The 52,206-nt window shown below is 42.2% G+C and overlaps 1 protein-coding gene across 3 annotated transcripts; it reads left to right on the plus strand.

Moving 5' to 3' along the window:
* The first annotated feature begins 8,998 nt into the window (after nucleotides 1-8,998).
* Nucleotides 8,999-39,545, plus strand: LYSMD2 (LysM domain containing 2). Of its 3 annotated transcripts, none has more exons than XR_012153997.1 (5): nucleotides 8,999-9,386; nucleotides 15,294-15,631; nucleotides 19,272-19,539; nucleotides 20,994-21,134; nucleotides 38,716-39,545. XR_012153997.1 is itself a non-coding variant. In XM_073303867.1 (3 exons), exons 1-3 carry the CDS (start codon nucleotides 9,156-9,158, stop codon nucleotides 38,762-38,764), a joined length of 618 nt encoding a protein of 205 aa, XP_073159968.1. In that variant the 5' UTR covers nucleotides 8,999-9,155; the 3' UTR covers nucleotides 38,765-39,545. The 3 variants fall into 3 exon arrangements, 1 of the variants encoding a protein (XP_073159968.1); XR_012153998.1 differs by having other exon boundaries at nucleotides 19,275-19,539; XM_073303867.1 differs by lacking the exons at nucleotides 19,272-19,539; nucleotides 20,994-21,134.
* The last annotated feature ends 12,661 nt before the right edge of the window (nucleotides 39,546-52,206 follow it).

The raw sequence follows: 52,206 nt of genomic DNA on the forward strand, positions 1-52,206 counted from the left end.
TTGGTTAGTCTCTAAGGTGCCACAAGTACTCCTTTTCTTTTTGCAGATACAGACTAACACAGCTGCTACTCTGAAACCTGTAGTTTACAGTAAATTGAATGTGATATCATCACTGCTAATAATACATACACTTTTTCTTTTTAGTTTTTTCTTAAAAATACAGCCTCATGATCAAAGCACTCTAGCATCTTTTATGCTGCATTTTTAGGATATAAGGATACTTATTACAGCAAAAGACGGTTTAGCAAACAGCTCTAATTCAATTATTGTTTTCTGTAATCCTCTGTTTTCCTGTGCATTTACCTTCTACTGCAGAGGAGGTGAGAGCAAGTCAGATCAAACATCATTGCCACATCTTAGATATAAAGGTCCCTAAGGAAATAACATGGATGGAAAGTTCCTATTGTGCATTTCTGAAAATACTCACTAAGAGTGAAAATCCACAGTGTAATTCATGTTATTTTGTAACTGGAGACAATACCAACATTTACCGGAGAACAGACAGGGTAATCATTTCAGAGTCAGAAACAACAATCTCTGCAAACTGCACACATGCAAAGACTTGTGTGACACATCCAGAAAGAGGAGGTCATACATTGCCTTCAAAAGGTTTATTACTAAAATAAATTTGTCAACAGTAAAATACCTTCTGCACCTTTGCACTAATGTAAAGGATGGTATTATTCACATGGTTGTGACAGATGATTTTAAAAGAATATTGCATGTACCTAACCTATGAATAAAGCCTCTTAAGACAACTGAATGATATTTGCTCTATCAAACACCTTTTAACATTGATTCCTATTGCATATTCAGCTCACTGGATCAGCACTATTAAACAACTTTTCCATTTTGGCTGATTCTTGCTGAAAGCTTCTTTAGCTGAAGTAATTGGTCTAAGAGTAATTCCATCTCCAGGCAAGTGTCCAGAAGTTTGTAATATCCATTGATCAGCCCAAGAGGTAAAAGCTGAGATGAGAGATGTGGTGCTGCATACACAGTAAGCATTTTTAGTAAATGCTAGGGGGCAGTTCTTCAGTTCATTTGCTAGGTGGGGTGTGGTTGAGCTGCAGAAATTCTGGTCAGGCTGAATTTAGTGGGAAAGTGTATAGCAAAAACAGTGCAGGAAGTGATAAGTTAATTTCTTGCCATCTCTTTGTTTGGCTGGCACACTCAACTGGACAACACAGGGGAAGCCTCATGTTTCCTCAAACTACAAAATACAATGTATGACTGAGGATAAATTAAATAACTGCAGTCAGGCTGTGTCCATTTGGCCTTTTGTGCTGCTCTGCTTTAGCCACAGGGGACTTAATCACAATGTGCTTTTGGGGTGATGCAGAGCTGCTGTAGTGACTCCTGAGGCATCCCTCTCACTATCGCTGGTGCAGATTAGCAGAGCAGCCTTTAAATTCCTCTATCTTGTGCCTGAAGATTTGAATGGTACATACCAACTCCAGGATCAGCATGGGGTGAAAGGTCACTTTAAGTCACTTTTGACACACATATCTTGATTTATGTGGAGTGTTCCTGGGTTCTGGACCAATAAATGTGATTCATTTCAAACCCTACAGACTATTTGATGTATACTGATGCACTTGATTTTTCCAAAGAGTATATTTAGGTGAATGCACAGTTATATTTTATATCAATGTCCAGCCAGACGCTTGGAGCTCCATCAATGAATCAGCCTATTCCCACTCTGGTCAACACCACTATCTGATTGCCACAACCTCGGCTGTGAAAAAATTTCTGCGTTAGGATCCCTGCACCTGAGTGTGCGCCAGTGGAAGCCAGGATATCTTTGGGCTGAATCTAGCCTCAGGGCTCTGTGTGAGCAAGAACTAAGCATGTTAGAAGTACCACATTTGCTTATGCTGTCATTGCACTTCCCAGGCCACATTCAATATTTTGTGAAATGCTGTATATTAGAATACTTTCAGCTGGAAAGGCAAAAGGCAATATATGAGACTGCATTCACAGTGTGCTAGGAATAAAGCATGCTGTGCATTAGACCAGTGGTTGGTCTATGGGGGCTGTGGGAAGTGGCGCAGGCCAAGGGACGTGCTGGCCGCTCTTCCCGCAGCCCCCATTGGCCTGGAGCGGCGAACCGCAGCCACTGGGAGCCACGATCGGCCGAACCTGTGGACGTGGCAGGTAAATAAACCGGCCCAGCCCGCCAGGGGCTTTCCCTGAACAAGCGGCGGACCAGCTTTGAGAACCACTGCATTAGACAGATTTTTTGTTGTAATGATGATAATAGTACTTAATAAATTGTGAATCCATTGCTCTGATATCAAAAAAAGTGTATAAAAACCCAACTGAGGTCCAGTCTTACTCCTATTGAAGTCAACAGCAAAACTGCCACAATGTGTCATGTTACAATGGTGAAGAATCACAGACAGAATAACTATCTCTGCCTCACTAAGCGTCTGCCTAAAACCTTCCCAAGCCGATTCCACAAGACTTCCTTAAACAGTACACATATCCTTACAACACGTAATGGGAATACATGCTTTCTATGAATTGCCTTAGCCCATAATCAGAAATACAGATGGAATATTTGTTATCTGAATCAGCACAAGGTACACACTGGTCTGTGACATAACACCACACTGCACCATAAAAGCTTACGTGAAGCTTTACAATTATACCTTTGCTGTACACAAGGAAATCAGACTTAGAAACAGAGGATTTTTTTAAACAAATACAGTAACCAGACTTAAGGGAGTAAGTTAGACTCTGGCCTGATATAAGATAAAGTGATGCAAATGCTGAAAAGACACATCTATTTTCTTCTGAGATTCTTTACTAAGTGCCAGAATACAGTGAATCTAGTCTGTAGGTTCTTTAAAGCAGGCTTTCAAACTGGGGCCTGGCTACAGAGTTGGGACCTGGTCAGTGTCTGGCTGAGGCCTGAGACTCTTTTTTAGTCTTGAAAATGAAAAATGTAAATTGCTGTCTGCAATTTTTTGAGCAATTCCCTTTATGCTTATTTCAGCTCCAACTAAAGATTCCATCATGAAATCAGTAGGATTTCAGGGACTGAGCAGGGATTCTCTTGCAGTGACTCCTCCTAGCTATCAGGGATCCTCTGGTGCCAGCATGGAGGGCTGGTAGACTCTCTCATTCTCTGATTTCAGTGCCTCCAGAGATATCCAGCCAATCTAGGGTTGCCAACTGTCTAATCACACAACCCAAACACACTTGCCCCGCCCATTCCCCCAAGGCCACGCCCCTTCCCCCAAGGCCCTGCCCCGGTCCCACCCATTTTCCAAGGCCCCGCCTCGCTCACTCCAGCCCCCCTCCCTCTGTCACTTGCTCTTCTCCACCGTCACTCACTTTCACCGGGCTGGGGCAGGAAGTTGGGGTGAGGGGAGGAGCTGAGGTGTTCAGACTGTGAGAGGGGGCTCTGGGCTGAGCCTGGGGCAAGGGGTTGAGGTGCGGGAGGGGATTAGGGGTCCAGGATAGGGTTCAGGGTGCAGGCTTCAGCTGGCAGCGCTTACCTCAGGCGGCTCCTGGAAGCGGCGGCATGTCCAGCAATGGCTCCTAGGTTCATGGGTGGCCAAGCAGCTCTGCATGCTGCCCCTGCCTGGAAGCACTGCCCCTGCAGCTCCCACTGGCTGCGGTTCCTCTTCCCAGCCAATGGGAGCTGCGGAGTCAGCGCTCAGGGCGGAGGCAGCAAACAGAGACCCCCCTGGCCACACCTCCTCCTAGGAGCCACTGATGGACATGCCAGCCGCTTCCAGGACCGGCACGGAGCCAGGGCAGATAGGGAGCCTGCCTTAGCCCCGCTATGCTTTCGCACTTTTAGTGGCCTAAAATCTCCCAGATTGGCTTCAGTGGCCTCCAGGAGATTGAGCCCAATTCCGGGAGACTCCTGGCCAAACCGGGAGGATTAGCAACCCTAAACCAATCTTGGAGCCATCAGGGGAGGGATATCAGGAGGTGGGAGTGTGGGAAGAGGGCAGTAGCAGCTGGCTAGCTCAAGGTTTTACCACCAGAGAGCTGCAAGGGACAGAATGTAGGAAACGGAGGCATAAGTGGGGACAAACTTGAGAGGATGAGCGTAAAACTTGGAGGTAAAAGGCTGGTGGGTGATTTCTCTTCTTGATTCCCAGTTACAGCTTGAGCCCTTGTACACCAGCTCCCAGGTCTTAAATTCTAAGAGATTATTTCCTGGAGCCCCCCTCTTCCCATTTGGGGCTCCAGACTTCAGCTGCAGGGCGGTGGGACTCGGGTCTTTAGCATCATGTGTGTAGAGGGCCCTGGGGTTTGGTGCTTCAGCACCATGGGAGGTGCCCACAGGTTTGAAAATATTAACTGGAGTTCCACCCCCCGGCACCCCTCCCCCGGGAGGCTCCATCTGAATTTAAGCCCTGCATACTCCATCTCCCCAGCCTCTTCTCCTTGACCCTTGTTCCTCTGGGAAGATTAACAGGATCCTCTCTGGTTTGAATTTGGGACAAACTTTCCCCAACCAGATAAGCTCTGTGCATAGAAATCAACTCTTCCATTTCACAGACAGTTGTCACAGTAAGTCTATGATAATTGCATATTCTTTAACATTTGAATATTTCATTAATAATTTGACATATAGAATCATAAAATGAGGTCTGGAAGGGACCTTGAGAAGTCATCAAGTCCAGCCCCTTGCACTGAGGCTGGATGAAGTACACCTATATGGTTTCTGACAGATGTTTGTCCAATCTGTTCTTAAAAACCTCTAATGATGGGAATTCCACAACCACCCTTGGAACCCTATTCCAGAGCGTAACTACCCCTACAGTTAGAAAGTTTTTCCTAATATCTAACCTCAACCTCCCTCGCTACAGATTAATTCCATTACTTCTTGCCCTATGTTCAGTGGACATGGACAAAAAATTGATCACTGTCCTCTTTAGAATAGTCCTTAACGTATTTGACGACTGTTATCAGGTCCCCCACTCAGTCTTCTTTTTTCAAGCCCAAACATGCCCAAGCTTTTTAACCTTTCCTCATAGGTCAGATTTTCTAAACCTTTTAGCAGTTTTGTTGCTCCCCTCTGGACTCTCATCAATTAATCCACATCTTTCCTGAAATGTGGCACACAGAATTGGGCACAGGACTCCAGGTGAGGCATATGACACTAATGCCAAGTAGAGCAGAATAATTACCGCCTGTGTCTTACATTTGACACTCCTGTTAATACACACCAGAATACTGGCCTTTTTCACAACTGTTTCACACTCTTGATTCATATTCAGTTTGCGATTTACTATCATCCCCAGATCCTTTTCAGCCGCACAACTTAGCCAGTTAGTCCCCATTTTGTAGTTGTGCGTTTGATTTTTCTTCCTAAGTGAAGTACTTTGCACATATCTTTATTGAATTTCATCCTATTTCAGTCCAATTCTTCAATTTGTCAAGGTCCTCATGAATTCTAATTCAGTCTTCCAAAGTGCTTGCAACCCCTACCACTTGGTATCATCTGGAAATTGTATAAGCATACTCTCCAGCCCATTATGCAAGTCTTTAATGAAAATATTAAGTAGTACCAGACTCAGGACTGACCCTTGCAAGATCCCATTAGATAAGTCCTCCCAATTTGATAGTGAACAACTGATAAAATACACTTGGAGTACGGTCTTTCCACCAGTTGTGCACCCACTTACAGTAAATTCATCTAGACCAGGGGTTCTCAACCTTTTTCTTTCTGAAGCCCCCCCCAACATGCTATAAAAACTCCATGGCCCACCTGTGCCACAACAACATTTTTCTGCATATAAAAGGCAAGTCCAGCTTTAGGGGGTAGCAAGCAGGGCAATTGCCTGGGGCCCCATGCCACAGGGGGCCCTGTGAAGCTAAGTTGCTCGGGCTTCAGCTTCAGCCCTGGGTGGCGGGGCTTGGAACCCCAAGCTTCAGCCCTATGTGGTGGGGCTTTGGCTTTCTGCCTTGGGCCATGGCAAGTCTAATGCCGGCCCTGCTTGGGGGACCCCCTGAAATCTGCTCAGGGCCTCCAGTGGGCCCTGGACTCCTCGTTGAGAACCACTTATCTAGACTGTATTTCCCTAGTTTGCTTCTGAGAATGTCATGTGGGACTGTGTCAGAAGCCTTACTATAATCAAGAGATATCACATCTACTGCTTCCTCCTGTATCCAGTAAACAGCAACCCTATCAAAGAAGGAAATTAGGTTAGTTTGGCATGATTTGTTCTCGACAAATTCATGCTGGCTATTCCTTATAATTCTGTTACCTTGTAGGTGCTTCCAAATTGATTAATAATTTGCTCCAGTATTTTTCTAAGTATCAAAGTTCGGCTGACTGGTCTATAATTTCCAGGGTCCTCTTTGTTCTTCTTTTTAAAGTGTAGATGTAACATATGCTGATGCAGGAGTGTTTCTACTGGGGTCAGAACACCATCTCCCAAAACAACATTAGCTATGCTGACAGTATCACTCTTCTATCGGCATAAGAACAACATAAGAAAGGCCTTACTGGGTCAGATCAAAGGTCCATCCAGCCCAGCATACCGTCCACCGACAGTGGCCAATGCCAGGTACCCCAGAGGGAGTGAACCTAACAGGTAATGATCTAGTGATCTCTCTCCTGCCATCCATCTCCACCCTCTGACAGAGGCTAGGGACACCATTCCTTACCCATCCTGGCTAATAGCCATTAATGGACTTAACCTCCATGAATTTATCCAGTTCTCTTTTAAACCCTGTTATAGTCCTAGCCTTCACAACCTCCTCAGGCAAGGACTTCCACAGGTTGACTAAGTGCTGAGTGAAAAAGAACTTCCTTTTATTTGTTTTAAACCTGCTACCCATTAATTTCATTTGGTGGCCCCTAGTTCTTCTAGTATGGGAACAAATAAATAACTTTTCCTTATTCACTTTCTCCACACCACTCATGATTTTATATACCTCTATCATATCCCCCCTTAGTCTCCTCTTTTCCAAGCTGAAAAGTCCTAGCCTCTTTAATCTCTCCTTATATGGCACCCGTTCCAAACCCCTAATCATTTTAGTTGCCCTTTTCTGAACTTTTTCTAATGCCAGTATATCTTTTTTTGTAGCTGCATCTACACTGCGTTTTTTGTTGGCATAACTATGTCGCTACTACACCTGACTGACATAGCTATGCTGGTATAAATGTAGCCCAAGTCTTCATGTATGACACTCTTATTCTGGAATAAAGAGTGCTTTATTCCTCTTTAGCTTAACCCACGTCAGCTTAACCCATTATTCTGGAATAAGAACCCACTACTGTGGAATTAATTAGGGATAGTCAATCAGGGATTTCACCATGTTTAGACAAGCCCTGAGACAGACGGAGAAGTCAGTTAAGAATCTTTGTTCAATTATTTGTATTTATATACATTGCATTCAGGTAACTCCTTAATATTAGTAAAAATATCGTAGGACGTCCCTCTGTGGAATCTCCTGTCAGCACTCCAGAGGGCCCTGGGTTATGTGGGCTTGACATCTGTTAATTTATGTTCCTATTCTGTCAGCAATAATTGATGTGATTGCTCAAAACACCATTTTACCTAGGTCCTTCACACTGAACATCCCCAACCCACTTGCTCCCTGCCGACTTGCTTATTGGAAAACCCGGGAAGTTGGTTAGCGCAAGCCCACCCACTGCTAAAGGCCCCTCCCCCAGCCTAGCGGGAGGGACCACTGGACCCAGGGACCAACTGATTACGGGGGACAACTAATGAAAAACAGAGACCAGAGTGAGGGTCAAAGGTTCAAAATGAGGATACCGGATGAGGACACCGAACAGAGCCCACTGCTCCTCAAAGCTGTCGAGGGAGCCAGCAGACGCTGCCCAGTGGAACTCTGCCCGGATGCATGAAAGTAGGGAGGAACGGAAGTAGGCCCCGCAGTCGCAGAGCACCCCCTCATCCAACATCCTTCTCCTGGTATTTTAGATGGAGACTTTGGCCAGAGTCAGAGGAGGTTGACGAGGAGGTCTCACGACTTCGTGGGGCCACGGATAGGGTGTGAAAAGAGGAACAAGTGTGGGAAAAGTGCAGCCAGAACCTCAACAAGAGGTTCTGGAGGAGCCGGAATAGGGGCTCCAACCTGGCGCATTCGAGATAGGCGTGTGCCAGGTTCTCCCTCACGCCGCAAAAAGGGGCAGGCCTCAGGTGTAGGGGTGAACCGCGCCAGGTGCACGCCCGTGCTCACGGCTCCATGAAGGAGCCGCCAACTAATGTCCCTGGCGGGCCATGGGACCAAGGTCGAATAAAGGCTGGCCCACCGGGGCTCCTCACCCTCTTTAGGTGGAAGATAGTCCCGCCATTTGGTGTCGGGGCGGGACACGAGGGTGAGGAAATGTAACATATGGAGCATGAACGTGTACGGATGGTTTCTGGGCGCGGTTCAGAACCGGACCGGCTGCAGGGTAAGCAGCTGGCTCGGAGTGTGGGATGGGGGAGGCCGAGGGGGCTCGCGGAGCAGGGGCCCAAGAAGAATGTCGGGAGGGCCAGGGGTGGGCGGGGAACGCCCTCTCGCAGGGCTCGCCGGCAGGAAAGCGAGAGAATCGGGTGACAAGGCGGCCTTCACCTCCTGGAGTACGCGCCCAGGGGTCGGAAGGGTGGAACCCGCCGGCTTGCTCCTCCACGCGCCCTTCCCTGGGAACTACTCCTTCAGTTTTGCTCCCTGCACCCCAGACGATCGGCTCCTCCACACCCCAGCACCACACAGCTCTCCCCCATCCGCTCCACTCGCTACCCCTCCGTTCCGCGCCTGCCCCTCGCTCAGCAGCTCCTCCCCCTCCCGGCGCTGCTCCCGTAGCGCTCTCGCGGCGGGACAGGACAGGACAGGGCGCCGAGCAGCGGCGAAACTCCAGGCGAAAGGCAGAAGCTTCAGCTGGGCTTCACTTCTCTACTAGGCATGCGCACAGGCTGCGCGCATGCACCGCAGGACGGCAGCAGGGGCTTGCGCGTGCGCAGACAGGAGACGCAATTCTATTTGAGGTCGCGCCCCCCCCCTCCCCCTCCCCCGTTGCCCTGACAGCTGTGGTGTCATCGGCGCTTGGCCGGTGTCAGCCGCCCGTCGCGGCGGTGACTCGAGTCCCTCTGCCGCCTGCCATGCCCATTGCTCGGCTGGCTGCTGCGGAGGCGGAGCACTGAGGGGAGCACCAGGCGACGGCGCGGGGCATGGCAGAGTTCCCGCCGGTGCCGCTCTCCCTGCGGGAGGAGCCCCCGGCCGCCCGCTCTGGCTCCGAGTCCGAGTCGGAGGCCGAGCTGTCGCAGAGCCTGGCCCGCACCAAGATCCGCTCGTACGGCAGCACGGCCAGCGTAGCGGCCCCCCTGGCGGAGCGCTACCTGGAGCATCGCCTCAGCGCCGGCGACACGCTGCAGGGCATCGCGCTCAAGTATGGAGTCACGGTAAGGGCGGCCCCAGGGGCCCCAAAGGCGGGCCGGGCCTCCGAGCCCTGAGAGGGGAGGTCACAGAATATCCAGGGTGGGAAGGGACCTCGGGAGGTCATCTAGTCCCACCCCCTGCTCAAAGCAGGGCCAGTCCCCAATTTTTGCCCCCATCCCTAAATGGCCCCCTCAAGGATTGAACTCACAACCCTGGGTTTAGCAGGCCAGTGCTCCAACCACTGAGCTATCCCTGCTGCTGCCCTGGCCGGGTGGAGGGAAGGATGGGTTTGTGGCGGAGGTGCTGCGCAGAGAGGGTGCTAGGTCCTGGCTTTGCCTCAGACCCCTGGGACACTGGGCGAGTCACTGATCTCCGCGGGTAACAACCCTTCCTCTTCCTCCCCGCCTCAGAGCGTAAACGCTGGGCTGGGCCGGGACCCGACCGCACCACGTGTGTGCGGTCCGCGCGCTCTGGGCCCTGAACTCCGCTGCGATCCGGAGGTACCAGAAATACAATTTGTGGGCCAGGCAGATGGGAGTGGGGGAGGAATTCCCAGTCCTGGGTGAGACAGCGCAGCTGCAGGAGGAGGGACCCCAGGCGAGGTCTGAGCCACTTGGGGGCTGGGCATGGGGTGAAGGAGAGATACCCAGCCAGATATATGGCACAGGAGCTAGACAGTGTGGGAAATCCACAGCCAGCTGTGAGTAGGGTCGCCAATTTTGGTTGGATGTATTCTGGGAGTTTTCATCACATGATATAATCTTTAATTTCTGGAGACTCCAAGGCAATCCTGGAGGGTTGGTGACCGTAGCTGTCAACCAAAAGAAATGGGATGGAGATTGACAGGAATCCTTGGTTAAATGTGAGCCATCTGAGGTTGTGAGAGGGATGGGGTGAAATGAGAATCTTCACTCACTGGTAGGGAGGAGAAGAAGGGGGCATAGAGAGGAAAAATCCCTCCTCATCGCATGCAAGTTTTGGGGTAAGGTGGTGGGGAAGTTAATGCCTGGCTCTCCATGAGCCAGTGGTTTGTGATGGAGGAGGGCTCAGTCTCTCCCTGGCCATGTGTTAAAGCAAAAGTTGCAGGAATAGATGAAGAAATGCTTGGCCAGCTGTGACTAAGAGAAGACCATAGATGGGGAATTCTCATTCAGATGCGAGTCTCTAGTAAATGTATTGCTTCAGTAATATATCCACAACTATCCCTTTAAAAAATAATAGTAATCTCAAATTAATATCTGCAACATGACAGTGAGGCCCAGTCCACTGTGCAGGCTCCAGGAACCTGTTTAAACATGGCTGTTTCTAATAAGCTTTTCCAGATCAGCATAGATAAGAATATTTTTTTCTTGTGAGAGCCATGATCCATAGCTGTGCTATGCATTACCCATGCAAACCACCACCTGCTCTCTATAGTATCATGTCATAATAGTTTTCAAACCAAATTTCAGCTGGCCTAAGGGAAAACATACTAAAAATCTTCTAGCAACAGCTTTTTATATACAGTTGTAATTAGCAATATTTGACTCCCATTGTGAATAAGGTCAAAGTTCTTATTTCCTCTCGGAAAGAAGAGTAACTCTACTTTGAGTCAAATCCTGTTTACTCCTTACTGATATGAGTAATGCTGTGGAAGTCAGTGGAGTTACTCTGGTTTGTTTTTGGTGTAAATGAAAGCAGACTGACTCAATAAGAACGTTTGAATAAGCGGAACTGGTTTGCCATTAGTTTATTTATACATTCACCATTGTAACTTAGTTTCTTCTCGCACATGTTAATAAAAACCAAACCTCTCGCATTTAGTGACACTTAAATGGTGTTGGAAATATTTAAATTTGGTCTTTATTCAGAAGTGGAGCTAGTGCATTGTAGTTACATTTATACAAAATATTTATTTTAATAAAATTGTATTTCTAAATAGGAACTTCAGTATTTCAGAGTGGAATTGTAGCATGGAATACTAACATTAAAAATTAAGCTCAATTTTTAACCTTGATTTAAATTACTTAAAATACATTTCAAGCCAGACCTGTCAAAGAATATATCTGAAACAAAATAGTAATCTAGCCCTCAATTTCAGATGTCAAGATGTGCCTTTTTTAGTTCTCCCTATTTAAATTGCCATTGTGACAGTATAAGAAGTAAGTACTGATTTTTCACTCCCATTTGCTATCTAATACCAGACATTCCTAGCAGTCTCCTTAATTTACCAAGTCTTGAGTAAAGGCTTTAGAGTTTTAACGCCCCTGTAATATAAACAGAAGATTTTTTAAAATAGAAACTTAGGACCAACTTCTATTAAAGAATCTCTTTGTATATACCTTATAAAATGAAAAGTACTTTAGCAGCAATCCTAGTTGCACTCGGCTCTGCCTCATAGGGCTAAACCAAGCCACTGACATTTATGAGAGTCTTTCTGGTGACTGATGGGGGTTGGATCAGGTCTTACTTCAGTAGGGGCTCAGAGTGGTGTGAAGGTAACATCGTCATCTCTTGAGAGGGTGAGGAGGATGAAGAACTTGCACTTCTAACAATGACTTCCTCCCAGCTGCTTAAGAAGAGGTATTAATTGTCTTTAAAGGAAACAAAAGGTCCACATATTTGCCCTTTATCAGAAGGGTGCTGGCTACAACATGGGGCATCATGTGTATCTACCGTAGGTATCTTTCAAGTTGCTCTTGTCATTCTATCCATGTGCCATGTAGGAAAAAGGATATCCAAGGCCTTATTTATATACCATACTTTAAACAAAAGTTTCCTGTTATGTCTCCCTTCCTTATTGCTCCCATTGGCTGTAGCAATGATGGGAGCACTAGTGCTGACAGTCACTAGTGTCTTAGTAACTGTCATCTATGCCTGTTCTGAACAAGGTTAATGTAATGTAGAGATGAAACCTACAACTGATGAGAGATCGCATGTAGGGAAGATGTTAGTTTGTGGTCTTTAGTGTAATCTCTTTGCTAATCGGGGAAGATTTTTGATGTTTATAAACAATATATTTGTAAAGATCTATCAAGCTGATTCTGTTAAACACCAAATAAAATCTTTTATTCTCTTAGAATATTTTGATTAGTGAGTGTGGGTAAGTAATTGTGGGAATTAAAAGGATGATGGCTAGAATATTGTTTTATATAGCTCCTACAAAGCCAAGAATATATGTGCTTTGTACAATGTAAACATGAATCCCTTGCAACATCCCTAAATAAGTGACTACTATTTGTATTTTTATTTTGCTGTTTATTTTCTCCAAAAATAGGGTGCATGTATAATAGGAAAGTTCATAAGCCTTTTCTGCCTCGGTACAGTTTCATCTATGGCTGTGTTAAAAAACATAGGATTTTTAACCACCATGTTGTCCAGTTCCAGGGTTGAACAACATTAAGGTTAAAATACCTGTACCCCATTTGCATTACAGCTTTTATACTGGTGGACCTATGCCAGTGCAGAGAAATGCTTATGAAATTTCCCAGCATAGGAAAGGTATCAGTGTCAAATTCCACTCACACTTACACCCATGAATCCTTATTGGAGGCACTGGAGTTCTGTGAGTGTAACTGAGGGCAGAACTTAGTCAGCAGTTCTCAAACGACGTACCCAAGACTACTCACAGAATTTTAGAGTGGAGATTAAAACATAGGGGTCCCTTACTCCTACCACTAAAATACATGGCTCTCTGAAAGGCCACAAGAAGATATCCTAAAGCAGTATTCCAAGGAGGAAGAACAAACCATCACTGGCAGAGTTACAGTGAAGCGTAATAAACAATAGCTTTCGGGTGCATTATTTATCAGCTATCATTTTGCTAGTCCCTTTACAAATGCAAGTCATGGTAGACCTACTGGGTTTCAGCCTTTGTGCTACAGTTCTGTAGATTGATTTCTCCTTTAAAGAAAGTCATGCCTTCCAATTACCAATATAATCATAATTTTGGTATCGAGCAAGTAAATGATTCTGTTTGCTTTAGTGGCTTCTGGTTTCTGGGGCCTTGGCTGGGCTCCAGGTTTGGCTTTGCAACCTATGCTACCTAGCGAAATGGAGTAGTGTAGGGACTGCACTGTGATCCAGCTGACTCTCCCTTGTGGGGAAAGTTGGATAGCAAGAGGCAGTTGCAAGCAGGTCCCAACAAGGTGGGGAGATTAAAATGAAATTTCACATGCTTGGATGTAGCAGAAGGTCAGATTCTAGTGCAAAAATGCAGAATTCCTTAACATCTTAGAAAATGGCAAATTCCACAGCCATGGAATCCTGGGACCACAAGGCCCTGATAGAGAGATGAATGAGGCAGCTCACACTTCTCAGAGCTATTGTTTCAGGCCCTCTGCAGTCATCACTGCATCAGTTTGCATTTAGTTCCTGTTTTTAAGGTTCTAGGGCTAGAAACAATTAAAAACAAAACTGAAAGCTGAGATTATGCAGCCATGGGTGACTGTCATGGAAAATTCTGCAGCTACAGAATCCGTGGGGCCTATACCCATAATGATAGAAAGATGGGCCCCACAGAGATGTCAGTTTCTATCATGCGATGTTCCATCTTGATGGGCAGGTTACTTAGATCAAGATGGAGCATACAGTGGTGGGACCTCCAAGCTGCATTTTGATATTTGTATAAATTGATTGTGTAAAATAAGGAGGGTTGCCACTGGTCATGCTGTAGAATTCCAATGGCTGGTTTTGGCCAGCAAGTGACACCTACACTACCAGGCTCTCAAAATATGGGGCCATATTCAGGACCCAATTAGAGATCTCTGCATTTATGTAAAACCAAACACACCAAAGCAGGGAGTGGCATCACAGATTAAATGTATTCATTTGATTTCTCCAACACCCTTGAAGTTCACTATTTGTGGGCCTTCCAAGACAGGCAGTCAGCTGTATGGTCTAAACATCTTAGTGTACCCCTGAAGCCCTAAACACCTTCACATGCTGGGATTACTTATACTTTAGACCTAAAGTCAGTGGTTCCCAAACTTTAACAGCCTGCGAACCCCTTTCACTAAATTGTGAAATCTCGTGAACCCCCTCCTAAAAATATATATTTCCAGGGATTTAAGTTTAAATTTCCTCCGCACTCCATGAGGCTCCTGCTGCTGGACCCCGTTGACCGCCCCGGTCAACTGAGCTCCACTGAGCTTGGGCTGCAGGTTCCGCTGACTGCCAGGGCTCAGGCTGCCAGCTCCAACTGCCTGGCCCCGCTCTCTCTGGGGCTCGGGCTGCCAGCCCCATGTGGAGCGCTGGGGTTCGGGCTGCCGGCTCCCCCGCTGACGGGGGGAGGGCTCGGGCTGCCAGCCCCAACTGCCTGGCCCTGCTCTCCCTGGGGCTCGGGCTGTCTGCCCTTCAACCAGGTCCCACCTGCTGCCTCCAATGCCCGGGGTCCTCTGGCTGCCATTAGAGAAATTTTTCTGGTGAACCCCCTGTAACCTTCTGCGAACCCCCAGGGGTTCACAAACCCCAGTTTGGGAACCACTGGTCTAAGTAATCTGTTCAGGCGGTTCTCTGGGAGTTGCTCTCTCAGACTGGCCCCAACATGAATGCAAAATAATGCAGGATTTTTGCAGCGTTATTGTGTATTCTTTGCTGAGCAAAGGTGACCTAAATTTGGGTTGTGAAGAGAATGGAGTACTCAAATTTAGGGAAAGTTTCTTTATTTGGAACAAAAAAATATACCCTTAGGGAGACTTCCAATAGCATAAAGCCTAGTGCACGGACAAAGAAAGCAAAGCAAAATGGCTGAGTTAATGGCAAGACAGAACAGAGATGTTCTAAATGCAATAGCTCCTTTTATATTCTAATTTAAGACAAAGTAATTGTTTCAGGGAAACTCTTCGCTTATAAAACTGCTTGCCTGTTGTGTGTTTTGAGGATGGTGGCATTCTGTACTTTACAGAAATCAGTACTGCTTCAATTTAATTGTTTTTCTTTCTCTCTTCCAGATGGAACAAATAAAAAGGGCAAATAAACTATTTACTAATGACTGTATATTCCTGAGAGAAACGCTGAATATTCCAGTTATATCAGAGAAGCCGTTACTGTTCAATGGACTTAATTCGCTGGAATCGCCTGAGAATGAAATTATTGACATTTCTCTTTGTGGTGAAGGACCAATGACAGTTCAGGAAGAGAGTAGTTCTTCTTCTCCCAGTCCTCAAGAACCTGACAATCAACCTGCTGCACCCGAAGAACTATCTGCCAAAGATTTTCTACATAGACTGGACTTGCAGATTAAGTTGTCAAAACAGGCAGTCAGGAAACTAAAAGATGAAGATATCAGGTAAACTCCAATTTAAAATGAAGCATCTAATTTCAGACTAACATTTACTCCTTTTTATATTGGAGTTGTTGTGGCATTTGGGCAAACGCTAGTGACATTTATGTCTATAATCTTTCTAATTTAGGCTTATTTGCAGCCCCTATCTCAAATGACATTTATCATGTCGTGTAATGGACTATAGGAAGGTTCTTGGATACTATGGTGATTAGAATAGTATAAGAAGCTATCTAGAATAACAGCTGTATCTAAGCCCTGGCTATAAATCAGAGAAGGAATAACATTGTGTAAAAGGTGTTGGTATAACACAGATTTCTGATTTGGTAGATGGTTATCTATATAGGCTTTGATTCAGCAAAGTACCAAGCACCCAATGACCCTGTGAAGCCGAAGGTGTGTAATGAGACATTACTGGGGCCCCCCCAAGCAAAAATCTGAAATGGCCCCCAATACACATTTGTAGATGTGCCTAATCTCATACCACTTTCCTTTCTCACCCAAAGAATGCTCATTCCTCCTAGTAGCTGTCTCTTCCTCCTTTACCACCCTCATACATTCACCTTCCCTTACATCTTGCCTTCACTAGGGAAAAAGATGTATTCTTAGCTAAGAGGAGGCTCTAGTGGCTTCATCCCATATCTCCATACACAATCCCCTACCATAGCGGGGTTGGCCTTTCCTTCTCAAACACATGACATACATGCTCCCTGTGGGTTCATCATTCCTACTCCTCTCACATACCTTTCTCCTCTTAGTGCCCCCCCCCCCCACACACACACAGCTAATCAGCCAGGCTTTTCATGTTCATCCCTTGGAACCTCATTCATTAGTAGCTCCTTGGAGTGAAGCCAGATACCAAGCCTTGCAGAAGTTGCTCCTTCCAGCCCTCTGTTGGCTTCAGTTGGGAGATACAGGCAACTGCCTGCCCAGGTGAGCTGCTCCTTAAATTGTACATGTAAAAAACCACAGTGCGAAGAGGAGGATATGCCGGCTGCTGAGACGGAGCAACTATCTACTTCTCCAGCTCTTAGGAAACTGGAGGTGGAGCATCTCCTTTTTAAGAGGTGAGAGGCATCTCCCTTCTCTCCCCAGTGGGAGACTTGGACAGCAGGAGCTCTTGCAGTCAATTAGGCTGCAAGATCAGTGTTTCCTCCTGCAAGGGCCCACATCAGAGTCCAGGCCCCTCAAAAACTACAAATGCTGCAGGGTGGTACTTAAAGCCTTGGTGCTCAGCAGCTCACAAGACCAAACCTGTTGTCTCAGATGAACTAAGTTAAAATTCTATAATTTAGTATCTTGTGCAATTAAATGTATTTCTAATGCTGTAAATATACAAACATTGTTCCTGAGCTGTATGTAATAGGAACTAGAAAAGTTAGTAGCTGGGCTAGCAGTAAGAATATTTGTAGGAGGGGATTGGCAATACAGTTCTAGTGTTGAGCTGCTGGAAAAACCCCTTGTCATGTACAACCCAGTGAGTCTAGTTCATTTTTCACTGCACTCCATACACAGCTTACTTGCCCTGAGGATGCGTATTTAGGGCTATTGTCTAACATAGAAGGCTGTGGATGCTCTGAGTTAAGAGTCCTGTCTGGTTAGCACACTTGTGTGTCAAAGGGTAGGCTTTCTGAACTGCTCTCTCCTTTAAGTCTCTTGTCCATCTCTTGGTGTGCTTCTGCATACTTGACTGACATAGGCTGCACTGTTTGGCTGTATTTCCCCAAGCCAGATTTGGGTCATGCAGAGAAATGGTTAATGGTATTCACCTGTCACCATCATTTAACTTGCATCATCGTTAGCATGGTTGAGGAGACTGTGCAGGACATTGCTATCTTAATGGCTTCTGCTGATGAATCTCATGATAAGCCTGCTAAAAAGGTGACATTAACATATGAGTAGGTGTTGTTGACTTAGCAATTAAGCTGGGCTGACAGAGACCACAGGTGCCCAGCAAGGATTTTGCTTATTTTAATATCCCTTGCACACAAAATGTTAATGTATAGGAGGGAATTCATTCCAGGACCTCAGCAAACGACACACAGAAAAAGTGGTTGTATTCAAAGTGACTGGCTTAAAAATAGGAACATTGTTACTGCTTCCTTATATGTTTTCTGGGTCATAGCTTGAAAAATAAAATTTTATTGCTGTATTTGCTCCTGAGCCAAAGAGTCAAAAAACATCAAACTACATTCACTTTTGTGTATACATCATTAACAAAATTACAAGAGTACACTTTTTTGGGGGGGTCATGATACTGCATGAAGCACAGCTTGATTATCAGATTCCAGCTTGAACCTCCATTTAGAGAACTGGATTGTCAGTTATAGTCACAGGAAAAAGCTAATTTAGGAGGCAGATTAAGAATAAATATGTACATTTAATGGGTAATGTTACTGAGCTACGTGTTGTTTTATTCTCCCCACAACTTCCATATACTTTAATGGGAGTCAGGTGCTACAGCCCTGACAATGTGCCCAACATGGTGGGAGGGGGCACACACGTTATATTTTTCTGGTCTCATTTGTTAGCCTTATAGCCTTTCAAACAAATGAGTTTCAATATTTAATCAGATATCTCATGGATTTAGAAGCAATTGAGGCATTACAGTTCTTCAAATAAGTGTGCTGTACAGTGTTGCAATGTGAGTAACTTTTACTTATGATATAGGTGGGATTTCACCTGTATAGAAGACCTTCATCAGTACTGTAAAAATAAAATTAATGTTCAAGTGTTGCCTTAAGCATATATGGCACTTTATGCAAAGGGACCCCAAAGTACTTTACAGACTGTGGCCCAGAATCTGATCTATTACATTGGTATATATCCGAGTAACTCCCTTTGGTTTTTATTGGTTAGCCTGGATTACAGCAGTGTGAATACAGAATTGAGCCTTCCATCAGTCTGTATATAACCTAGAGAGTTTTGTGTATCTACATATAAACGCTCTTCCGAAGTCTGCATCTCTTCTTGCTTTTACTGTTGTTAACTATTGAACCCTCTTCATAGCTTCCCAAGTCATTGCTCTCCAGACTCTAGCATGTGCAGAATGGTGTTGCTTGCCTTCCTACATACCGCAAAGAACTCTGGGTTCCCAGTGTTTCAAGATCCATTCAAAATTGCTGTCCTTGTTTTCACATCCTGCATGAACTTTCTCTTCTCCCTCACTTTTTTCTAGCATGTGCCTCCTCTGTCTTACCATTGTTTAGGAAACCTGCTTTTCTGCAGCTTCTGACACCTGGCCAAGTCTAATATTTTTTCCCCTTCAGCTCTTCAGGTCTTTCGAGTTTTATCTGAAAACCTCTTTTCTCCTGTGCATAGTACATCACTGTCCTCTCAGATTTAGGGTGGGGAAAAAAGCATGGATTTAACTCTATAAAGCCTTTTAGGATTCAGTTTGTGTGAAAGGTGCTATGTACACAACATAGATGCATTGTAATGTTACCATACCCAATGGGTTATGGGACCTTGAGCACAATTTGGCCACTCAGTCAATGTTGTTCTGTTGTCATTATGTGTTAATATGGTATGGCTATAATGAAGACCTTTTTATATGAAGGTAAAAGTGCAAGTAAAAAAGTAAAAAATGCTATGTTTCAGCTACACTGACCTTGTACATTCTATTTCAAATGGCCTTGGCACATAGTAGAGAGCTTTTCAGATAATGTGAGATTATGGGATGTACGTCAGCATTGGAATGTACTCAAATGGCAGTTTGCAGAGATGGAAGAAAAGCAACATTTGTTATGTTGCTACATCTTGAACCAGGGAGTAGAAGAATGGATCTGAGGTCTGAGTAAAGAAGACAGCAACAGCAGCAGAGGATTGGCTCCAGAATTCCAAAAACTATCACCTTTCTCCTGTCAGCATGCTTCTGCTAGTGTGATATGCAGGCTAATGGGATACTGCATGTGGTAAGTTGCTCATTCAGAACTTTTTCCCCTTAAGGGTTTTTTAAAATTTAAATTCTATCACATGCACTCTTAATAGTGAAACTCAGTTACACATGCTAGGCCTCATTCCTTATGCTTAACAGGAGTTCTGCATGCAGAGCTACTGCAGGATCAGGCCTAATGTAAATGCAATACAAGGTGAATACTTGAATTCCATTAACCATCACCTTCCAAAAATTATCATTTAACCATCCCCCTTGAAATGACCTCAACCTTCTTTTGTTGGATTGCTTAGTGGCCAAAGTCTCAGCTTTGGAATACTTAAATCAGTCTCTGCTATAAATACAGCCCTTCATCCTTCCTAACCAGAAAACTGAGTAACATGTAGGTTGTGAAGGTGGTCTCTTGAATTAGACCTAAAGCTTAAAGGCACTTTATGCCTTGCATGGATGTTAATTCCATGTGATCTTTAACCACAGCCATTGTTGTGCGGTGCACTATTTGGCTGCTGCCATCCTCCCCAGAGGTGACTGCATTTCAGTAGTAGTAGTAGTAGAGTGTGTGTGTGTATATAATATATAGTATTTATGAAGAACTTTGTGATCTTTCAAGGGTCTTTATAAAAGTATAATTATTACTCAATCTCTGGCCACCAAGCAAAGAAATGTAAGATTACATATAAAGGAGGATTTGTGTGGTGGTGGCGGTACAGGGGCATAGAAGAAAGCAAAATAAAAACAAAGCCAGGTCATCCTTTTATTTTTGCACATCTGCTTTTGCCTTGTCTTTGTATATTTTAAGTGCATGTTTCCCAAACTATCTACTGTGGTGTCTGCAGCGCACCCATGTATTGCAGTTGTCAGGGATATGAAGGATGTATAGTAATTGTTATCCAGTTTTACCCCTGGCTGGCAGAAAAACAAACACTTCGTAGGTTTGAATTTTCCAGAAATTATTCATTAAAGGTTCTATCTTGTCCCAGTGTGTGTTTTGTAAAAACATCTACTCTGCTTGTGTACGCAACTAAGATAGATAAGGGCATTACATCCAGACATAAGTTTTATGATCATTCTTTTAAACATTCAGATACCAATAGACGATTTGTAAGCTCTTTACATTATCACTAAGAGAATTCTCTTGGGTGAATGTAGTAGATTAGGGTGTGGGGGTGAGTTTTAGTTTGTGCCTTATGACCACTAGTTTGGGGAGGAGGAATGGATATTTAATGATTCCCTCACATCCGAGTTTAGAATGTTACTGCATTTGAAAAGAGGAACTCTAAAAATTGTTGTTTGCATACATAAGCAAAACCCTGGCTGCTAGCTAACTGCAAACATGCAACATTGGGAACAGAACCTATAACTTGAAGTTCTGTTAACTTGCCTAGTACTCAGCTCATTCACTGGGAGGGAAGATGGGAGCATTTATGACATCCATGATATGAAGTTGTTAATTGGTTCTTGTTTTCTTTACAGTGCTCCAGTACCATCAGCCCAAAGAGAAATGTAGAGAGACAGCAATGAAATCAAGAAGCCTTTGAGGATATGTTGTGTGTTCCAAGAGCTATTAAATCAAGGGCTTTGATTGGTGTTCCTTTTACAACTGTTGGATGCTTGGTAAAAGAGGGGTTAAAGTATCAAATGAATTCTCATTGTCATGTGTGCTGTAAGCAATGGCTAGTGTTCATTATTTGTGGGTGAGAGGCATTTGTACAGAAATCTGTACAGATGTCCTTCTGTACCTGCAGTTTGTGTTGGGCTGAGGGTGGCAGGTGCAAGTTGAGATACACAGCACTATAAAAACGTTGTAATGCTTTCTTTCCGTTCTCCTTTCCTAACGGAGGAAGCGAGAAAGTAACTTATCACTTGTTTTCATTTTAGTGTATTTAGAAATCTCTTTAATAAAACTTTCCATTTTGTTTTTAATGAAAAAATGTGTGGCCACTAAAATCTGTGGCAAACTTATGTATTACTATTGTGATATGTGCCCAAGTGTTCATTTGGGGCACACGTCTCCCTGAAAGGTGTAATATATGCAGCTTGAATTACCTTCACCCTTTGGTAGAAGGTGTATATCTTAAATCTGTCCTTGTACAGTCATAACTTGCACTTCTGAAAATGGTTTTTAAGGTGATTTCTGTGATTTTGAATGATAACTGGCACAGAGTTTCTCTAACTGTAGTACTAGGGAGAGTGTGGAGCTCGGTCTTGAAAGCCCTCATGCAGAATTCCCATTGTCTTCAAGGAGAGCGCCATTTATGGGTGGATATACCAGCAGTGGGTCTCAACTTTTTTACTGGCGACCTTTCACATCGCAAGTCTTTGAGTGCAACCCCCCCTAATAAATATATTTAAAAGGGTGTTTAATTTAACACCCCTATAAATGCTGGAGGCAAGCGGGGCTTGGGGTGGAAGTTGACAGTTCGTGACCCCACAGTAATGACCTCGTGACCCCCCTGAGGGGTCCCAACCCCCAGTTTGAGAACCCCTGATATACAGGGTTAAGCCCTCAATTAGTCATCAGCAAGTTTTGAGTCTTCTTTGGGGTGACTAAAACAAGCATTCTAAGTTTCCTGGGCTGTGCTTTTCATAACTATGAACAGCTCTGCTTGGATTCAAGTCTGTAATGACTGTTACTAATGTTCTTAACTTGGAAAATAAAGCTTGTCCTTGAGCTTGGTCATGAACCATGCACCATATTGGGTGCCAGTATATTATTTGTTATACTGATAGCTACTTTGGAGGTCTGAACACACTAATATATACACAACAGAAGTGCAGATACTAAATAATGGATGTGGAGAAAAGTTTGTTGGACTAGAAGGGACTGGTGTTTCTTATTTGAGTATCTTACCTTTGAACAAAATGAGCAAATCTGCTAACGGAAAATAAGTCTTATTTCCATCCTTCACTTACTCCCTCCTGTTTACCCCCTCTAATCTGCTACAGCTGACCACAAGCACATCTGGGAATTGGAAGCAGGCAGCTTCCAATTCCCAGAGGTCTGCAGTTTTCACAATCTGGTAGAGGTGTTGAGGGCCCTGTTACATTGTCAGTGGGAGGGAATGGAGTAAAGCTATGTGGGCACGAAAGTTATGACTCTGGTCATCCCTATATCCCTGTTCAGAGAGATTCTTCCAGCCAAAAGCCAGACTTACCATCTTCAGGTGGGAAGACCAGGTTTGTTTGTTTGTTTTTTACTTGTTTTTTAATAGGAAGGACCAAATCATTAGGAAAGTTGTTTACAAGCTAAGCGAATAAAAAACAGGAAAAATCCAGGAAGTCCACAAAGATCTTTCCAATGCACAACCTACAACCACAAAAAAAGGAAAATATTACTCCCAGCCCAGTACAGTTAGTGTAATATAGCCTTCAAGACCATTCAGTGACATGGTGGCATCTTCAGTTACATCTTGTAGTGTAGGAAGCTGTTATTTCAATGATTGCCTAGCCCAGGTAAGAATTTAAGGAGAGAATGTGTTTATTTAATCAGTGAGATGAGAACCAAAGAGATACACAATGGCCTTCATAAAGATTCCCCTTGATATTCATTACAGCTGAATCTTGTCTCCATAAGTCATCATTCTCCTGCAGAATAGTAAAATGTAGTCTGATGCCATTTATTTTTTCAAGGCTGCGCAATTGTTTGTGAAAAATATACTTGATAGGTCATATGTGGACCTCAAAATGATGCACAGATCTGCATGCTGTGGTGTTGGCCTGAGGCTCCAATAAGAGAAGATTTGGCATCTTATTTTGAGTGCCAGGAAGATCACGTATGTCCGTCCATCACGGAAGACATGGGATCATGCAGAACTCTGAGGAAATATGTTTGGAAGGGCCTGATCTGGCAGCATGCAGGGAAAACTACCACTGACTTCATAGACATGGGAGTTTGTCTCTATTAGGACTGGAGTGTTGGACTGTAAGTGGGTATCAACCTATACAATGCTGGGACATTAGCAAAACTGTGCTCTTATTCATATTTCATAAAGCTAGCTCCTTGGCAATTTCAATTTCACTTCTTGACCATTTAATTGAAAGTGTTTAAATATGAACTACAATTGTTTTTATACTAAATAATAGAGGAATACTTCTCATAATATTATACTGAAGAAGACAGTTACATAATACAGTACTGGTAACAACTTTAGCCTAAGGGTAATTACTAAACTGACCCTTCAAACTAGGCTTTGAAATATTTATGCGTCTCTTTAGCTAAAAGATAATTTATACATTAAAAACCATGAGGCTAGTAACTGCTGACATTGCTGCACACTAGTTCTCTGTAGAAAGATAATTTGATCTGAATTGAAGACAAATATTTTTAAATCCATGGCACATAAACTTAATCATTCATTGTATGTTGTCTCTCATGGCCATTTCCTTTATTCTTGGTAGAATTCCAATCGAGCATATTGCTCTTCCACCATTTCAATATGTTCTGAGAACCTGTCAACACAGTATATACCCAGAGCAATGAATATCCTTCTGATTAGGACTGAAAGTATCTATTGTTAAATAGAGGTACTATTTTCTGGGATGTTAGTCACAAGATATTAGATTTATCACAGCTTGGACTAACTTTTGGTTTGTTTTATGTGGGCACATTTGGGAGCAGGAGATAATGCAGGTTACCTTCACCCAGGCCCAAGGCACCTGAGCAGGCAGCAGACAGAATCCAGTTCTTGTGCTCGAGTGCAAAACTAGGGTACCTGTGGTACTTTTTTGTGCCAATAAGTTGTCAGTAGCATGCAGCAGCTACCATCTGGTGACAGGGATGTAAGGAGTATGGCTCCCCTTGTGCTTCCTAAGGCATTGTTTGTGTCTTTCTTGTCTGGGCCAAATGCCTCAGAATCTCTCTGTTTGGCTAGTTCCTCCAGCAAGGAGCAGGGCACAGTTTAAACCTCTCTTTGCAGAAATAAGATTTATGTAGTTCACTGAGGACCCTGATGATTCCCCAGTACTTCTGATTCATAGTCCTCTGGTAGTTCATGAAAGACCCTGTGGTACTTCTTAGGATGGGTGGTATAGCTTGGTAAGAGTTGGCTCCCTGATTTTTAATAGCTGAATTCCAGCACTGCTTTGTCCTTGGAGAACTTAAGCTTTGCTAGAAGGAAAGTTGACAGACTGTACATATGACTGTACCAACTTCTGCTTGACATGCAGTAAAGAACATTCTAGGCACTGACTTGAAAAAATCTCATAGTGTCAACATACAGTGACCTTAGAAATTGCATTAAATCATACTGGTCCCAGAATGAGGTTTTGCTGCTAATAGCCTTCCCTGGTGTTTGTGAATGCATTCCAGCCAGTCTCAAAAGCAAGTTATACAGTGTGAAGACTACATTATTAAAATACTGTGGTTAAAAAGCAAGGAGACTTGCCTATGGAATATTGTGGTAACTCTGATGTTGAATTAAAAATATGAAGCGCTTGCTAAGTGAGCTGATGATTGTAGTTACAGACCATTTTTGCATAATTGTAGACATTGGAAAAGTGATCAATACTCAGTTAACATCGTGCTTCTGGTGTTGTCCTAAGCAGGACTTATTTTCAGTGAACAAATGGGGGGAGAGAAATTAATGTTTCATTCTAAGACCAGTCTATCTACTGTCAGCCTAGTCCTGCTTCCAAGTTCATCAAAGCATGGGGTAGGCCTGTTAGCTAGAACTAGAGGTACTGGGCACTGTGATAAATTTCTGGTATTTTAAAATAGTTAGCTCAGAACATGCAATAGTGAGCTCAAAATATGAGTTCCTCTCCAGTCAGTGTCTCTGATCCCATCTACAGTGGTGGCCCTAGGAAACTTAGACAACTAAATGTTTTCCATTAGATAATTTAAAACAGTGGTTCTCAAACTCTGGATTGGGACCCCAAACTGTTTTAATGGGGTCCGCAGGGCTGTCATTAAACTTGCTGGGGCCCAGCTCTGTAGCCAAAGTCCAAGCCCCACCGCCAAGGGTTGAAGTCCTCAAGCTTTGGTGCCCCCCAGGGTGCGGGGGAGTGGCTCAGGCTTCAGTCCCCTTCATGGAGTCTTGTAGTAATTTTTGTTGTCTGAAGGGGGTTGCGGTGCAATGAAGTTTGAGAAACCCTGATTTAAAATATTCAAGATAGTCCCTTCAGCAAGAACAGACAGATAAGGAAATATTGTAAATGCTAGAATACCTGTATCTATTTTGGTAAGGAAAAAATTGACAAGATTTCTAACATTTATGGGTTGGTAGCACCTGAAGATCACAATCAGGTTAGGCCCCATTGTACTAGAACCTCTATGAACACATAAAATAACACTTCCTGCCCCCAAAGCATGTTATCGGTCCTGTACGCTGCTTTTCACAGTTCACAGACTTCAAAAATCTCTCTTCATCCAACTGAACATAAATAGCATTCACAAGCCAAAGTAACTTAAAAATAGAAGTTCTAGTATTGTCATATTTTGGTACATTCAGCATGGTGGGGAATGGACAGATACCTTTCAGAGTTTAGCATGGAGGGGATTAATCCCTTTCTTCCAGGTAAAGGTAGAACCACAGTTGTTATTCCTGAGTTCAAGGATTTTCAGTGTTCTGGGCCAGCTGTTGACAGTTAATATTCCCATTTGTGGTATAAGAGGGATTTGCTGTGGGAGGCTAGAGACTAAGTCTGGGAGTGAGAATCAGCAAGGAAAGCTCTCTAGAGAAGAGAGCAGGTGCTCTCTCTTCCTCCAGACTTGACTGAAGTAAGCTGTTCTCTATAACTACTTTGGCTGAGAGAGAAGCCCTGTTGCATTTACATTTGCTACATTTACTTTTTTTTTTTTTTTTAAACTAGTAAAGTGCATCATAAAGTGTTTAAACTCCACCTTGCTGTTCAGCTGCCTTTCCTTTGCTCACCCCCCATTCTCATTTTAGGGGCTAATTTCATGAGGGGTTACTATATGTCAACATTTTTATAATCTGTGAAAATACCACACAGGCCTTAGTCAAAACTTCCCCTTGACTTTATTTTTGCCTAAGAAAGTTCTGCAGCATTGGGCTATTGGTCTATTTGGGAGCACATAAATAAATCTTTCACACAAAGTGTCACTGTCATGGTGTAAATAAACCCTAAATCCTGAACCAGCCAACTTTCAATAGAGTTTTCCAGTAAAAAGATCAGTTTTCAATTTTAAATGGAGGCCTCAACCAGCATTCAGCCTTACATTTCACTGACTCCTGACTAACACCCAATCTGTTTGTTGTAGGCATTGTGCCAGGACTCCTTGTATCAGCTTCCATTTTATACTTCAGAATGCATCAGGTTTTCCTCATCTCACTTATATCATAGAAGCTAACTAAAATATAAGTTCAGGATGGAGAAGACCTACTTGTGTCTTTCCCCCCAAAACACCAATTTTAGGAGCTGTAAGCTTCTCTTCACTGCATGATAATAAAGAGAGCAAATGAATTCAAGAAACAAGCCATAGTCTCATGGAATGGAGCTAACATTGTCAATGCTGTCTCCTTCCCTGTCCAGTGGAGCCAGTCTATGTGAACACTGTGCAGTTGAGACGGTCAGTTGTAGGGGCACAACTGGGAAAAAGCTATGCAATTTCTACCCTATATTCTGTGCTTGCCTCCCCTCTTCACATGGCTGCAAACCCTTCCCACTAGAGAGCTCTTCTATTTTCAGAAGAGACTTCCCCTTCTGGAAGGGGTATTCGTGGTTTTAAATAGTACTCAGTTTTTGGACTGTGGAATACTTAGAAATTTAAACTAAAATCTTCCCTTGGAAAAAGTTTTAGGTGGGTTGCATTTCATACCTTGCTCTGCCTGAATGTTATATTGGGTTTACTTTATTATGATGACATTTGTCTGCTGTTCGATATGACATTTTGTGTATTGCTGTCTTGGTTGCTTGAGTTTTGGCAGTTGGCCTACAGTGTTCCAAATTGCAAGAATCTATTAGATATCAGTCTTCATTTGGATTTGTCCCAGTTCTGAATCAACATACAGTGCTACCCCTTGCCCATTTTTGGCTGCGGATTTGAAAACTGATTGTGGCATAGTTCTCATTCTGCTGTTAATTAACTGACTTATGGTTCCCTATCATACCTTGATGCTAACTACAGTATATAACTACCCTTTGTTGATAGTATTCCTTGGTTATTCTACATAATAGATGCTTTGCCTTCACCTTTAATAGGAGGATTCTTTTCTCCATTTATCCTTTCTTTCATGACCTAATCCTGAAGAGTGCAGAGCATCTACAGCTCCCATTGATGTCAGTAGGACTATCATGTGAATAAGGGTTGCAGGTTCTTGTCTTCAACGTTATGGAGCCACATCATGACAGCAAAAGGTTTAAGAGCCTTTTTCATTCCAATTTCTTATTTTCAGGTGGTTAACTTTTTGAAAAATTTACCTTTGGGTCTGAAATCGCTCATGTTTGTGTTCTTGGCCCAAAGGTAAATTTTTGTCGAAATGCTTTAACTGTTTGAGTTATCCAACGGGGGGAGGGGCATTTTTCACATGAAAAAACAGTTCAGCTGCTTAAAAAAATGCATGGGTCACTCAAGTACGTTTTTGGTCACAAGGAGTGCATGCAGATCTTAAATGCAGATTATAAAGAAAGCCATGTTTTTCTACTATTTTTCTAACAATGTACCAAGGTTGAGCACTTTCTAGACATGTCCATGTTGCTGGAACTCTGTGTTGAAATTCATGCAGCTGTTTATTTAAATGATTGCGCAGTATATGTCTTTATCAGAATACGCAATGGCGCATTCAAATAAATACAGTTGCAGTTGCATTGGAATTTGTGATCTAGATCACACAGGAATAATATTTTTAGGACATGATTAAATGTTTAGGCGCTTGTCATAAAGCTGTTGTTGCCATTTTAGCATTGTAATTTTTGAAGAGATGTTTTGTATCTCAGATAATTGTTTTTTTTTTCAACATTTCTAATGTTATATAATTATCTTTGGAGTGTTTGGCACTCTGAGCTAGTGCTGGGTAGTTGTGTTGCAGTATATTTACATCATTGCTCTTTTGTTATGCCTTTCTGTAATATTCCTTACATATGTTTTTGTGACTCATTTTCATCAAGCAAAAACAGTAGGTGGACTGATTTTCTTCAGACATTTTAATATTTACACTAACCTTTTATCTGTCAATCATTGTGTTAGTAATATACAGTTTGAAGTTGTTGGCAATATTTTCTGTACTGCAATTTACTCTGTTTAAAAAGCCATAGCAAATGATTGGTCTCTTGACTAAAGATAGCTTCAAATGTTTGAGAGTTCTACTGTAGCTGTCTGCATTCTGTTTTGAAAGTACCATAACTTGGTTCCACGTCAGATGGGAAAAAAAAGGAAAAAAAAAAGAAAAGCCTTCTTTGTTATGGAACCATGATATAAACCCTTCTGCATTAGCAGGACTGACAGCTCCTTGCCTGTCCAGTCCTCTGTATTAGGTCAAGCTACCACTTGTCAAACCTCACCCCTAAAAAAGACAAACAGAACACGCTGGAACCATTTTTTCCCCTCTGAAAACTGCTCTGTGCAATGGGGAAATACACTTCCTTCATGTCCTAACACAGCTTATGTGTGTATGTGGCTTTTTTTAAGGACAGTTATAGAAAGGGTAAGTAGTTTCAAGTTCTGAATATTTTGCTAGATATGGAGGTACCCCAGAACTGTGTATTTCTATAACAGAAACTGACCAACTGTTAATGAGACAATCATTTTTTCATTTTTTTAAAGGAGGGGTTTACAGACACACCCACCCCCCCAACTTAGAAAGGTTTTCATAATTTTTATTTCCATAATAAAATTTCCTTCCCCTCCCACAGTCTTGTTTCTCCTGGAATTTTTGCAACTCAAACTTTGGAGCATTATGCTAGCATGTGAAAAACAGTGGGTGGAGGATGTATCCAGGAGTTGGGGAAAGGATGGTGAGAAGCTGCCTAGACAGGGGGATGTGATCAGATGGAGAAACTGAACTATTCTTAAAATGGCCATCATTACACAGTGGCAGCTATTTTAAATGGTTTTAATATGGTTGGGTTTTTGGATAAAAGTTGTTAGAGTACAAATTTGGCGACATAGAAGGATTCATGAGCATATCAAATCCAAAGAGGGATGCATCTTATCCCAAGAAGTAAATTTAACATATGCATAAAGTGTCTATAAGTGCCTGTATAATTCCAATCCAAGGGAAGAGAGCCCTGAAGGTCAAAAAACGCCAGCTCTGTCAGATGGAGTCTTTTGACCTTCAGGGTCACATGGGTGTGTATAGACTTGTCACAGTGCCTCAGAACAGCTATAGTTTTCTGCAGTGAGTGGTCTTTTCTTGCAGGGTGTGGCTTTTTAATTCTTTTTTGCTGCTGCTGTTACCAAGTCTCCCCTGAGCAATTTTTACTGTGTAGGGGTTTTTGGACAACAAACATCCAGTACAACTTGTTAGTGACATTTTCATTTGTTTTTCCATCTACCATCAACAAAAGCAGTATCAGGGCTTTCTAGTGCAGCAAAAATATGACCAAGCAGCCAGTGCTCAACTTTTGAAAAATAAGTGAAGTATTTTACTAGTGAAAAGAGGGGATTAACTTTTATAGCCAAATCCTACTTGCAGGAATCAGGCAGGCAAATTACTGAAGTCACCAGGTCTACTTGCAGAAATAATATAAGTAGGATTTAGTGCCTGATCCACACCCCATTAAAGGCAGTGGGCATTTTTCTTTTGATTTTACTGGGCTTTGGGTCAGACCCCTGGATTGTAGGTTATACCAGATGATCTCATTTTAAATTAGAATTTTCAGCATAGCCTACAATACATTCTCAAAATAAAGTGATACCAGCAGATATTTATACTTCTTAGAAGTAGTTGTAACTGAAGCTTATTTATTACAGAACCTGAACAAACAGTAATCAGCATTAAAATTTGTTTACTAATGTATCTTAGATTTGTGTATTTCCTCCCTACTTGAAAACAGATGGTGCACAAGAGAGCCTTATTACATGGCAGAGTCCAAAGCATTATGGAAGGGCATCATTTATTCAGAAAGCATCCTCCTTGTATTGTACTGTATTTACCTGGGTTCAGAGCAGCTATGCACACGCGGACTTCACAGTGCCGCTTTAAGCCAGTTGCTGTAAGGACTTCACTGGTTATCTTAGGGCAGGGGTGGGCAAACTACAGCCCGAGGGCTGCATCCAGCCCTCCAGACGTTTTAATCTGGCCCTCGAGCTCTCCCTGGGGAGCAGAGTCGGGGGCTTTCCCTGCTCAGCACGGCTCCTGGAAGCAGTGGCATGTCCCCCCTCTGGCTCCTACGTGTAGGGGTAGCCAGGGGGCTCCATACACTGCCACCGCCCCAAGCGCGGCCCCTGCAGCTCCCATTGGCTGGGAACCACAACCTATGGGAGCTGCAGGAGCAGCGCCTGCTGACGGGACAGCACGCAGAGCTGCCTGGCCGTTCCTCTGTGTAGGAGCCAGAGGGGGGACATGCCATAGCTTCTGGGAGCTGCTTGAGATAAGCGCCGCACAGAGCCTGCACCCCTGACCCCCTCCCGTGCCCCAGCTCTGATCCCCCTCCTGTCCTCCAGACCCCTTGGTCCCAGCCTGGAGCACCTCCTGCACCCCCAACCCCTCATCCCCAGACCCACCCCAGAGCCCGTACCCCCAGCCGGAGCCCTCACCCCTTCCCGCACCCCCACCCCCAATTTCGTGAGCATTCATGGCCTGCCATACAATTTCCATATGTATATGTGGCCCTTGGGTCAAAAAGTTTGCCCACCCCTGTCTTGGAATATGTCTAAACTGCCCACGTGGCAGCGCTGTGATGTGACAGAGGCAGTGTAGTCACGCTTTATCGCTAAAACTTTTGTCGCTCAGGGGGGTGTTTTTTCACACCCCTGAACAACTAAAGTTTTAGCACTGAAAGTGGCAGTGTAGACACAGCCTTAGAAGGCTTCGGTGGCTAAGAGATTAATGTAGTGGATCTGGATGCTGTTCCATTTGAGTATTTGTGCTAGAAGTAGAAAAATGCAGTATATGCTCTCAAATTATTCTTTTAGGAATACCTACATCATGTTACAATTAATAGTTGTGGGCTGAATAAATTGCTTGCTCAGCTATCTTGCTGCTGTATTAGTGAGATGTATCTCCTGTACAAACACTACAAAAAGTTTGAAAGAAATCTGTGGTAACTACTTCCAACTGAGAAACAGTCTAATTCCTGTTTCATAATGATGGGTCATCTCACTTTGAGAGTTTTTCTTTTGTCTTTGAGTCATGTGAGATTGAAACATCTTCAAACTCTGATTTTTTTTTTCCATTTTAGCTTAATTCCATCTTATTTATTCTCCTACATTGTCCCACTGTGATACTGACTGGCAGTCCAGTAATATTAACCAGTGCAAATTATTCGTTTCTGGTTAAATAGTTTAGTTAGGCTAAAAAGCCTGGTATCTGGCTTTTGCTTCCATTGAAAACTGACAGTCTCTCTTCTATTGCTGATTTCGGGCTAGGTCATGTTATCTGCACACAGCCTAGGGTAAAGGGAGGTGTATAGGCAGATTTTCCTAGGGAAAGCCCTGGGCGGTATTCAGAAACTCCTTTGTTGCACTGTAGGAAAAATAGTAATGTGCAACCTTCCTTTATGTATTGCACCATTCTGCTGGCCAGTGGGGAAAGCAGGAGAGGTGGAGCTAAAGTCTGGGTGGAAGGAGGACAACAGATGACATAAGAAAACCATTCAAAGAGATGCCACTGATACAAACTATGATGGAGCAAGAAACGCCGCACTAGACTGAGAGGTACTAAGACTGGGTTGCCTCAAGTACCAAGTGCCACAAGTTACAAGACAAGAGCATCTAAAAAAAAAAACAAATATGCAGTCTCAGGGTGGAGGTGAAAATGCTTTTTTCTTCCTACTCCCCTGTGTAAAGGATAGGCAGTCTAGTCCTCAGGTTCGCAAAAAGAAAAGAAGGACTTGTGGCACCTTAGAGACTAACCAATTTATTTGAGCATAAGCTTTCGTGAGCTACAGCTCACTTCATATGCTCAAATGATTAGTCTCTAAGGTGCCACAAGTACTCCTTTTCTTTTTGTGAATACGGACTAACACGGCTGTTACTCTGAAATAGTCCTCAGGTTGCCATTCATGGGGACTGTTGCCTGAATGACAAGTAATTATCAGAGTAGGACTGCTTACTATAGCAGTCTGGTTTCTTTATACTGACATGGCATGTAGAGGAACGTATTTTATCAGTCTAGAAAACCAGCAGCTCTGTCTAGCAGTTAGAGGAGAGGAGACAGAATTCCTGGGAAATATATTCTCTGCTTTACCAATGTGTGACCTTGAGCAAATTACATAGGTCCTGTAGCTTACTCATCTGCAGAACTGACTTAACGTTTACCGCCTCCCAATGCTTTTGTGAGAAATGAAGCAAGTAAACTTTTAACAAGGGTGACAGGTGCCATAAAGGGATGTGTTCAACGGGTCCCCTGTGACTAAACTGAAGGGAAGGTAGGGTGATTTCCCTTCTTTAGATAGAGTTCACTTCACGGTGGATACTGCTGACTGATCCCAGATGTTCATAAAAACAAAAAAGTCCAGAAAGCAAATATCTTGCCTTTAGAATGCACCAGATATGAGATATTTAAATAGGATTTCTCAGGAACAGAGCCCCTCACTAGGTCCCTCCTTCCCCATTTCTATTGGTACTAGTGGTAGGTCTACGCAGCCTGCGGCAGCAAGCTTCCCACCCTGGGTTGACACACTGAGGCCATGTCTATACGTACGGTGCTGCAGCGTCGTAGCTGTACTGATACAGCTGTGCCACTGCAGCGAATCTGGTGAAGACGCTTTATGCCGACGGGAGAGCTGTCTCTTGTTGGCATAATAAAACCCACTCTGAGTGGCAGAAGCTGTGTCGGCGGGAGAAGAACAAAGTGTGACTGTTTCTAGCGGTATGTATCGAGACTTCAGCAGTCATTTCTCTAGTACTAGTTCTCTGTACAGTCATCCATTTTGATTGCAGATCAATTTTAGAATCATGACGTGTATGAATGTAAATTTATTGTTCTTTCATACCAAAGATCCCTCTTCACAAGAACAAGATGCGTTATATTAATAGAAGAGAAGGTGGAAGTATCATTAATTTTTTGCACTGCATATATGGACATTGTCATGTTATTTGCTTGTTATTTTGAGTTTGATACTGTGTGTTGCACCTGGATGTGCTGCTCATGGACATTGATCAGTGTTCAGTACGGGCCCAATTCTGCCACCCTTTCTTCTGTTGAGTATTAAACTTTCTCTGAGTAGCCCCATTGAACTGAGTAAGGTATTACTCAGTAAGGATAGTGTAACAGAGCCAGATTCTTCTGTGCTCTCAGAACTGTGAATGTTATTGTGCTGGTTGGAATGTAATGAAAATAAACAGCAAAAAAAAAAACGATTGAGAAGTCCATATTACTATAGTTAAGAACATGCCATTCCAGGGAGCCATTCCAGGGAGTCCTTGAAATTCCTGGTATTACTAAACACATTCAAAATGTGGGAAAACCACTAGATCATGCATGTAATTGTAAATAGAGAGATGGTTATGGAAAAAGGTAATTGTAACACAAGTAGCAAAGGCTTCACCATGAAGTTTTTCAAAAGCGGACTGCTGTCACTACCCTGCACAATGCTGTCTAAACCTAAAATACAGTATTATTTACTTTTCATTAAATATTAAGCTACAGAATGATTTGAGATAAGATGTATTGCATACCTATAAACAACATTATCTCTTTCAAATGAAGTTGTAGGCCTACTGGAAATTACTTTAAGGATTATGTGAGTAAATATTTACTGAAGTAATGATCCTATTTACATAATTGGCAACGCCCTTCAAGGAGATGAAGGACACAGCCAAAAGTAAGAGTGGTTTAGAATCAGATTCTTCCTTTATTGTGTCTAAATCCTATCTGCATAAAAGATGAATGATAAAAGCTTTTGAGCCAGCTGCTACAAATGGAAGTAGAGGGCTATATCATAAATATCTATTCTGTCCAAGCAGTTACTAGAGCAAATAGGGGGGGTTTTTTTGGGTTTTTTTTAAATCCAAGCAAAGCGCAAAGTCTCAGGGCAGGGGAAACCCACAGATTTTTTATTTAAGTGTATGATGAAGGAAAGTGAAATGTAATATGTCAACAAAAACTTTATTTAGAGAAATATTTTAGTCACATAGCACTAGATCATCCCTCCCAGAGTAAAACCCAAAGGAACGAGCTCAGTGAGAACATTTTGTAAGGATGCCCCCACTCTGTTTAAATGGTGGTGTGAAAATAGTCTCCCCGAGGGTGGAGGCTGTAGGGCTCACCTTCAAGCTAGCAGATACCTCAGGGATCATTGTGGTTTCCAGGGAATCCTCTAGAGGCCAGAGCTTTCCACATTGTCCAGAGAATGGTGCTGTGGAGGCAGCCATGTTCCCTTCCTTGTGCAGGGATAGAAGGAACAGTCTGGACTACCTTACAAACTATGGTCTCTAGCCTGAAAAAACTTGTCTGTCTTCACTGCAATTAACTCAGGCTGCTACTCAGGTGTTGGCCCTAACCCTTCTCCTGAATCATGTAAAATAGGGTGCTTTCAGTGTGGGTCAGCTGGTCCATCCTGTGCTATCGGCTGAAGCCAAAAGCAAAGCTTTCACTTGGGCAGCTAAACTGCTACTTTGTCCTAAGGAATGCAAGCTAAACTACTCCACTGTGGATAGCCCAGTGCTTCCCCCCATGTGCCCAGAAGGAACCAGTTTCTGAACAATCCACTGGGAAAGAATTGGAGTGGGTCAGCTCACTGCAGCATGAAGAACCATGGGATATGCCCCCAGAAGTCCTAGTGGCACACATGGGTGAGTGAAGCACCAGTGAGGACACAGTAGCACAAGTGTGGCTGCTCATATGGGGTACCAGACACCGGAGTTAATGCTACCGTGAACAATGAGGTCCCATTGCACAGTGGCCAAGAATAGGTGTCTCCAGGATAGAACTTGGATGGAACTTGAAGTAACAGCATCTCTCAGGGCAACTTTTGTAAATGAAAGTTTTATACTGAGACTGCATTTAATAAACATTTATCAGATGTTTTACTCTCCTACTCTCTTTCCAGCTCACTGCTTTGTGGGAAGAGGCAGGAAAGGGGACCTTAAATTGTTTTTCAGTAATCCCCCTACTTTTCTAGGCAGAGTTCTTCTAGCTCTGTATTTCTCAAAAGACCCAATAAAAATATTTCTAAGACAGATGTGTACAGTTATTTGAATTTTGCCTCAGTGATTACCATGCATAGGTTGTTACGCCAAATCAGATATTCCCTGTACCACATTCTCCCTGGTCCTCTTTTATCCATACTTGACAAACATACCTGCAGTATTCTTTTGATTGATGAAAAAAAAAACATAAGTTCAATTATGTATGTTTAATAAGAGTTTTGTAATGTTGGGATTGAAAAAAATTCATTTGCCTAGGGCAAGTTGGAATCTTTCCTGGGGACATGTGCCATCAACTTCGATAAAACTCAGCCTTTGATTTAAAAACAGTTTGTAGCTCTTCTGATTGCAAAGTTAACTGTCTAAATAGGAGCCAAGGGTAATCAATGCACTGCTATGCAAGTTGGCAGAGATGCAGCTTGAGTGCCTCTGCTGCTACTCAGAGCTCTGAATAATGCATACTCAGTGATAATCCACAGGCTGCACAATAGCAAAATTGCTTAACCAAACCGTTCCATTCCAATAAGATGATCAGATCTTATGACATGAACACTTCGGCTGCATTTGTTTGAACTAACAGCTTGGGGCTGGGATGCTGTCTTTTTATTTTTGTATTGCAGTAGCACCTAGGAGTCCTAGTCATGGGCCAGGACCCCATTGTGTTAAGCAGGGTATAAACGGGTGAAAAAAAAAAAACAACAACAACATCATCTGCAGCAAAAGCTAGCTATAACTTTTTGTAGAGCTTAGACTTTTAGATCATTGAGTGTGATCTCTGCTGTATATCACAGGCTATTAAATTTAGCCCTGTAGTGAACCACCCAATAACTTGTTTGGCTAAAGCATCGGTTGCATTTGGCTAAAGCACTTGCTCCATTCTCTGCTGGTGTTTTATAAATATTAATAGTTACAGCACGGTAAGTATCTTAAGTGTTTCCAAACTATAGGAGGACTGAAAAATTAGAAGTTTTTCTAGACACTTAAATGTTTAAATAACAGAAGTTAAAAAACTGAACAAGCATTTTAAAAAGCAATGGCCAGACCATGTTTCCTTAAGTAGCAAACACATGGGTGCATGTTTTTAAGTCTTTTTTACATAGATTTCCATCATATGATGCAGGCATGCTTTTGGTACATTCCTTCTATCTGCTATTGGAAGAAGGGAAGATAATTTCAGATTGGAATTTAACAGACATAGCCAAGTATGCTTAACATGTTTGTTAATTAAACATTTTGCACAGTAGGTGCATATTGTGTATGTATGTGGGGAGTTCTTGGCTTTGTACTTAAAGCATATTTTGTTATAAACACTGCTTAAATTGCAGCAAGAGGGGTTTAGGTTGGACATAAGGAAAAACTTCCTGTCAGGGTAGTTAAGCCCTGGAATAAATTGCCTAGGGAGGTTGTGGAATCTCTCATTGGAGGTTTTTAAGAACAGGTTAGACAGTCACATGCCAGGGATGGTTTTCTAGACAGAATATTTAATCCTGCCTTGAGTCCAGGGGACTGGAATAGAAGACCTCTCAAAGTCCCTTCCAGTCCTATGATTTTATGTGCCAGGCCTCCTCCTCTGCTGAGCTGAAGCTGGACAAGAGTACTTGTTAAAGTGAGCCCCTAATTAATATTAACAAATACCACATTATGTAGTTGAATTTCCTCAGAATCTATTTGATAGCAGTGCATTTTTATGTATTACAGGCTGTGGAACCCAAGTCTTGACTTTCTTTGCCTCATTGTTGGCTGAATTTATATATGAATGCTTTTTATACCTGCAGCTTACCAACTGAGTCCAAATGACAGCCATACCGATTTCTTGGCCTCTCAGGCTGTTTGCTTTGACACTCCTCTTTCCCAATTTCCTTTGTTTTTTGTGAGGTCTAAAAGTACATGGTTCCTTAGTGAAAGTGTTGCCAGTTGAAATACAGTCAGTTCCATGTCATCCACAAATTATACAATTATGATACAAATGATGTCCTATAGTTTGTTCCTTTTAAGGAGCACAGAAAAAATAGTAAGAAATTTTCTTCCCCAGGATCTCTTACTCATACCCTGTTTAGCTGGTGTTGCATTTTTAATTTGAAAGCTAACAATGTCTGCTATGTTTACCACCAAAATCAAATGGGTCAATATTTTAATGAGCTATCTATCCTTCCCCTCATAATCAAATTATTCTAGATATAAGGGTTTGTGCAAATCATTGAAATTTGTCTAAAATTTACTCTTCAGAGTGGGTTTTGATTTTTGAATGTAACCTTTCAGCCTCATCCCTCTCCCCTGGTCTGCAAATAATGTAAAGGAAGATGGCCAACTCAGCAGCTGGCCAGAGTAGAATGGAGGTTTTTACTCAGCTAATCATTCTGGGTTACAGGTTTACTTCTTCCTGCTCCCAACTTTGGGTAGCCTTAGAGGGTATCACTCTAAGTTCTTTGGGGGGCAGGGATTGTCTTTACTTCATGTTTTCACAGCACCTAGCACTAGGATTCCAGTTGTCTTACAGTAGTGCCTAGAAGCGCCTATAATGATAATGCACAACAGCCTCTTTCCAAGAATATTCTTGTCATTCACACCAGTGATCTAGGAAGGCAGGGGAGAGCAACATCACTAAAAATGGGACAGGTTCTGCACTCACATGTCCCTCACGTTGCTTCCTGCAGAATTGGGGATGTAGTGAATGTAAAGTTTAGCTCACTATTCCTGTTTCCTACCACAGGTTCTGATGATGATGATGAGTATTGTGCTGCTGCTGCTTTTTAACCTACTTTCAATTTCATATTCTTGTTGAAGCTGTTACTTAGTATCTATAATGTTACTATACAATATACATAGTGATGTAACTACAGCTGTAGAAAGTGGTCAGATCATTGTGTTTTATCATGGATAGATGTGGGTGTCTGCTTTATGACAGCAGTTTCCTGATAAAGAGACTTATGTCAATTATACATCTTCCTAAACTGACTGTGATGTTAATTTCCCCCCCTACAGAGAGGAGGATGAGGAAAGTCCCTATGCAACTTCTTCCTATCACCAGTAGATGACGGACACATGATGACCTGCAAACATAGAACGAAGATACATTTCTTAAAGAACTATATAATTGATTCAAAAGCAAGCCTTTCAGACTGATTACCGCAGTGTACTTTTTACAAGTCATGAATGGGTAATTTCACTGACTAATTGCACTGAAATTATTTGACCTCTTCTGCAGGTTAATTTCCTTAAATTATATCAACAAGAGGTGTAAGCCTTCCAAAACTAGCAATTGCCTTCATATTTCTTGTGTGTAAATTGTAGCATGGTAGCACCAATATATCCTTGAGGTCACTTTTATGCAGAATGGATTGAGCTTTAGTATACATTTTGTAAATACTTGTTAAGGTAAAGTGTGAGATTATTTGATTAAATATTTATGGAGAAAGTTATGCTTATCACTGGCAAACTTAACTATATAAAAGGACTGAAATTTTATGATAATTACATCTTGATTCTGCAGTCCCAATGCAGGCAAATTTGCCACAGAAGTTTTGCCTGCAGCAAGGCTGCAGAACTTATCCCTAAATTTTGTGTAAGTGTGCATATATAAATAACATCTATGTGTTCCTGTAAAGGATTAATTTTAGCCTCGATTTTGATTGGGTAAAGAAAGCCTTTAGGGGGAAAATAAGCTATTTGTTTTGGGAAAAAGTTATAGTAAGAGGTATTTTTCTTTGTGTTATAGTGACATTTGAAATGTTCATAAGTGTATTCTTGTGTGCAAATATATTTTCAGTGTAATTTTATTAAACAAAAACCCCATAATAAATTACTATTCTTCATTATGTAGTCTGTCTAGTTTTCACTAATCCAATATAGTTAGGACTTTCCCATCAATTTTTAAATGGGAATTTCAGAGCAAAAAGTGTTTGCTCTTTATTGCTTCAATATGAGTAATAATCCATCTTCCTGAAATTGCAAAGATTCTTTGCCCCAGCTTTCTTTAATTTTACACTGAAATATCAAAATTGGCAGGTTCTAGCTTCTCATTTTTCTTGGAGGACTTTTGCAACCTTTAGAGAACTGGAAATACAATAGGGGAGGCCTAAACCTTTTCATATATATTGCTTCCATTTTAGTCGATTTCAGGGGGCAAACTGGTCACTTTCTTAATGAGCACTAAGTAGCTGATGTTCTCACTAACCCATCAAGAGGGCCAACCATTAGGAAATCTGCACTAAAAGCTAGAAACTGAAATAGCTACATCTAGTTCTCAGGGACAAATTCAACATTTGTACAGAACCTGAGGAAACCTACTTTGTGCAGAGACATGCAAGAGATCGTGGCGGGGGGAGGGAAGGGAAGTAATCCTTTCCCCATACCAAATACATACATACACCAAATACCATACACATACATGGAGCACCAGCATAGACACGGCTGATACACATACCCTCATACTACATGTGGGTGGCTCTCCATTTCTTCCTCAAGCTCCTTTTCTGTGCTGCCCCATAGCACTGATTTGCTGTAAGCAGGAGTTGTGGGGTCCTTGATCTCTGCTGTCCAATGCAGAACTGATGTGCCCCCTGGGGATGGGGATGAGGCAAGATTTCATTCTCAGATAGCAGAGTTAAATCTCTAGGTATCCAGAGTGATATGGTATATAGTACTAGAAAAGAAAACTGCTGAGGGACTGGGGAATGATGGTGATAAAAATCTCACCACTGCCTTGACTTTATCTTTAAACCAGACATTCTTTTAAACTGCCTGAAATATGGAAATCACAATCTACTAACCTGTGAAAAGGGAATAGATACCCTGGGTAAAGATTGAACACTAGAATCTTTTAATGGCTGTGTAACTTTCATTGCTACAATCTGAGCGCAAACATAGCACTCATGCCGCTATTAGAGACATCCTTCGGTTCTGTCAAAAAAAAACTTACTCCTAAAAACATTTGTGCTATTTTAGTATTGGGCCTCTCCATAGGAGAGGCTGCTAACCATGTCATTGTGTTGCATGCACAAGTGAGGCCTAGGATACAAACAAAAAAGTTTTCACTTATGACTAAACGCTTGGATTCAATCTGCAAAGCTGAAAAGCAAAAATGCTTAACATGCTCTACCCACTTGCATTGGGAGAGACAGTTTTAGAATTAAAGGGCTGTATATCTCTACAGCATTGTGTCTGAACTTCTATTTGTGGCCCATCGAGTCGTCTTTCTAGAAAAGGTTTTTTGCAGAGATGGATGTGCTTGAAGCAAGGATTCAGGAGAGCTAGAAAGCTATCATTGCTCAACATGTGGTTAAAAGGAAGTTAGGTTGTTATTTTAAATGAACAGCAAAAGTGGAAACAGCATCAGAATTGCTGTGCTCCAGGAAAGGTGATGATCCCATTGTTTTCTGCAGTAAAAGGATTTCAAATTGCCAGATGTATGACTCTGTAGGGATAGTGTTAAAATTGATCCAAGCTCTTAGCCTAGATTCGGAGCTGAGGGCAACTGTTGAGAGTTTTATTAGGTTTCATGGCTTGAGAGGGTTTTTCTTTTGTGACGGATTATTTTAAAAATACTGTAGAATATATCACTAGATAGGCTTATTTAACATTGTATTGTTGTCATCTCAAACTCTTCATTGATCCATAATTCAATACTATAAAAAACCTGCTTTAAAAATGAATAGAAATGTATTGATGTAGATTCCCATTAATATTGGCTGCATGCTTGAAACTTTGGCATGGAGAGAGCCAGCCAGCTGTGAATGAATTGACATTAGCTGCAATCTCAGTTTGTAAACAAAAAAAAACCAGTGACTTCTGTGAATCTTATTTATGTTCTTGCTACAGTCATTTTTCTACCTGTTTAGAATTTCTGTTGCATTTAATCTTCACAACAGACAAAGAATTGGTGTTTGGGTTATTTACTGTGCTTGAAAGTAACAACCTAGTTTTTATATTGGTCCTCTAAATTTGTATGTGACGGGATAAGCAGTGAATCAGTTCTAAGGACAGGGAGGTCATGAAACAAGTCAGACAGGATGGTACAAAATCCAATATTGCCAAGCCAAAATGTTCAAAAATAATTTAAAAATAATAAATTTGTGGTTATTTGTCTTCTGATTTCAGCCTATAGGGTACACTGAAGTCATTTTCATGACTTTCTCTGCAACCATAAAAAGAATTTACTCACATTCCTATTACGCCAAGGGTAACTGATAGAAGTTAGACTTTGATTCAAGAAATCAAGTGAAAAGTTTGTGGGAATGAAAACTAACAGGAGGGGAGGAGAGAAATAATTGTATACAAAATATGCCATCATGGAATAACATGAGCACAAACAGAATCTGATGAAATCTCAGAAGTTATCAATCTGAAATTTATGTCACTTGGAAAGTGTTGGCTCTTAAATTGAATGAAATTTAGTTGCTACACCAAGTCCAGCAAAAGAATGGAGGTCTGAGATTTGTAACCAGAAAAAAAATTCCCCTTGCAGTGGTCTTTGTTTTTGTCCACTCCCAAGAAGGTAATAAAATACATCCAGTATCTCAGACATTTTGTTCTGAGACTTCTCAAAAGGTGCATCTCAAGTGTACTAAGGATTACACAAACCCTCATAAACAAAAGGGGTTTGCACAACTTTCAGGAGAGACCATCAGTATAAGCTACTTCCTTCGTGGTCTCCCTCCATGTGTGGGAGAAGGGTAAAGTTAATTTATTTCCTTTATTTCCCAGCATGCCTTATTCCAGGCTAGTACTACCAATATGACTACCCTTGTGGACTTAATTTTCCAACTCCTTCTGCTCTCCTAGTTCTCAGGGAAAAAGGGACTAGTTGGAAGCCACTAGGAGTCAGTTTGATTCTTCACCACTGAGTGAAGAGAGGAGTTCTTGTTCATGGAACAGAGCCTTGGGCCCTAAAGCCAGAACCAGCAACATCGACTTCTTTACGAACCTCAGATTACTGCCCCCAAAACCACTTCCTCCTTCTTAGCAACCATATTCCCAGAGTTTGGCAAGTATGTGAAAATGGGTACATTAGATGTCAACAGTACAAGCTCATGTGAGACAGGGTTGCAAGATCAGGCCCATAGTAAATCACCAAGAAAATCACTGGGTAAATATAAGCCATCCACAATTTAGATCTGAATTAAAAGGAATTATCAAGTTAGAAAATAAGAGACATTATAGAAAAGTCATCTGCAGTCCACAGAACTGTAGAATACTGAAAGAAAACAGACCTAAAGTCTCATCAGCATAGAAATTCTACCAATTAAACTGGTGCAAGTGTCTCCACATACAAAGTTACATTGGTTTAAGTAGGTTTAAAAAGCACACCTTGTTTAAAGGAGTGCAACTTTGTGGACTAACACAGATCAGATATTTTAAGATAGAGATCCTAGCTCCTCGCTTTGGTATAGTAGCACAAGTGATACCAAAAGATGCATGTAGTTCTCCACCATTACTGTTCTGGGCTTGAATTCTCAGCATATTCCTTTGTTTAACAGGACTTGTGAGTTTTCCCAGTCTTCATACAGGTTACATCCATGCCAAGATCCAGCATCAAATACACTAAAGGAAGAGTATGTTACGTATGGTTTGTGATATGAAGTGGGCAAGTTTTGTATCTATTTTAGATGTGTGTTCCAAATATCAGAGGACATGTTGGCAAGGTAGTTTATGAAATACAAGGTGGTGGTTGGTGTTTTGTTTTTTTTTAAAAAAGATGATATAGTTCATTTTAATAGAGAATTAAAGTGTTCACCAGTGATTAAGAGATTAGAATTATAACTGTTCTCACTCAGCCTACTTATGACGCTTTCATCTTTGGGAACTCAGCCACCTTTCAGAGAATTCACACAGCAGAATAGTCAAATAAAAATGTAACTAAGCCTAGATGATTAGCCAAATCTCAGATTTCTTAATAAACGTGATCCTTTTTCTCAGCTATTTTAATGACGCAAGCAACGACAATGCAATTATTCTAAAGGGCGCTCAAATACAAGTGTCTCATATCTGGTTGCATACAGTGCGCTTATTGCATTAGATCAAATCTGAATAATTTAGCAGATATTTCAGCCCATCTTTGTCTTTACATTTTGATTACAAATAGACAAATTTGCACTCTGAAGTGAGACTAAAAAAATAAAAAAAGTAAAGTAATGGACGTCTCCCTGATTGTGATCTTTCTAAAATTTCTAGTCTAGAGTTAATTAGAGAAGTGTACATTGGGTCTGATATTGCAATATGTACTTGGGCAAATCTTTGTTTCACATGGGGCTCAAACAACACTACTATGCTAAAGCACACTAGGAAACTTTTAGTGTGCACCTGCAGAGTCTAAAGAGACCAATTAATGTACAACACATTTGTCTGTGTTAGAAATCACTCCCCCATAATGTGTATTACTTGAATGTGTAAACAAACTCTCAGGTAGATTGCAGATGATGCAAAAGCTTTCATCCGTGGCTGATCATGTTAGGAAGTTGTTTTGTAGACAAAAATGTCTTGTAACAAAGCTGAGTCTGTTTTTTGCTAAGTGTTACAAAAAGTCATTTAACAGACCAGAATAGTTTATTACTGAGTCACTCCAACCAATTTCTTTGAAAGGCAGAATAATATTTTTTGGTAGGTTCCTATGGGCTTTGGTTTACATGTTTTGTTGCCTACATCTAAAAAGCTATTCAATAAGCCATCTCGTTTCCTACTTGGAGAGGTGGCTGACTCTTTGAAATTACTCACTGGCTCTCACAAACAAGTAACGAGATAGATAAGGAGATTTTCAAAGCAATGGAAGGAAGAGAGCCAGGTCTTCCATTAATTTTAATGAAAAATGTGTGGCTAAATCCCCTTCACTACTTTGGAAACCTGAACCTATTTATTTATTTTACTTTGTAAAATGAGCCCATTTGAAGTTTAGAGGGCATAGTGTGGGCCATTACCACTACAAACTTGACGGTTACCATATCCCACATCTTCCTTCTAAGCATCTCCATATACTTCACAGGGATTAAACTAAACATCACAACATCTCTGTTATGTAGTAGATAAGGGATCATTTCGTCCCCCGACCTGGAATGCAGCAGCTGTCAAACAGCCCACTTTTGTTCTTTATATTTAGCTGTTCACTAGAAATAAAGGGCAGCTCTTAAGAATTCAGTAATTGAGCTTCATATATTGCTTTGATTGTCCTTTCTAGAACTGGAGATGGGTCCAGACTGTAAAGTTCCAATTCAGATGTGGACTGGAGCTTCCACAAAGTTGGCAAGAGTTCAGATCTGTGGCTTTTGCTTGGGCTCATCTCTAGCTCTAAACCTGAAGAAGAGCCAGAATATACCTAAATGATTTGATGCCTCTGGTGTGCAGGATCAGGCTCTCCATAGTACAGAGGAAAGCTCAAAATTATGTAGGTTTAATTATTATTTTTTTTTAGCTTAAGCATTTGCTCTGGTTTCACTTTCAGCATTTGTCATATAGTTTGTTATGTACAGGCCTAATCCATTTAAGTAGGTTGGAATGCAGTCATTGACTTCAGTGGGAGCAGGACTAGGGCCTAATTTAATTAACACCAACAAGATACAGGTGGGCCTCAAGTCAGGGGTTTCCCTTGTGATGGGTATAGGTTCAGTATAGAGACCTCAAGGCTGCCTTGCTGAATGCTTGTAATTATTCTATATTACTTTAATGGCATCCAAATGGTGCTTCTCACTACAGATAAGCCATGATCTGTGCCCAAGGAGCTTACAAACTATTTCAGACATTTTGCTGTTTGCATCACACACATGTGGAATAGTTGTACCTTATTTGAAAGACAAAAGCTGCTTTATTTATGTGGCCAGTACACCATATAAGTGATCAGGAAACATCAAGAGATCTGTTCTTTTGCTGTGGATCCATTGTGACCTTTCACTCCACTTTTTTTATGAAAATATGCTTATGATAGGAATATGACATAACAGATATACTTTATGCAAGATGGTACATGTAAGACATTGGAAAGGTTGTGATTTACTGAATGTGATTATCCAATTTGTATGCCTGTATGATTTTTGTATTTGAAGTTAGGATTATTGACTATGTATCTGTATTCCAAACATGTTACTTTGGGTGTCACCCCCAAGTAGCCCTTCAAGTACAACAATGGAAAAGCCAGAAAGGGCTAATGGCCCATTAGCAAAAACAGTGGACTGTAAAAGAACTTTGTCTTCCAATGGAAGAACACTAACACTCCAAGGGGTGGGTCCAGTACCAGGTGACTCACACTCAAGTTTCTGCAGGGCTGTGGCAGCCATTACTCATAGGCTGTCTGGAGCATCCACAGGAAGACTAAGAGTTCCCCACCATACACAAGAGCTATATAAGGCAGGAGTGACATCATCATGATTCTCCTCTGCCGCCCCACCCAAAGAGACACTGAAAAACACCTGGAAGCAAGAACTGAACTGGAAGAAGAATGGGTGAACCCAAGCTCGAAGGGCATCGGCTTGTAACAATACCTGAAGTCTCAAGCTGGAGACCTGTGTAGCTGCCTTAAAAAAAGTCTCATGGGGTTTGTCTGTACTAGGACTTCTTTCTTAAAATTTCCTATAGCTGCTCTGAGTGCCAGCACCAATGGGTGTTCCAGAATACACTGGGTACTGATCTTCTACCCCAGCATTACCTAATTGTGCTTGGAGATGCTCTAGAAAGAATGTTGGTTACAATGCTGCTGGCCTGTCAGCACCTTGTCTTTTCTAGCTCTCCCACTGGTGGAGTTGTGGCAGTAGATCAGCTGCGTGGCTGTTTCTGCTGACAAGTTAATGGCTGGTGATCAGTGGCTTTCAGCCTTTCCCCTGAAAAGCTTATCAGGCTCCTGCAAAGGGACACAACTTGGGTGTCCTAAGCTCTGTTTGTGGGTGGTCAGAGACCTACATTATTTTTCAAAGTGGCATGGGAGGAACAACAATGTGCATCCGCCCTGATCACCTGCAGTCTATACTGCTTCTCGGGTCAGCATGTGCTACCCTTGCAAACCTCTTTCCTTTGTGACATTAGGCAGCTACTGTTCCCCACTGAATGCTTTCCACACAAATCTGATTGAAGGGCAGTGTGACTATCCACCTGTGTTACCTTTTCACTCAGACAATAAAATGGTGCTTGGCTGAGATTAAGGAATACTTCCTTTTTCCTGTCTTCATTCCCCTAGAACCAGAGCACCACAGCAAATACGTGTTAACATCTTCCACATTACACTCACTCTCCCTCATATAAAATGGTGATCTGTTTACAGGAAGTTTTTCTTTTTTAATCTCCCTGCAACAATATCTAAGGTGAGAAATTACTATTTGTAACCAGTTTCTTTAGTGAAACAAGCTTAGTTTGTGTGTTTGCTTTTATTTGCTTAGTAATCTGCTTTGTTCTGTCTGTTATTGCTTATATTCACTAAAATTCACCTTTTGTAGGTAATAAACTTATTTTATTATTAAACCCAGTTTGTCATTTATAATGGGGGGAGGGAAAGGAGTTATTCACATCTCTCTTCACATTGAAGAAGAGGATGGATTTTTATGGGCTTGCGCTGTGCAAATTTTTCTGTACAGTGCAAGACAGTATTATTTTGGGTTTATCTCCCAAAAGGGGTATGTACGTGAGTGCTGGGGGAGTCCTCTCACACAGAGCTGACTTCAGTCTGTGACTGCAGCTGGATTTGGCCCTACCTGTGTGTGTGTGTGTGTGCTGCAAGAGGCTGGAGAGCTTAATTCAGGTCAGTGAAATCCCAGTGCCTCAGGTGGCATCCCAGAAGGGGCGGTCCAACCCATCACATCCATACCTAACAATAGTTAAGTACAGAGATGAAATCTTGGTCCCATTGAAGTTAATGGGAATTTTGCACTCATGCATTGTGAAGGGTGGCCAGACTATGATTTCAGTTACGCCAGGCTAAATCCAGAGTAGTTACACTTAAATCAATAGAGTTACTACAGCTATTCCAGCTGTGCAACTGAGATGAGACTCTGTTACTAGAACCTTAATTTCAACCTAACTCTCTTTCCCAAGAGCTCAGTTGGCTTGATCTTCCATTGTCCCAAGCCCCAGGTTTTTACATGAGTGAGAGTGGGGGTGGGGTAAGGAATTCACTACTAAAGCAAAATTGTAGTACTTTAGTCTCACTTTTCACCAGTGGAAGTAGCTAAGCAAAGGTGCAAGGTAATAGAGCATCATGCCTCCTCTATTAATCAGGTATCCTGTAGACTAAAGATGTTATCTGGGGTCTTGACTGCATCACCAGTGGAAGCTATAGTGCAGATAGGGTTCAGGCCTGCGTATGCTACATCTTCCACTATTGCTACAACTGGTGGTGAAATGTGGCTACAAAGTTTGCTGGTGAGGACACAGCTATGACTACTCCCTTTGGGGCTGATCCTACAGTCCTTATTTGTCAGAACTCCCATTTACCCTGAAAAAAAGTTTTGTCCAAGTGTGCACTCTATAAGCTGGCCTCTATTCTTATCTGCATTTGGCATACATGTGTCAAGATTGCTCTGCCATACTGACATTTAAACACTCAGTTACAAATATGGGTTTTCCTGGTAATAGCGCTGAAGTAGTCTGAAGCTATTCAAAAGGAAGGTTGCCTGTAGTAGGCTCTTACCTTTTCAGTGTCAGGTAGCCATGCCTCAGTTTCTCCCTTGGAGCTGTGCCTCAATTTCCAGGCTGTTGCAGGGTCATTTGGGGGTATTCGGAGTGATTTTGGTCCTCCGGCCAAAGCCAGAAGTCCACTCCTTCAGGGGTGGACAAAGAGACCAGAACAAAACAGTTACTTCAGCCCCCCCCAGGCTACGCAGTTTGTTGGTGCAGGGCTAACAGTCTCTTCGCCTTGCAAATGGGACTTCCATGCTTACTGAAAGCCCTGGCCTAAGCCTACTAAACAAACCCCCATGCCAACACTAGGCCTTAAGACCACACCATTGCTGTGCTGTCCCCGCCCCAGCTTCCATTTTCTCAACCTACCTCTTGACAGATTCTTTTCAACAGCCCTCCTGAATAACTTCCCCTGCTCTCTCAGTAAGCAGCCAAACCCCAGATCTGCCCTCTCCCTGTTTTTCTTTTACATTTGAAGGAAAACTGCTCCTTATATTCTCTGGCACTCCTCCCAGCATGCCTTGCAGCAGCCTACAAGTCCCAGGGTCCCTCAGGGGACTAGCCATCCCAGAATTCCTTTGTTTCACAATGAACCAGGTGTAGGGTGTGCTTGACTATTAGGTGTCGTGAAAGGGTCAGAATGCACTCTGTTACACTGCCTGAGGTTTGACCTGAACTTGGGGACCAGATCCTGAACTGGTGTAAATCTGTGGCACTCCATTGACTTCACTGGAGCTATGCCAAATTAATTAACCCCAGTTGAGGAGCTGTGCCTGTGTATATAACACAATTAGCCTGTTAATGTCTTAGATTTATTTAAATGGCAAACATTCACTTTCTTTGGCCTAACCTTTTTGAACATGGATTGCAAAAAATTACAAACTTGCCCTATTCAGAGGATGTCTGTTATTGGTTTTTCAGATTGATGGATTTTATATTTCATACTTTAAAAGGTGACTATACGTCTGTGACTGAGTGCATGCAGAGTTCATTTTAAAATTGCCTCACTGTGAGTTCCTTGGCATACTGTTTGTACACATCCTTTTATTCCAGTGAAACAAAGGCTTCTGCCACACCGACGGAAGGTTCCCATAAAATGAATTAAATTGATGCTCTCCCATTAGAAGCATTGTCAATGCTTTTCCTGTGCTTTTGAAATAAAGGCCTCCTGTGGAATTGTTTAGAGGTTACCACATATTACCGTTGAGTTTCTTTGTCATTTTGAATGCTCTGTGACTTGCACAGAAGGCAACTGCTCCAGCACACACTCTCATAGCTAACTGGTAATAAAAATGTAATTTAAACATGTTGAACTCCAGAAAACAGAAAATAAATTAAAGAACTCTGTGCTTACTAGCAATGTCTTTTATTGCTACTGCAGGGGGAAGTTTCTGCATTTGGTGAGGGAAGGGCTCTTTAAGATACTGAAATGTTCTATGTATTAGGACCTTGGTCATTGTACCAGTCAATATGAGTGACAGTTTCAAAGGGACTGTTCTCTTTGTATAGTCCTTGTTGCTTCTCACTCTACCTCTATCGTTACTGCACATGCAATTAACTTTATTCACTTGGGAAGACACTATTATGTCCTTGTATTTGTATCAATTCAATATGAAGGGAGAAAAATATTTGACATGTGAGAGTCTCAATGGTATGAACCAAAGTGAGCGGCATAGGGATAGACAATATGAAAAACTTGTTTGGATCGGAGATGGATCAAGGAAGCTGCAGCCTGGTTTTGCAAAACCTCATCAGTTTTAAAACACCACCATGAGCAGTGGTTCAGGATGTGAATGACCAGAGTTCTGGCAGGGGTGAAGAGCACAGTGTGTAAACACTTCTGGTTTTGTTGTATTTTTCTGATGAGCAAACCAGGCATTTGTGATTTCAGCTTTCCAAAACCTTTTTCCGTCAGGGTTTGTAAAGTCAAAACCTCAGGGGGATTTGGACCGGGTTCCATTTGACTCAAATCACCAAAGAAAGGGTGTGTCAGATAAAAGGTTTTAGTTTTGGTTTGGGGCCCATTGCTAGTGTGGACAGAAGCGTGGATGTAGGGCTCAGGCTATGAAGTCTGTCCATTGACTTTAGAGGGTGATAGACTGAGCCCATAATTCCAGCCAACATTCTTCAATCATTGGGGCCTACAGTATTCACATTGATACTCATGAGAAAGCTCCTATTGATTTCAGTGGAGCAGGATTGGGCCCTTCAAGAACCTGTCAGTGGGAACGATGTATTTAGTCCATTTCAGAAGAAAAAACAAACCACCCTCAACTTCTGTAGCTTGTAGCAAAGTGTTTAATAAAGTACAGTATCAGAAACAATATTCTAATAGAAAAGCTCATACTGTGAATACTGGATATTTTGTACTTGTTACAATTGTCAGTGATCATTTAGGTAGTGAAAGATTTTTTGATGCATCTAGCAGAGATACAAACAGAACAACAAAGACAAATTTATTTTGTGGTATTAGAACTAGAGATGTGCAAGGATGGAAAATATTCCCCTTAGTTGTTAGTAGAGAAAATGCTGGCAGAACATGGTCTACTGATTTCCACCAAGTGCCCCGGTAGCAAGCAATGTGCTGAAAGTGTTGCATTCATAAATGGCTATTAACCTGCAGTACCACTTATAGCTAAGATCACTCTGACCTTCATTTAGCACAAGCCACAGCTGTTTTGCAGCATAGGATGATGCATCGGGCTGGCCCTGTCTTGTCATGTCATGTTATGAAAGGTGATGTGACTGCCTGAACTTGACTTGATGTGCCACCAATCAAACCAGCAGCTGAAACATTCACATAACAAACTGGACCAGTTGTCAGGAGGAGAAATGAATCCAGCTTAAACAATGGTTTAAAAACGCGAATCTACTCACCAGAGTAGTGCTTATCTACTCATCTTTTCATGTTGACTTCAATGGGACTACATGGGTGAGTGATTACTCAGCAGGAGTCAGGGCCACAGAGTGAGATTCTGACCAGTTTGGAGCTGGTCAAGCAATGGGATGTACATTTTTGGAACAATTTTCTCAAAAATTTCATCCCTTTTTGGTCGAAATTAACAATTTTGCAAAAGTTCAAAAAGTTTCATTAAAATTGTGAATTATAACAATTTTGGGCCAGGTCTGCTGTGGACACTGCCTATAGATTCGTCACATGATATTGGCTGGCCGTGCCTTTCTTATGCTGTCACACCCCTGCACAAGCTTCTGACAATACCCAGCTAGGACCTCATCCTTGAAAAATCATTCAAAAATATTCTGTGACCCCTGTTTTGGCAGAAGAAGAAAGATTAAACCAAAGAGGGAGGGGAAAGCGGTGTGGGGAAGGAAGCAACTGTAAGGAGGAAGAAGAAGAGTCTGGATTAGTAAAATAAAACGACAACAGTCTTAATGTGCTATTGCCTTCCAAAGTGCCAAGAGTTATGGCCACTTTTAACTCACTTTCTCTTGTAACCCCCAAATTGGAAATGAGTCAATATTTCCAATTTAGTTTTCAAACAAGAAAGTGAGTTAAAAGTGGCCGGTGGGCCACGAACTGCTATCAAAGGGTAACTGATCTTTTGAGGGGCAAGAGGAGGAAAAAGGAGTCTAAATAGTCTAGGGAACATTAAAATGGGGAGTGGGCGAACAAAAGGAAAATGTAAAAGAGATAAGAAGGGTTAGGAACACCCCGCCACACACATTCATTTGAAATAGCAAGGGAAACTTTCCCCCATAATTTTCTCTTATACTGCTACTAGGTACTGTTTTTCATAGCAGAAGAGTACATGGATCACATTACTCAATATTCTTTTTGATTTCTTAAAAGAAATATTGTTAATGAGCAAAGCTATAATGCAATAACCCACATCGATAATGCACTAACCAGGGTGCATATAAGCA

This window comes from Lepidochelys kempii, chromosome 10, assembly GCF_965140265.1.
Source record: "Lepidochelys kempii isolate rLepKem1 chromosome 10, rLepKem1.hap2, whole genome shotgun sequence".
Lineage (NCBI taxonomy): Eukaryota > Metazoa > Chordata > Testudines > Cheloniidae > Lepidochelys > Lepidochelys kempii.

Coding starts and splice junctions, on each gene's coding strand:
- LYSMD2 (XM_073303867.1), top strand. CDS start 9,156: ATGGCAGAGTTCCCGCCGGTGCCGCTCTCCCTGCGGGAGGAGCCCCCG. Junction 9,387..15,293: donor CGCTCAAGTATGGAGTCACG/GTAAGGGCGGCC, acceptor TCTCTCTTCCAG/ATGGAACAAATAAAAAGGGC. Junction 15,632..38,715: donor CTAAAAGATGAAGATATCAG/GTAAACTCCAAT, acceptor CCCCCCCTACAG/AGAGGAGGATGAGGAAAGTC.